The 72,089-nt window shown below is 39.8% G+C and overlaps 1 protein-coding gene across 2 annotated transcripts; it reads right to left on the bottom strand.

Annotated features, from left to right (window-relative positions):
* Positions 1 to 21,126: 21,126 nt before the first annotated feature.
* LOC137009219 (ecto-ADP-ribosyltransferase 5-like) lies at positions 21,127 to 25,356 on the bottom strand. 2 transcript variants are annotated; one of them, XM_067371251.1, is made up of 3 exons: positions 25,213 to 25,356; positions 22,992 to 23,093; positions 21,127 to 22,916 (listed from the first exon to the last, which is right to left on the bottom strand). In XM_067371251.1, the coding sequence occupies exons 2-3, from the start codon at positions 23,037 to 23,039 to the stop codon at positions 22,107 to 22,109; spliced, it is 858 nt and encodes a 285-aa protein (XP_067227352.1). In that variant the 5' UTR covers positions 23,040 to 23,093; positions 25,213 to 25,356; the 3' UTR covers positions 21,127 to 22,106. The 2 variants fall into 2 exon arrangements, with proteins under 2 accessions (XP_067227352.1, XP_067227360.1); XM_067371259.1 differs by having other exon boundaries at positions 22,992 to 23,076.
* Between the last annotated feature and the right edge of the window lie 46,733 nt (positions 25,357 to 72,089).

Below are 72,089 nucleotides of genomic sequence, written 5' to 3'. Positions count from 1 at the left end.
GTAAGTAATTAGCAAGATTTTAAAATCTATACGATGTTTAACAGGAAGCCAATGCAGTGATGACAGAACTGGGCTAATATGGTCATACTTCCTATTTCTAGTAAGGACTCTAGCTGCTGCATTTTGTACGAGCTGTAGTTTATTTATCAAGCGGGCAGAACAACCACCCAGTAGAGCGTTACAATAATCTAGTCTTGAGGTCATGAACGCATGAACTAACTGTTCTGCATTTTTCATTGAGAGCATATGTCGTAGTTTAGATATATTTTTAAGATGGAAGAATGCGGTTTTACAGATGCTAGTAACATGACCTTCAAATGAAAGATTGGTATCAAAGAGCACACCCAGGTTCCTAGCTGACGACGAAGACTTAACAGAGCAGCCATCATGTTTTAATCATGTTATAGGACTGATATCAATTAATTTAATTAGTTGCTAGATGTTCTCCCAGCTAAATCTTTTCAAAATTTCTTGCTTTTTCAGGCATTTGTTGCCCTTGTTCCAACTTTTTTGAGACCTGTAGCAGGCATCAAATTCATTTTGTGCATAAACTTGTAAAATTTCTCAGTTTAAACATTTATGTTATCTATGTTCTATTATAAATAAAATATTGTCTCATGTGATTTGAAAGTCTTTTAGTTTTCATTTTATTCAAATTTAAAAAAACGTCCCATCTTTTCCAGAATTCGGGTTGTATATTATTATTGCATATTTAAAATTATTACAACAAATTTCATTCAAACGTAATTATTTTGTATTTTCTCTCTAGATTCATTTTTCCATCTTCAGATGTTTTTAGTCATCTGTCCAAATATGATCATGTGCTTTGCTTTTGTCTTGTGGTGTATTTCTGAAGGTGAGTGTTTCTATTGGTTAATGTTTTATATTCAATGTCATACTTTTCTGATATTTTCTGATATTTTCTTTCTTTTTCTCTTATTTATCTTTCTTTTCTTTTTTTTCATTTATGCAACTCTTGTACATCTTGTAATTCAGTTCTTTCTATGAAAATATCTTCAGCTGCTGGCATGGCATTAAAATCTGTACTACTACTTCTACTAAATTACTACTAAATTCAATTGCGAGGTTGAATTTCTTTGTTCAAATAATGACAGTCACACTCCTTTAGCCACCTATGAGTTTATAAATACAGTTCCCATTCAGTCGGTCACGTTCGACGTACGTCGGACAGACCGACAAATAGGAATCTCGCCAGAGAAGCCAATCTACTTCGAGTGTAACTAAACGAGCCAATGCACATTGGCATGCAATCATCTGCATCAGCTGCTCACCTCGCAGCGCGGGTATATAATGAGCAGCAGGTGCGTTGCATCTTCAGGTTTTCGCTTCGGAGCCGAACTACTGCAAACACGGTGGTTTCTACGAGCGAGTGTTTGAAGAATGGACTTCAACGAGCCAGCTCTCTCTCTGACTGCTCTTCTCGTCTGGTGCAGGAGGAACAGCACAGCAGCGGGGCCGATTTTTTTCTTCTTTGCTTTGTGTTTTGCCTTTTTTTATTTGAGCAAATTAAGCTGTGTATCAGCGTGAAGGCCGTTTTCACGGCTGGTGACGGTGCGCTTTAAGAGCGCTAAAAAGCTGTTCTCACAGCTGGTAAGAGCAGCGTCTGCAAAGAGAGTGCACACGACAGGCTGCACATTCCCTGTCTGTGCTGCAGCGGCTATTCCCCTGCGTGCTTCAGCACCTAAAAGAGTCAGTCCTTGAAAGAGCTTACACGAGTAGTTCGCGTCTTTTTAAAGATGTCGTTCTACTTGTGTGCTGCTGGATGCGGTCGTTACCTGGCGCCCCGGGATGGTCACCAACGCTGTATCACGTGCTTGGGCTTAAGGCACGCTGAGGCGGCGTTTGTGGACGAGTCATGTACCCATTGTGGGATGATGACCGTCGCGGAGTTGCGGTCTAGACTCCAGTTCCTGCAAAGGGGCGGAGTCCCGGTGCCGTTGCCTCGTTCCAATCCTCCTCAGAGGGTTGCTTCGGGCAGCGGCACTGGTGACCTGAGGATCACGGTGAGCGCGCTTCCTTCGGGGAACCAACCCCCTAGGAACCCTCATCCCTCCTGCACTCCGCAGCCAGTAGAGCTGCCGGGGGAGCGCGGTGGACCACCCCAGAGGTGTGTACCATCCGTATCCTTCGGAGCTCCCCAGGATGACCGGATGTCGATCGCCGCATCGGAGGGTGAGCCTGATACTTCCGCGGATGACGATTCGGCGCAGCTGCCTCCCTCGGGAGTGACAACTGTGCCCGATTCAGACCCGGAAATGATGGCTATGCTTTCCCGGGCCGCCAACAGGGTCGGGCTCGTGTGGAATCCTCCACCGTGTCCCGAACCCTCGAGGTTGGACGATTGGTATCTCGGGGTGGCAAGGGCTGGTTCTCAGCCCCCCACCCCAGTGCCTTTCTTCCCGGAGGTGCATGAAGAGCTCACTGGCACGTGGACGGCACCTTTTACTGCCCGAAACCGTGTCGGTGGGTCCTCCTCCCTCACCACCCTTGACGGCGGGGCAGCGAAGGGTTATACGCGCATACCCCCTGTGGAACGGGCCGTTGCTATGCAACTGTGCCCTAACTCCACCTGGCGGGGGGAGCTGTCTCTCTCTTCCCGGGCCTGTAAGCACTCGTCGGATCTTACCGGCAAGGCTTACCAGGCCTGTGGGGAAGCTGCCTCTGCCCTACACGCTATGGCGTTGTTGCAGGTCCATCAGGCCAAGGCACTGAGGGATCTGCACGAGGGTGGTCATGACCCACAAGTTCTTCAGGAACTTCGTGCCGCGACGGACCTCGCGCTTCGTGCGACGAAGGTTACGGCGCGGTCAGTGGGTCGTGCGATGTCCACACTTGTGGTCCAGGAGCGCCATCTCTGGCTGTGTCTCGCGGACATGAGGGATACCGACAAGGTCAGGTTTCTTAATTCCCCCGTGTCCCAGACCGGCCTCTTCGGCGACGCGGCCGAGAACTTTGCCCAACAGTTCTCGACTGTACAAAAGCAGTCTGAGGCCATCAGTCATATCCTGCCGAGGCGGTCAGCTGCTGCTCCACCACCGCCCGCAGCACCTCAGACTGCTCGTCGCCGAGGGCGCCCCCCTGCGGCCGCCCCCGCTCCCGCGCCCCAGCAGCAGCAGCCTCCGGCTAAGCGGCGCCGTGGAGCCGGTCGCGGTCGGGGCGCCCAGCCCGTCCCGCCACCCCCCAAGAAGAAGGGTGGCAAGGCCAAGTCCAAGCGGCCCTAGGACGGGCGACCCGGAGATGGAGAGGACTGCTCTACAGGAGGTGGTGACCGCACCGCTCCTTCCCCTGGAGGAGGGCCGGGTGGAAAATCTTTTGTTTCCTTCTGTTTTTGTTCCGCCGCTGGCCCAACAGCCAGCGGTACCCAAATTCTCAATAAAAGAGCAGTTTCCTCTATCTCCGGGTCCGAAGAGGGCTCGGAGAGCAGTGGGAGGGCAAGAACCTCACCACTCTCATCCCCCTCTTCTCTCGCCAGCGGACAGCAGCGAGCAGCAGGCAGTCAAAGCCTCGACTGCTCCCTCTGTACACCCGTGGAAGCAGGTAAGTGTTGCACAGCACACTGTGACACCGCGTTGGGCCGCCTCGCAGAGAGAGCCCCCCGGGTCGCGTCCCTGCGTTCCACCCCGAAGGTCGTGGAGGGAGCCCTTGTTCCCATGAGAGAACAGGGTGTTCGCATTCTCAACTATCTCGACGACTGGCTCATTTTAGCACAGTCCCGGGATCAGTTGTGCAAACACAGGGATTTGGTGCTCAGACACCTCAGCCAGTTGGGGCTTCAGGTCAACTGGGGAAAGAGCAAACTCGCCCCGGTGCAGAGGATCTCTTTTCTCGGTATGGAGTTGGATTCGGTCGAGCAGATAGCACGCCTCACAGAGGAACGTGCTCGGTCAGTGTTGAACTGCCTGAATACGTTCAACGGCAGGACAGCGGTCCCACTGAAGTTCTTTCAGAGGCTCCTGGGGCATATGGCGGCTGCTGCGGCTGTAACACCGCTCGGTCTGCTTCATATGAGACCGCTTCAGCACTGGCTTCACGGCCGAGTCCCGAGATGGGCGTGGCAGCGCGGCACGTTCCGGGTGTCAATCACTCAGGAGTGCCGCCGAACCTTCAGTCCGTGGTCGGACCCCTTGTTTCTTCGGGCAGGAGTGCCCTTAGAACAGGTGTCCCGGCATGCTGTGGTGTTCACAGATGCTTCTGCCACCGGCTGGGGTGCCACGTACAACGGGCATGCAGTGTCAGGGGTTTGGACGGGACCCCATCTGCATTGGCACATCAACTGCCTCGAGTTGCTGGCAGTACGCCTTGCTCTGAGCCGCCTCAAAGGCCTGCTACGGGGCAAGCATGTACTGGTCCGTACGGACAACACTGCGACCGTTGCGTACATCAACCATCAAGGTGGTCTGCGCTCCCATCGCATGTCGCAACTCGCCCGCCATCTCCTCCTGTGGAGTCGGAAGTTTCTGAGGTCACTTCGCGCCATTCATGTCCCCGATGTGCTCAACCATGTGGCCGACGAGCTATCACGAGCTGCGCTGCCAGGAGAATGGCGACTCCACCCCCAGGTGGTTCAGCTGATCTGGAGAGAGTTCGGAGAGGCTCAGGTAGACCTGTTTGCCTCACCAGAAACCTCCCACTGCCAGTTGTTTTTCTCTCTGACCGGGGGAACACTCGGGACAGACGCACTGGCACACAGCTGGCCCCGGGGCCTGCGCAAATATGCGTTTCCCCCAGTGAGCCTACTTGCACAGACTCTGTGCAAAGTCAGGGAGGACGAGGAGCAGGTCTTGCTGATTGCGCCTTACTGGCCCAACCGGACCTGGTTCCCAGAACTCTCACTCCTCGCGACAGCCCCTCCCTGGCCCATTCCTCTGAGGAACGACCTTCTTTCTCAGAGACGGGGCACTCTTTGGCACCCGCGTCCAGACCTCTGGAAACTCCATGTCTGGTCCCTGGACGGGACGCGGAGGTTCTAGGTGACTTACCCCCCGAGGTACTTAACACCATCACTTCGGCTCGCGCACTGTCTACGAGACGTGCTTACGCCTCGAAGTGGAACCTGTTCGTCAAGTGGTGCTCTTCACGCCGGGAAGACCCCCGAAGATGCTCGATCGGTGTCGTGCTTTCCTTCTTGCAGCAGGGGTTGGAGCGTAGGCTGTCCCCCTCCACCCTCAAAGTCCATTCTGCTGCTATCTCCGCTTACCACGACCACATAGATGGCAAATCTGTTGGTCAGCACGACCTGGTCGTCAGGTTCCTTAGGGGGGCGAGACGGTTAAATCCTCCTCGTCCCCCCTCCATACCCTCTTGGGACCTTACTCTGGTGCTCAGAGCACTTCAGTTTGCTCCCTTTGAGCCTTTGCTGTCAGCATACTTAAAGATTCTGTCTATGAAGACTTTGCTGCTGGTGGCATTGGCCTCCGTCAAGAGGGTAGGGGACCTGCAGTCATTTTCGGTCGATGAATCGTGCCTAGAGTTTGGGCCGGGTGATAGCCATGTGGTACTAAGACCCCGGCCTGGCTATGTGCCCAAGGTTCCTACCACTCCCTTCAGGGACCAGGTGGTGAGCCTGCAAGCGCTGCCCTCGGAGGAGGCAGACCCAGCCCTGGCTTTGCTCTGTCCAGTTCGCGCCTTGCGACTGTACATAGACAGAACTCGAAGCTTCAGGACCTCAGACCAGCTCTTTGTCTGTTACGGAGGCCAGCAGAAGGGAAAGGCTGTCTCCAAGCAGAGGATGGCCCACTGGATAGTGGATGCCATCGCCCTGGCTTACCAAGCTCAGGGCGTGCCCTGCCCGCTCAGGTTGCATGCCCACTCCACGAGAGGTGTGGCATCCTCCTGGGCGCTGGCTCGTGGCGCCTCGCTAACAGACATTTGTAGAGCTGCGGGCTGGGCGACACCTAACACGTTCGCTAGATACTATAGCTTTCGTGTCGAGCCGGTCTCCTCCCGTGTTCTCGCCTCAGGTCAGAGGCACGGAGAGGCCCCGGCTTAGTGTCGGCTTGCTGCGCTACATGCGCATTCTATTCTCCAGAGAGTCCCTACGGGCAGACCCTGTTGAGTCCTCCGGTTACCCTTCGGCAGCCGACGTGGCGGAGCGTCTGGCGCTAGGCCTATACTCCGTTGCATCCTTGAGAACCGGGTTTAGGCTGGGTTCCATATGTGTGACCCTACGGGGATCCCATATGGTTGGTTCCACGGTTGCTCCTAAACGAAGCCCGTGTCTTTCCCTCTGGGAGAACCCATCTCTCACCGAGTGGAGTCACCCCAGTTCTTCCATATGTTGTACAACCTACAAGGTTAGTCCATATGTACTTATCCATATAACTCCTTCAGGGAAGGATATGGCTTCCGCAGCGTTCCTTATTGCATGTAAGGCTACGCTTTCCCAGCGTTATCCAATAGTCTCACTGAATGGGTTTTGGAACAACAGTGATCGACCCTCTCTGTGTGTTAGCCCTGTCCCACCGTCCGCAGGCAAGGGGGTTCAGGTGGCTTACAACAGAGCGCTGGAGGAGGGCAGCTCCTGTGGCGCTTTGGTAGGGATTCCTATTTGTCGGTCTGTCCGACGTACGTCGAACGTGACCGACTGAATGGGAACGTCTCGGTTACAAAGGTAACCCTCGTTCCCTGAAGGAGGGAACGGAGACGTACGTCCCGTCGCCACAGTTGTTGTCCTGCTGTGCTGCCGCCTGCTTGGTTCGGCTCCTCAGCGAAAACCTGAAGATGCAACGCACCTGCTGCTCATTATATACCCGTGCTGCGAGGTGAGCAGCTGATGCAGATGATTGCATGCCAATGTGCATTGGCTCGTTTAGTTACACTCGAAGTAGATTGGCTTCTCTGGCGAGATTCCTATTTGTCGGTCTGTCCGACGTACGTCTCCGTTCCCTCCTTCAGGGAACGAGGGTTACCTTTGTAACCGAGACGTTATAGCTAAATACAAATATAGTTATCATGATTACTATATTTATGTTATAATTTCTGTTTGTGTTTCAGGATATGTGAATGAGTCTGTCTCATGTTGTGCTCTTTATTTTCTGAGACCACTCTTGTTGCTTTGGGCAGCTCCATATATCACCAACTTTACAGGTAATGATTATTCAGAGGTCAGAGGTCTGAAAATGAATTATAATGCCCAGATCTTAAGACATTATTTAATCTTTGTGTGAGTGATTTAACAAAAGAAATATGTTTTCAGCTTTTTATTTTAAATTGTGTATTAATGTTTCAGTATATTGATGTTGTGTATATTCTGATTGTAATCATTAAATATTTTCTGTTTTACAGGCAACATTAAAACATTGATTCTGAAATACAGTTATGTTGCAGAATATGTTTTTCTCTCAGCTGTTGTTTATTTAGGTAAACATACAAATGCCAAACAACCCTTATTATCACAAATACATTAGAATGTACATTAACAGAAAAAATTGTGCTTTTTAGAATTTTAAACAAGTTTTTTTTAATATTCAGAAGCAAATCTGACATAATAACTTGAAATAAATAATAAAACTTGCTAAAATATTAAGCATTTCTAGATGATAAATAATTTATTAGCATGACTGATGATTCATTTGTTCAGTGCTGAATCTCTGGACGTTTACAGGACTGATTCATTTTATGATCTCAATGAATCATAAAAATTAATCCATGTACGACTGGTTCTAAATCTACACTGCTACTTTAAAATACAATTTTACATAAACTCAACTTGGTTCAAAACTAAAACTAATTATTACTCCTCAGCATGTTTTGTGATCATGACACATATCAGGAACAGACTGAAAATAAAATATTAAACCTCAGATAGAACAGAGTGACTGTCAGTGTAAAATATAGCACTGCAAGAAGATTTACATAAAACCATCAGTTAAATGAAAAGAGTGTTTTGTAATTCTTCTGACCTGTATTCATATTTTATTTGGTGATTTGCCTTATCTTCATTCTTCCAGCTCTTTTTACAAGTGCTTTGGAAGAACTTCTGAATTATGCTGAGTTTGAATGAGACGCAATAATAGTCCTGTTTTCAGTAGTGTTTCCGTGCTGCCTCAGCAAAATCATTTACCATAAGTATTTCTGTGTGATTTATTCCCACAAGTCATGTATTTATTGTCTGATTCTCACTGATATTAACATCTTTCATGACTTTCACGTAATAGTCTAAATGCATTATTGATGTTGAAATACAAACATTGTGTTGTACGAATCATCTCAGGTTATGTATGTAACCTGGTTCCCTGAGTTCCCCTTTTTTTATGTATGTATTTTTTCATTTATTTGGCTGGGCAGTGTATAAGTTTGTATAATAACTCAGTTCATCTGCTTTTTTGTTGACTTTATGGTTTATTGCTGCTTTAAAATGTGTATACTGGAATTATAATGACTCAAAATTAAATCAAATAAGATGTTAATTAATGAAAATTTTATAGTTGTACTTAGACAGATTAGAAAGAAAAGTGGACAAATAATTAACATATTTGATGTTGTGGCTGATATGATCTTTGAAATTCTGCCTACTTTACAATTCATCCTCCTTTTCTTCACATTTGGATCTGTCAAAGGAGGTGAGTTCATACTGAGTTCATTTGTGGTCATTTGATTTGTAGTTCAGATCACCACACTTGAACATGTTATATCTTCAATAAAGCCATTTTAAAGCACTTTTATTCACTAAGACTGATGTACTTTTTTATCTACTACATTCAGCTGTAAATCTGTTCATGTCTTATAATATCCAACATTAATATGATCACTTTTCTGTTTTAGCACTGATCATTGTTGTCATTTTACCAGTGTTACTGATGCTGACAAATGACACATGGTTTTTAAAATGCTATGATAGACTCGACTGTGAGTATTTGATTATGAATTCTGATCTGATCTTTGTTCTAACTTCAAAAATATCTTTGTTGATAATCAGTGAAACACATCACAGTAATCTGATAGCATTTTACTATGATTTTTCTATGTATATAAACACACACCAAGACAAAAGCGTTCAGAGAGGTTTCTTTGGTTTTTTTTTTATCTCTTTGTTTATATGTCTCTCTTTATTCAGTCAGTTTAAGCCCCTGATCAGCTCTTTTTCTGTCAGTATGAGTTATTAATGATTACTCACACATACAATGTTATTAATGAAAACATTCTCACACTCTCATCTTTTCCAGGTTCAGATTCAGTCATAAGAACAGTGATGTTAATCTTCATATTAGTGATTAATGTAGTGATGTTCATTCTTTACATAATGACACTGGAAAATAAGACAGGTACAATAATATTTTTAATATTGTTTGTAGCACATAATTGACCTAACAAATATAAGCTTATCTTACAAACTGATCAGGATCTACAGTATAAAACTCTTGTGTTGTTCAGTTCACTCTCTGCATAGTGGAGGCCAAAAAAAATACAAAAACTGAATAATTAAAAAATAATTGAAAATATGATGGAAGAGTAATGCTTCCTCTCACTCTTTTTAATGTCCAGATGCTATTGGATGGGGCTGTGTGATGGTGTTTTTGCAGATACTCTGGGCCGTTATGAAGTTTACTTTATATTTTTCTATATTATATTATTATATTATATTTGATGATGGTACAGTATCAATCATCTACTTTGATCATTTTTCTACTTCAGTGTGGTTCAGCTGCATCAGAATAAGTGCATGTATGGTGGTTAAAGACATAAAGTGTTTCATGATATTAAATATTGTGGGATTTAAGCAGATTTCATACATCAGTTTCACACTATAACACAATAAAATAGGATAATATCATTGATAAACACTATATTTTAAGATGGTTTGTCTCAGATGAGCTGTAGAAGAAAGATGGTCTAAAATACTAAGTCAATTCACCTTTATTTCTATAGCACTTTATACAAAACAGAATGTGTCAAAGCAGCTTTAAGCCCAAGGTATACTTCCCTTTTTACGTGTACACGGGTCAGTGTGCATGAAGCGAATTTCATCATCAAAAGCAGGCGTGTACTGTACGTGCACCGCCGGATTTTTGTAACCGTCGCACATGTGCATAATTTTGCAGTTATTAGTTTATCCACAATGTGGCGACTGTGCCCTGGGGGCGTCGATTCACAAAGAAAATCTGCATAAACAGAACAGACCAGAACGCATGCAAGCTACAGCAACAGCGGAGGCCTACATAGACGAGAGATTGTGGGAAGAGGTTGGAAAGTACCATCATTTGTACAACACTAGCATGAAAGAATACAAAGATATGTTTGCATGGGTTGTAACTCGTGGCGAGATCCACATGCATTGAACGCCTGTGTAAGCATACGAGTCAAATGAAGTATACTTTGCAAGGCTATGAGTTCGACTGTGCGTGTACACTAGCATATGCGTAAAAAAGGGCTTTACTACGTGCGCACGATTTATAAATCAAGGGAACGACTTGGTGAAGTGTGTGCAGGTAATGTATTAGTAAAACGTGCGCATGAATTAGCCTAGTATTTTTTCCTGCATGTCATATGTGGGACTCTGTACTTTATAGTGATATAGACAGCAAATTAGAAAATATCGGCTATGGAAACTTAACTATATGGAGTCAGTTCAAATTCTGCTCTTAAACGAAATCAAGCAAACACTCATAACACACATTAAGACTGTGTGTTTATGTATATAGTACAATAGTGCTTTTAGTTGTTTCTCTGTGATTATTTTCAATCTCATTTTCTCTGTATGTTGAATAAAATATTAAACTTGCTAATCTGAAAACTTTGTTTTAATGGGTTTTTAACATTTTTGTGTTGCTCAAGGTATACTGATGCAATAATTTTGCATTTTGTTTGAACTCAATATTAAATGTTTAAACTTGCATTACAGTTTTCCCCCGTGTTGTTCCTGTGTATGTGTTTGGATCAGTTGGTGTTGTTTTACTGACCTCTGTTACACTGATGACTGAACTGATACTGAAAACGGGTGAGTCAACACGCTTTAATATGTTATAATTCATTTGAGAGAAATAATCCATAAAGTCCGTAAACATATAATTAAAACACATAAGACATTATTTTAATTTTGATTAAAATAATATTTTGATTGCAGAAAACCTTTGTCTCACAATGTTGTAGAAATTACCTTTTCAAACTTGTTTTAATTATACTATTGTGAGCTGAAGTTATACTGAAATAAAATACTGTGAAGATAGCATTCAATCGATGATAATATTTTAAAAGTAAATGTCCACCTTTTTTTTCTTTTTCTTTTTTTTTTTTTGTCAGTTAATGGTGATCGTACATTTGGAGATCTGAGATTTGTAGTCTTTCCTTCTGAATGTTTCTTTGCTGTTTCTCTGCTGATTTCTGGATTATTTCCATCTGGTGAGTATAAAGTGCAATGGTTTACATCATATGAGCAGCTGATTCTCATGTTCTCTTGTCTCTACATCTCCAGTCTTTTCCCCAATTCAGTAAATAAATTATCCCTTCTTTAATCTCTGCTGTAGCTGCAGTTAAAGTCTAAAGCCTGCGTTATTCAGTCATTTGACACATAGATTGTAGTGTGTGTCTCTGAGTGTTTATTTGCTGTAAAGCTCAGAACACACTCAATATAAGTGTAGCTAGATCCGATTCATCCCAGGCTCCTAAAGTTTTACATTTATTCTTTCACCACCCTTAAAAACCCTCCTGGATGACTTTAATGCGAAATCAGCCGTCTGCTGATCACTCACTGACTGCTGCTCACAGTGTAATTGAATAAAAAATGTATAATTACTGGCTCCCTGGTTTGATCTGTATCAGCAACTGAACGCTGAAATGAGTTGAATGTTTTTACATTGCTTTAAACACTAAGAGCAAGATTTACTAAACAGGGCAAATTAGTGTGAGAGCGCTATAATCCTATAAAAGCACTGATGGGAGTGTAAAGTTCTACAGGCGATTTACTGACAATGCGCACATTAAAGGGGTGGTTGATTATGATTTCACTTTTTTAACTTTAGTTAGTGTGTAATGTTGCTGTTTGAGCATAAACAACATCTGCAAAGTTACGACACTCAAAGTTCAATGCAAAGGGAGTAAAAATTTACATAAACCCTGCCCCCGAGAACACAAAACAAAGGGGGTGAGGCCATGCTTTAAAGAAGAGGAAGAGTTGTTGTAGTAGTGTTGTTGCCATGCCGTCATTTTACTCTGGACTGCAAACGAGGGTCAATTTAATGCTGGATTTGCACAAAAGATTAACATGACGGCACATGCTAGTCGAAGAGTTTGATTAACTCCACAGCAAGTTCATAAATTTATCCACTAACCATTCAGAAACATAGGAAGCCCTGTACATGACATGCAATAAAAAAAAAAAAAAGTAAATTGTGTGCATGATTTACTAACTCATTCACTCGATTTGCTAATTCATGTGCACAATTTACTACTTTGTTAAATTATCTGTGGGCTGAAACTTCAGACACATTATTTCATCTTGTGAAAAGGTGTAATATAAGACCCCTATAAAAAAAAAACAAGGATGCAGCCAGATAATTTCCATAATGACCAACGCAATTTACCAAGAGCAGCACAAATTCAGAAAGGGAAACTCTCAGAAATGCATATGCAGTAATGTCAGCCCTCAAAATAACTATATCCATCACTTTTCAGTGCTAATTATTCAATGTCTGTCTTTAGTAAGTCCTGACAGTAGTTTTTTAACAGCAAACGAGGGTTTGCATTGACAAAACGTCTCAGGTTACAGATGTAACCCTGGTTCCCTGAGTAGGGAACGAGACGCTGCGTGGTAACGCATTGGGAACCTTCTGCGTGATGTCGTCACTGAAGCACTCATGTATCTTGCCAATCGCGAAGCGAGACGTCAGAGACGGGTGACGTCACGGACCAGGAAACTATAAAGCACACTCGGATGCAGAGCACGCCAGCTTCTAAGTAAGTCTGAAGCAAGCACTTGCAAGTGTGCAGGGGTACGGCAAGAGACGCAGCGTCTCGTTCCCTACTCAGGGAACCAGGGTTACATCTGTAACCTGAGACGTTCCCTTTCGTGGGAACTGTCGACGCTGCGTGGTAACGCATTGGGAACGCAATCCCAACTGAGCCGTAGCTCAAGCACTTGCCAAGGTTATCTTGACAGGACAGAGGACCCCGGAGTGGAGCCAACATCAAGGTTATAATATTTAATAAATGTGTGCTGGCATGACCATCCAGCTGCATCACATATGTCACTCATGGAGACTCCTGACATCAGAGCTTTTGATGCCGCCATACCCCTGGTAGAATGGGCGCGAACATTCAAGGGAGAGGGCTGTCCGGCCGCTTCGTATGCAAGTGAGATGGCCTCGACCATCCACTTGCTCATTCTCTGTTTTGATGCTGGGCCCCCTTTTCTAGGGGACCCATAACAGACAAACAACTGATCTGACTTACGCCACAGGGCAGCTCTGTGGACATAAGTATCCAAAGCCCTTACTGGGCATAACAGATTCAATTTTTCCTGATCCGCAGATTCAAATGGAGGAGGATAGAAAGACTGAAGCACAATGGGGCCTGGGACATTGGTAGGGACCTTTGGGACATACCCCGGTTTAGGATACAGGAATGCTTTCACCATTCCTGGAGCAAATTCAAGGAAAGAGGGAGCAACAGAAAGTGCTTGTAAATCTCCTATCCGCTTCAGAGAAGTGATAGCTAATAAAAGAATCGTTTTCAGAGTGAGGAACCTCTCAGGAACCTCCTCTAATGGTTCAAAGGGAGCCTCAGCTAACCCTTGTAAGACCACAGCCAAGTCCCAGGTTGGCACCCTTGTGCGCACTGGAGGCCTCAACCTCAGTGTGCCACGGAGGAAGCGTGTGACGAGGGGGTCTCGACCTACCGAGATATTCCCCTCAAGAGGAGCATGATATGCTGAAATTGCTGCAACATAAACCTTTAAGGTTGAGTGAGATAGGCCCTCCGAGAATTTTTTCTGGAGGAATTTTAGCACAAAGCTAACAGAAGAAAGGACAGGGTCCGTATTATTGTGTCTGCACCAGGTAGAAAACAAATTCCATTTGTAGGCATACAACTTCCTCGTGGCGGGAGCTCTGGAGTTAAGAATGGTCTCCACAACCTCGGTTGGGAGACCAGCATTTATGAGTCTGGCCCCCTCAGAGGCCAGGCCCATAGTTTCAGTCGTTCTGGGTGGGGATGTATAATCATGCCGCCCGCTTGAGACAGGAGGTCCTGTCTGAGAGGAAGCTCCATTGGGGAGCCGTTGAGTAACGACACTAGGTCTGAGAACCATATCCTGGTTGGCCAGAATGGGGCTACCAGTATTAGATTGGCCCCTTCTCGGCGTACTTTTTCCAGAACTCCCGGGAGCAGGGCGATCGGGGGAAATGCATACAGGCGCAGCCTCGGCCACGTCTGTACCATAGCATCCAGACCCAGAGGTGCTGGATGTGTTAGGGAGTACCAGAGCGGACACTGGGTTGACTCTCCCGAGGCGAACAGGTCGACTTCCGCTCGACCGAAATTTTTCCATAGGAGACTCACCACTTCTGGGTGGAGTTTCCACTCCCCGGGCCTTGGCCCCTGCCTCGACAGGGCATCTGCTCCCACATTTTGATGTCCCGGGATGTAAGCTGCCCTCAGCGAGAGCAGCTTCCCTTGGGACCACAGGAGGATCTGACGGGCCAAGTAATATAGTCGGCGAGACCGCAGACCCCCCTGATGATTTATATATGCAACCACTGCAGTGTTGTCCGTACGAACCAACACATGGTAACCTCTCAGGTCTGGGAGAAAGTGTTTCAGAGCTAGGAACACTGCCATCATCTCTAGCCGATTTATGTGCCAAGAGAGCTGATGGTCTTCCCAAAGACCCTGAGCTGAGCGACCACTCATGATCGCTCCCCAGCCCGTGAGGGAGGCGTCCGTCGTAAGCATTACTCGACGAGTAGTGGCCCCCAACACGGGTCCCTGGGACAGGAACCGGGGGTCTTCCCACATGGTCAGAGAACGAAGACATCGTTTTGAGACTTTGATCATGCGAAAGGGATTTCCCCTCGGGGAGAACCCCCTGGTCCTGAGCCACCACTGTAGGGGCCTCATGTGCAGAAGGCCAAAAGGTATCACGTTGGACGCAGCTGCCATCAGACCCAGCAGTTTCTGGAACTGTTTTACAGTGAGTGACTGGCCTAACTTCACCCCTTTCATAGCCATAAGAATGGCACTCACCCGAGCGGGAGACAGATGTGCCCGCATCGTGGTGGAGTCCCACACTACACCCAGATAGTTGGTGGATTGAGCTGGAACTAGCACACTCTTTTTGGCATTGAGCCTCAGCCCAAGCCTCTTCATATGGGACAGAACAGCATCTCGATGCTGAACTGCTAGTTGCTCTGACTGAGCTAGAATCAACCAATCGTCGATATAATTCAGTATTCGAATGCCCTGGATCCTCAGCGGAGCCAGAGCTGCGTCCACGCATTTCGTGAATGTGCGGGGTGATAATGATAGGCCGAACGGAAGAACCCTGTACTGGTAAGCTTCGCCCCCGAAAGCAAACCTGAGGAACTTCCTGTGAGAAGGATGGATGGACACATGAAAGTAAGCATCTTTCAGGTCTATTGCCACAAACCAGTCCTCGGACCTGATCTGTGGTATAATCTGTTTGAGTGTCAGCATCTTGAACTTGAGCTTTTGTATTGGGCGATTTAGCACACGTAAATCTATAATAGGTCGTAGACCTCCATCCTTCTTTGGAACAATGAAGTAACGGCTGTAGAACCCTGACTGATTGCTGGGAGGAGGAACCCTTTCTATAGCTCCTTTTCGCAAAAGTGTCGCAACTTCTTGTTCCATAACCAGAGACTGCTCGGGGGTTACCACTGTGGGAAGAACCCCGTTGAATCTGGGCGGGCGAGACCCGAACTGGATCTTGTAACCCTCTTTTATAGTGAGCAGCACCCATTTTGATATATTCGGAAGAAGTTTCCATTCTACCAGAAAATTTACTAAGGGAACCAGTCTCTCGAGACTGGCCTCTGGTGTTTTTTGAGCACCTGATTCGACGCTCTGAAGCGGCGCACCGGCAGAGAACAATAGAATCAAGTGGCCGGCCCTCCTCGGAGGGTCGGTGGAGACCGCTGCGCCCTGACGCACCCTGGGTGGCAGGGTTGGCATAACGATCCCCTGAGGGCGCCGAAGGGAAGCGGCTTTTAGATGTATTTTTCGCCGGTTCCCTTCGGAGGGGGCCGCCCTCATCGGTTCCTGACCCACAGACATCAGGACCGCTTCGAAGCCTTCCGGGCCAGGATAACGGCGCGCAGGTCCGTTCTGCCCCTAGAAGGCTTCGGCTGAGCGGGCCGACCCGATCCCCAAGCTCTCTGCGGGGGAGCACGGGCGGCCACGCTAATCTTTTGTTGCGCTCTGTGGTGCGCTGAGGAGCTCGTTGACGGCCGAGGCTGATCCCGCTCATCAGCCTCGGGGGGAGGGATTCTTGGTTTGCGGGGGATGAACCTCTGGAACGCCGCAGATTGTTTCTTAGCCTCCTGGAACCTCTCGACGACTGTTGTAACGGCGTCGCCGAAGAGGCCCGCAGGAGACAGCGGCGCGTCCATAAGGGAGGCTTTGTCACGCTCCCTTATGTCCGAGAGGTTCAGCCACAAGTGCCTCTCCGTAGCCACCAATGCTGCCATAGAGCGGCCGATTTCTTTTGCCGTCTCTTTGGTGGCACGGAGAGCCAGGTCAGTTGCCATCCTGATTTCCTGGATGCACTCATACGTGGCCTCCCCGCTATTCTCCACTTCCCCCAGCAGGTCGGCTTGATATGCCTGTAGGAGCGACATGGTATGTAGACATGCCGCTGCCTGACCTGCTGCCGCATAAGCCTTGCCCACCAAGCCTGATGTAGTTTTTAATGGCTTGGTGGGCAACGTCGGGGTTTTCAGCGACGATGCAGACTCGGGGGAGAGATAGCCCGCAAGCGTCTCTTCCACCCGAGGCATCGCCGCATAGCCTTGCTGCTTCAGCCCCACGATGTTACTATACATTGAGGTCTGGGGGCTGAAGACACGATATGATGCCGGCTTCTTCCAAGACCTCGAGACCTCGGTGTGGAGGTCCGGAAAGAAGGGCAAACCCCGACGCTGGGGTAGTGACCAAGCGGGCAGAAAGCGCTCATCCAGCTTACTCTTTGGTCTAGTATCTGCCCGCTCTGCTGGCCAGTCAATTTTTAATTTGGCAACAGCCCTGGTCACTACCTCCAGGAGCTCCTCATGTGCTGGGGAAGAGGATGGCGGTTCCTCTTCCCCCACGCTCATCACATCAACCTCCTCAGAGGAAGAGAGATGAAGCGCGGGTGCCTCTCTCTGGGGGGAAGAAACCGCAGCGCGTGCTTCCGCCGCCTGAGAAGAGGCACTGGGGCTGGCAGGTAAAGGGCGAGATAAGGCTGGGCCCGTCTCAACCCCCTCTGCCAGCTCCATTTGCGAACCCCACGAATGAAGCCGCCGCTGCGCCTCAGCAACAGCGGGACCCGATCCGCGGGGAACGCCGACCGGAGCACTCTCTTTATCGTGAAAGAGTGCCCGGCGTGATCTTAAAACTCTGAGGGTGAGCTTCTCACAATGAACACAGACAGCCCCCTCGAGAGCTGCCTGTGCATGCTCAACCCCCAGGCAGACAACACACATCTCATGAGTGTCCCCATCTGGAATAAACCGTGTGCATGGGTGAACACACTTTTTAAATTGTCTGCCTTCCGCCATTTCACTCGTGTCTTATTCACTATATATATATGTGTGGTGCACAATAACACTCTTGTCCTCAGACGAAGAGATAATGTTTCCCAAAAATAAGCAGGACAAACAACACCAAATAAGACACACAAGATAACATAGAGCGCTTGCTGAAGACACAGAAGCTGGCGTGCTCTGCATCCGAGTGTGCTTTATAGTTTCCTGGTCCGTGACGTCACCCGTCTCTGACGTCTCGCTTCGCGATTGGCTAGATACATGAGTGCTTCAGTGACGACATCACGCAGAAGGTTCCCAATGCGTTACCACGCAGCGTCGACAGTTCCCACGAAAGGGAACTAGCCTTTAGAGGTACTATTCAAATTGTTCAGAGAGATCCAAGTAATAGAAGTTAATGGTATTAAAAGGTATTGGAGGTTTGGATAAATACATAGTTCTGTTGATTTTTTTCTTCTTTTTTCTATTTTCTTCATAGAAAAATAGATTAAACAGATGCACTAATATCTTTTCTCTCTCTGATCTCACAGGCATCGCAAAGTGTCTGAAGTCTCATCAGGTTAGTATCATTTTTAAGGCTGCAATGATTTGAGATCCAGTGACCTGTGAAAACAGGAGACTTTTTACTAATATTGCAAGATTCTCCAAAAGCATGAGGATGTTACATAAACATTGTCTAAATTACATCTCTTGCCATGAAAGCAGAATATAGAGAACACCAAACAAACCCCAGATGACGGATCACAACAAAACCAGAAAACAGCAGACCAACAAGAGATGAGTCTTCTGAAGACTGAAGTTCAGGACTAAACTCAGTCTGATTCAGTGGTATGGTATCACAAACATGATCAACAATGAGAGAAAAGGATTGTTTCAGATTCACCTAACACATTTTAAGATATTATGGCACAGTTTTCAGCAAAACTGCTTTGAAAAAATACAGATTTTCTAGCATTGATCAGTCTGAGATTGGTATAATTTCGTCATTCATTATTAATGTAAATAGTTTTGTACATGGAAAAAAAATGTAAATATATGTGATGTTTTTTTTTTTTTTTTTTTTTTTTTTTTTTAAAGCCAACGGTGTAAATAAATCAGAAAATTAAGACCTAACATAAACACTGTCATTTTTAGGTTTAAATATTCAGACTCATATCAATTACTACAAACATATTTTTATTATTATAGACATGTATTAGCCTACAATTTACATTCAGGCGTTTTCAATATTTGCAATATTTGAATTATTAAATACAGTAGTGGCCAGAAGTGATGCCTGGCCACGATCAAGAAAACTGAAAAAATGTGTGGACATATTTTTGGACAGGCTGTCATGGAGGAGATTTATAATAGTTTGTAGTAGGCCTATAATTATTTATTAAACACTATTTAAACAGAAGTCCATCGACCAAAGTGCTATACTTTTTAAGAACCACATAACAATGACAATTATAACCATAAAAAACATAACAACACCACCACAGATAACATAAAATCAAAAAACACACAGATGGAATAAGCTGTTCAACCAGTTACCAGTTACGCTAGGGGTGCCAATCTAAGTTAAAAATTTCCAAAGTTTAAGAGCTACCATTGCAAATACTCCATCTCCACTCATCTTCTATAAATTCCACTTCACTTCATCTTCTATAAATCCTGCAGCGATTGATAAACAAAATAACAAACAAAACAACAACGGAAGTTTAACATCCATTTATATCGGCAGTCAATGTAAGGAAACGATATGATAACGGTGCATTCACACAGGGCGTTTGCATTAACGCTTCTCATTTACTTTGAATGGGTTTTTGTTTTTGCCCTACCACCTACATCACATGTGACCTTTCAATGTAATGTGTGGCCTATCACAAAGCTAGTGCAAAATGAGCATTTGTGGTTAAAAGTATATATATATATATATATATATTTTTTTTTTTTAGAAAATGACTGATTGTTTTTGCTATATAAGTCTGGTATCATTTAAAGCTCTTTGAAGCTGCACTGAAACTATAATTTTGACCTTCAACCCATTGATCCCCGCTAAAGTCCATTATATGGAGAAAAATCCTGGAATGTTTTCATCAAAAACCTTCATTTCTTTGCGACTAACAAAAGAAAGACAAACATCTTGGATGACATGGGGGTAACTTTCATGTAGGTAACTTTCATGTAAGTAAATTTCTTTTTTTTAATGTCAGCACATTGTTTTAATTTTGCTGCACTGTTGAATGTAATACAAAACTTTATGCCTATCTGAAATAAAGCACTTTTAATAAAGAGAATGTTACAAAACCCATAGAAATGAAACTGAATTGTCAAAAAAGACATAATAATAATAATATTTTATTTAACACTACTTCCTAACCACCGACCCTACAAAAAAATTCGATTCTCTCATGAGTTTCTGACAAAATTGCTATAGTCTATTTAAAAATGTTTATTTTGGGGGGGATGAATTATGTTTGAATGATTTACTGACTCACTCCCCTTGTCTCATTACTGGATGAATCTTTTGAAAGAATCTCTTGAATGAATGATTCAATGATAAATACATTTTATTTAACAGTCACTAAACAATGCGGTACAGTCATTATTTCAAGCATCAACTTTCAAAAGTTTTTATCATAGACATCAGTGTTTATATGCATACTCTAAACTTTAATCCCAGTAATTCTGTGATAATATGAATATTTGCGAAACAGAAAGAAATCTTGATACTTTGTGGTCTAAAAGACTTTTATTGAAGCAGTTTTGTATCTATACTACATAAATGCTCTCTCTGGATCAGTGGCAGCATCGATGCAGATCTGAATGTTCGCTGTGATCCTTGTCAAAGGTTTAAAAGACAGGCGAATCATTATCATTTAGGAAAGAGATCATGTGGGTGTTTGAATCGAGAATGCAATCTTTTTATGATTAATCATGCAGCTCTACACATAACTATTAATTATGCAAGGTAACAAAACAGAAACTATAAAAGTTAGAAGATATTAATTTATTTACCTATTTAACCGTCTTCTTCCATTTTACCATCACCTTATCATCAGTGTTCAAAAAATGCTGGGAAATAGTTGAACTTCACGACACGTGACCCTACAAGAGTGATTATTAATGGGCTCTCTGTCACCTGCAAAAACCATTCATGTTTTAGAGACGAAAAAAGTGTTAGATAAGTGAAACATGACATCTAAAATGTTCAGTGCTGGAGACTCATTTACACGAATGTAATGTACTGAAGTTTTTCCTTTGTGTTTTTGAAAGGTTTCACGTACAGATGACAAAGTTGTCAAAATGATCCCTGCTCAGACGAATTCATGAAAATGTCTAAAACACTGTATTATTCATGCCAGGCCAATAGTTGCTGGTCACTTTGTAAAAAAAGACTACGCTGTAAGCAAGTCCACAAGATGGCAACCCATGTGCAGTTTTATTCCAAATTTACAAAATAAACATGAACTTAACAGAGCATGACTTGGCTTGACTTGACTTGGAACATGAACTTAAACATAAACAGAAAATCATCAAACAGTGGATTACACAGACAAAGGAGCAATGAAACATAAGGGCTCTATATAATTTTTTTTCAAAATATCCAAAAATATGCAGAGTATACTTGGTAGCACATTTTCATTTCTAGCTGTTATTAAATACTGGTTATGTAGAGCATGGAAGTTTATTTTACAACATGCTTCTCACAGGTTGTGCACCTATGGAACATGTTTTAACATCTCACAAAAAATATGCATTATGTTCATGAAACAAGACCTTATATTTGTACCAGACATGCAGGGACATGAAAAGTAAGGGTGCTGCAGTTGCTTTCACAGGATTGTAAATGCATTGCACATTTATAAACACCTTAGGTGGGATATTAAAATAAGTGTTATTTATATGGTGAATAACATTTTTTAAACATATGCACAGAGTTTAACGTCATATTTTGACCTTTGCAGTGTGTGTAGAAAGAACAGAGCAAACTGCTCAATAATGTTTTTATTTAAAAGGCTTCATTTATGTCCCATTGACCAGTCCATTGCATTAAGATTGCAAGCAGTATTGCTGTTTAATTTAGTGTTTGCACCATTACGCTTGCTGTGCTTCGTGGAGTTTTGACATGTTTTATAGACTCGTCAGAAAAAAAATTTATTGACTAGAAAAAATTTAATTAAAAAATACAAAAACACCCAGCACCCCCAAACCAAGACATCTTTCCGGGCCCATGCAGATGCGTAAAATGAATGTGATAAAAGAAGAATACTTTGAACTCCAAGTGCATTAAGAAAAAGAAAACCCAATCATTATAAACTCCCCCCAAAATCTCTGATTCATAAGCATAAGAAGCCATTCAAAGTTGAATAAAAACAAAGTGAAATCGATCGCAGCATCTACAATTTAACTGGTTAGCAGGTAAACATTGAATAATGTTAAAATTAATAAAACATTAGAGTCAGCAACATGGTTTTCACTGCCGAACAATGCACAGTTCATGTGACTTCTTTTTCCAGTGCTGTTCAACACAAACACAGTGTCACACCAGAGATCCGGCTGAACTGCTCTCGTCTTGACAGCAGTGACATTAAACGTCTCATAAGGAGGAATCAGCACCTCTTTCTGGTGGAGAAACCTTGAATATTTTGTCAGATTAGCACCTTCACAGGTTCTGATTTCAAAACAAGATGCGCTTCCAAAATCATTTGCTATTGTACGATTAAGAGTGGAAGATGCAAATGTGCCAAAACGAATCTCTGTGTTCAAAACATTTTTACCAAATGTAAAATTTGTACCACGATATGTAACATTATAGCATGCTTTTTGTGTTTCCTTGAGAATCTGTATCGCTTCTGTTAACAAAAAGTGCAGTGAATACCATTCGAATGTCTTATCTGTGTAGTTTTGCATGCCATCATGAACAGCAAAATTTAAGACACTATATAGTTTAGGAACATGGAGAGTGTACACATACATGGCAATTGAATGATTCTCTTTCAGGTTGTTCTCTGGTTTTGTGGCATTCTTCACACCTTTTTGCCAAGCCTCGTTAAATTCAGGTGAGTTATTGATTTCCTTCATCAGATATTCTTTCTCTACCAGATTCATCATGTCCTTTCTACAGCCAATGTACTGGTCATCAACAGAATTATTTGAGAAATCCAATGTAAACATCTGCTTTGTAACAGCAGGAGCAGCAGCAGCTCTGTGATCCTGCAGCAAAAGAAATAATAATGATCAATCATCAGTATTCATGTCTGAAATATTCATACCAGAACACAAGCTTACCTGTCCAAGAGCAGCTAAAATGAGAAGAGCTACAAAGATCAGCAGCATCTTGATTCAGTCAAATCCCTCAGATGAACTAGTAGATCTAGTGAAGAACAGATGCTGAAAGTCAACCAGAAACACAAGCGTTTCACAAATGCTGAATATGTACATGTTTTTGCAATAACCACAACTTCTAATAAAGTTTTAAATTCATATGGAAAGGCAGAAGCACTGCCATAAGTTAAATGTGATGTTCATTGATATATTGACAATTTACTTTAACCCCAAACTAACCTGATAATGTTTTTTTTGTCTCTTTTCATCAGATTCTTTGTTTTGTTTTTATTTTTAGGAGCCATTCATCTGTCATACATGTCAAGTCAAGTCATCTTCATTTATTTAGCGCTTTTCACAATACATATTGTTTTAAAGGAACTTTACAGTGACAATAGGAAAATTCTTATCGAGCTAAAGTTGGTTTTTGATTGATTCACTTCCATTGTAAAACTGGTTAATTATTACTTTAGGGTCTGCTTAAATGTCACCTTTCCTACTAAAAACTGAATACATTTAATGCATTCTTGCCGTTCATTTATGTGTTTAGTCTATAGGTTTGCATGTTTGAGTGTGTATGGGCGCAGAAGCTTGGTCTTTGTTAAAAAAGTGATATTTTCCAAATTACTTTACTGGTCCACATAATACAGAAAAAATAGTTTTGTCTGCAGATCTATGCGAACTGGAATAATTTTGATAACATTTTATCTATACATAGGGAAAGGAAAGGAAAGGAAAATGGGCCTTCACAGGGGATAGATTAGTTGAAATATCAGGGCTGCGTTATCTAGATGCAGGTCCTTCATCTCAACTGGATACGGCCTGGATCTGGCAGGCTGCGGTAAACCTCAGGATAAACAGAGAGAGGCTAATATTAGCGTAGACACCATTCTTCTTATGATGTAGCGAGTACATCAGGTGTTATGGGAAGTGTTCCCGCTTCCAGCTGACCTAATCTATGCAGCCTAACATCTCTACATCTACAGAAGATCTTATTGAGAATTAAAAGAGGGTGATTAGTGTTTGCATTAGTTGGGCAGTTTGACAATTTTTTTAACATTCGTTTTTAAGATACAAAAAAAAAAAAAAAAAAACCTAAGAAAACACATGATCAGGTGGTTTGCCTAGTTATTAATGGTGACATAATCATCAACATCCAGTCTAAACTTTAATCTTATAGGTGATGTGTTATTAATTTTATACTTTTGATTATTGAAACCTTGAGATTCTACAGCTTGAGATCCAGCAGTTTTAATCAGATAATCTGAAGGATTTTAAAAATATTTTGAACTACGGTATCTATTAGACTCAGTCATTAAGAATCAGCAAATCTCAACAATGGTGACATATGCTGTAATGCATTCTGGGTGCATCATTCAAAACTCATCCATGGCTTCCAGAATGCATTGCAGCATGAAGCATGTCACCATTGTCACCATATGCTGATTTTTGTTTATGAATCTCATTCTGTGGAATCACAGGCTTATTATAATTAATGATGTGAAACAATTGACCTAACTACAAGTGACTCTACATAATCATACAGACTCATACAGACCACTACATAATCAAATTTTCTCTTGCTGTTCATGCCATTACAAACACAGTTACAACAGTCAGAGGAACACTAACATTAAAAAATTGAGAGTCAAAATGCTTAACTAAAGCACACACGGATTACCATAGTGGTGACATCAAGCCAATAAAACATCAACATCTAAACCTCTGTTGATTCTCAATATTAACTTTTGTGCAAGTATAATTTGTAAAGTTGGTAATGCTGTTTGTGGAGTTGTCCATGCCCATTGCCATCTGGGAAACATCTCGCTAAAAACTTTATAAGAATATTAAGGTATAATGTTCTAACAATGTTATCACTAAACATTTTTAGAATGTTTTTAGAGAATGTTATTCTGCCGTTTAGGAAAACGTTCTGGGAACAAGAATAAAACTTACAACTGAAAACGATACTAGAACATAAAAAAATTCTAGCTGGGATGTGACCATTATGTAGAATTAGACATCTCCTCTAGACCACATAAAGTCTTACAGAGCAGCACAACGAAGGCCAGCCATGGGGCCTTGATTTAAATAAATAACTGTCCATGAAAAATAGTTTTGTTGAAGAGAGAGAGAGAGAAAGAAAGAGACAGACGTAAATGGATAAAATAATCATATAACGTACCATCAGTGATCATCAGCAGAACTGACATTAAAAAGAGTTAATTTGGTGAATTTTCAAATATGCAAAATTTAAGCAATAATGTCCTTTAGCTATTATAAATGGCCTCAAATATAGATGTTCCGCATTCAGAAGCTCATGCCACATACGGAAATTCATCAACTACTTTCACTTCTGTTTTTACTTTCACTTTTAAGTGTTGAGTCAGAAGTCAACGATCAGGAAATTAGGAAATGTCTAATTTATCAAAATATAGGCAGTGCAGTAATAATATTCTTAAACATAGACTACTCATATGAGCAGATCAATCCCAGAGAAAGCAATCAAACAACATGTCTTCTAAACATCATGACTGTTCTGTTTGCGTATGAGAGCTGTACTGAAAAGACCTGCCTGTCTGGACACATCACGCATTAACATTAACATTAACAAATAATTAAAAGAAATGTAGCAGGCCCCTCAAGTTGCTAACATAATAAAATTGTATTATGAATGAAGTATAATTTTAAATGGTTTGGGGGTATAACTGGTGTCTAAAACTTGTTAAACAAAAGAACCAATGTAAAGTCTTCTTGTAAAACCCATAGAAATCACTTTCTAATAACTTTGACTAATATTTAAAAAACATCTGTAAATGCATAACAGATCACTAGAAAAACTGCTTGACTGACAAAAACTGGAAAGCACTGGGGCCTGTTTTTTATATGGACTTAGGGTTTTATTCAGTTCAGTTTTATATATGGTTGTGAATAAATCATGTATTTATTTATTTGAATGTTATTTGTTCTGCTGTTTACAGTGACACTGAGCTCTCCTGACACTGACATTCAGGATCCTGTGTCCAATCAGCCAGCTGCACCCGCCATCAGCAACGGCATGTACAATATTCATCATTAACCTCAAAAACCTCATCTTGCATGATATTGATTATAGTGAAAATAAAACTGCACACAAGTGCATCAGGGTTTTCTTGTCAATAAGTAAATACAATTTGTCTGATCATTTCAGTGTCTCAAGTCTCAATTTATTTATAAAGCACAATTAAAAACAACTACTGTTGACCAATGTGCTGTACAATGATATAAAAGACTTATAAAAACATGTATACAAACCAAGCAAACATCAGACAACAAACAACATCACAAATCATAAGCCTTAGTGAAAAAATAAATTTTTAACTTTGATTTGAAGATATGTAATGTTGGTGCAGTTCTAATATGGATCGGTAGCATGTTCCAAAGTTTAGGTGTGGCTACAGCAAAAGCTCGATCACCTCTAGATTTTAATCTAGACTTTGGAACAGTTAACAGACTTTGGTTGGAGGACCTAAGAGTTCTTTCTGGACGGTATTCACACAACAGATCTGAGAGATAAAGGGGAGCGAGGCCATTTAAACATTTAAAAACAAGCAAAAGCACTTTAAAATCAATTCTAAAGCGAACTGGGAGCCAATGTAAAAACATTAAAACAGGAGTAATATGTTTGTATTTACAAACACCGGTTAAAAGACGTGCAGCTGCATTTTGGACCATTTGTAGTCTAGATATTAAAGAACTGTTTATTCCCAAATACAGGGAATTACAATAATCAATCCTAGAAGAAATAAAAGAATGAATTGCAATTTCAAAGTGCTTAAAAGAAAGGAAGGTCTTCACTTTAACCAACATTCTTAATTGATAAAAGCTAGATTTAACTAAATTTATTTGCCTATCAAATTTAAGTGCACTATCAAAAAAGACGCCCACATTTTTTACACCTGATTTAACTGAAGAGGATAAAACACCAGAATTTGCATGAGAAATGTTTGGGTCTTCAGAAGAGCCAAACACAATGATCTCCGTTTTACTCTCATTTAGATTTAAGAAATTCAAAGACATCCAGGCTTTGACATCAGAAAGGCAGGCACTGAGGGAGTCGACACCATTTCTATGCTTCAGAGGCAAATAAAGTTGAGTATCATCTGCATAGCAGTGATAGTACAAGCCATGCTTTTCAAAAATAGAGGCTAAAGGAAGCATATAAAAAGAAAACAATAAAGGGGCCAAAATAGAGCCTTGGGGGACCCCACAGGTCAGGGGGACTGCCCCAGAATAATAACGTCCAATATTGATTGAAAAGCTTCTATTTTTAAGGTATGACTGAAACCAACTTAATGCAGTTCCTCTGATGCCCACTACTTGTTCTAAACAAGTAAGCAAGACCTCATGGTCCACTGTATCAAATGCTGCACTTAAATCTAATAGTACCAGCAGAACAGAGTCACCTGAGTCAGTGGCCATTAAAACATCATTTAAAACTTTTACAAGTGCCGTCTCTGTAGAGTGAAACTTTCTAAAACCTGATTGGAAAACATCAAAAATCTTATTATCATTCAAAAATCTCTGCAGCTGGTGAAAAGCCACTTTCTCCAAAATTTTGGAGAAAAAAGAAATATTAGAGATGGGCCTAAAATTAGATAAAACTGATGGATCTAAATTTGGACTTTTTAAAAGAGGTTTAACAATTGCATGCTTCAAACAGTCAGGTACAATTCCTGATTCTAGGCATTTATTAATAAGAACCAGAAAGACAGGACCAACTACATCAAAAACCTCTTTAAAAAGACGAGGAGACATGATATCACAGGGAGACCCACATGGTTTTAGCTGATTAACAATCTCATGTAAAAACGAAAAAGAAACAGTACTGAACTGGCTAAAAGTAGCACTGGGATTTGAACGAACAGCAGGATCATAAGTAGCAGGCCTGATGTTTTGCCTAATTTTCTTTATCTTCTCTACAAAAAAATTACAAAAACTCTCACACATATCAACTGTTTCAAAAAGGTAGTTAGAAACAGGTGGATTCACAACTGCATTTATAGTATTGAAGCCTGGTACAGGCTTAGGTTTAGATTATTTAAGCTGCAGAGGAGCTACAGAGTCCAAAATATTAGTGCAAACATCATTAAAACAATGTATAAGCTCTTCGGCACTTTGGTCAGATGGAAAAGAGGCCAGAGGTTGAGAGAACTCGTTGAACATTAATGAGAAGGCATCTCTAGTGGTGGAAGATATTATACGAGTCATACAGGCAGGTTTACATGATTTAACAACAGGAGAGGACAAAGGAACAGTAAATAAAATAGGTTTATGATCTGAAAAACTGCAATCTCCAACTTCAGTGTCCAGCACTGAAAAACCATGAGACAGCTTTTCACCAGTTGAACCAGATCAAATGAGTCAACAAATTAACAGGGACAGCACACATGAACATTAAAATCTCCAAGGATTAAAAACCTATCAAAGTTAGTAATAATACCACTTAAAAATGCAGAGAAATCAGCAAGAAGATCTTTATGAGGTTTTGGGGGTCGATAAATCAATGCAATCACCAATGGATTAACAGAACCCAGAACCAGGAGTTGAAGTTCAAAGCTGTTATACGCATCAGTCTTTAGAGAACAACAGGGAAAGTTTTTCTTTAAAAATAGTCGCAAATCCTCCTCCCCTTCTCACAGTTCGCGGGGAATTTAAAAATGGACTCACATCCCCAGCAGTGAACCAGGTTTCCGTAACAAATAGAAAGTCCAGAGAACGTGAACTGAAGAAGTTAAGGATAAAAGTCTTATTTACAGCTGATCTTGCATTGACTAAAGCCATTCTTACCCGCACCGGGCCATACACCGCCGCCTGTGTAGTCCGACACAGCGAGCGGAGATTGTGCACACGCACACTACCACGACGTAGACGAGGCGAACGGGGCTGGGGCAGATGAGCAAAGGCAGCTGGTAGAGCTGGTATAATCCAGGAACAGACAGGATCCGATGGACGCCATACAACAACGCGCCTATAATCCACATCATGATTTGGGATGACCAAACAAGGTCTGAGCTCTCTTTTTGCTACCAGCAAGAGTTTGATCTTGACAGCTATGCCTCCTCGTTTCCCCCGTCTTTTCCGGCATCTTTTCACAGGCAAGGAGCATGGAGTTTGGCGTAAACTTGAAGGTAGAGACGCCAGCCAGGGAGGGGGAGAATGATTTGAATCTCTCTGACTTTGGTTAAATAAGGCAGATTTGCAAATTTAAAGGCGTTTGAAGGTCATATACTATAAGCGGTGAAACGGCTCGAAATAAAAACCATAAACACAATAAAATAGACAAACTAGGAGACACAGAGGGGAGCAGACGGCAGGCCACACACAACGGCACCATCTTGCAAAAGTCCAGTGAGCAAAATGGGGCAAAATGGGGAAAAGAAAGACATCTAGTGATATCTAGTGACTTGGAGATGCTACTTTTAATTCTCCAAATTGTTTAATCCTGCACAGGGAATCTCTCTGCATCTGTACCCCTGTCCTTTTGAATGCTGCTCCTGCAGGGTTCAAGCCATATTCCCAACCCCAGACCCTGCAGCACTGCTGGACAGACGCATGGAGAACTTGGTCGCTTATGCACGTGAAGTGGAAGGAACCTTCTATGAGTCTGCCTGCAGCAGGGTAAAGCACATGAACTTACTACATTTCAACCTTTTTTATTCATTTGTTTTTTTGCCTTTATTTAAATTAGAAAAGCTGTTCTGTGTTTTTGGCCCATGTTTTTATATCCAAACATCTTGTTTAGGCTGAATATTACCAGTTGCTGGCTGAGAAGATCTATAAGATCCAGAAGGAGATGGAGGAGAAGAGAAGGTCCAGACTATCAGAGCCACCCATGAGCACTCAGGATCCTTAACAGCCTGACGCTACAAGTCCTGAACAAGCCATCGACAAACATACATGTGTTCCTCTTGATTTGTTGTTTCCATGCTTATTTAATCATTTTTCTTATGTATATACTGTACATGTATACTCTATTCTTTACATTACTTTTCTGTTTTTTGCTCTTTATACTGAATATTGTTATATTATGCTGAATGTTTGCACGTTAGAGGAATGAGTGAATGTTGTCATTTGAAGGTTTTCAGCATCACAGGATGATGTTGTGAAGCAGTAATTCTCTGTAATCTTTGCTTGATATATTAACACTTCAAGTCAGATGAAGTCAGACTGAGCATTGAGAAAGATGCAACTAACATTAATAAAACAAAAATTATTATCACTTGGTCTTGATTCCTCTGCTTGGGCTGATAAAAGTTTTGACATGACAAACTGTTCCCTATAGCTTTGGATAAACATGTTCTAAACATGTTTTTCCTGCAATCTTTGTATTAAACACTTGTTAGCATTATTGTTGTGAATAGATGTCATTCACATATGTTCATATTTGCAAAGTGTATATTTTTCATAGTTAATTTGAATTATTTATGTCTTCTCCACAGAATGAAGCAAAAGAAAAGAGAAGCCGAGGAATCTAGAAATAAAGACCATCAGGTAAAATGTATTTTAAAAATACAAATTGAAGTTGAACTTCAAATTGAACCATTAAGATCTTTCATCTTAATGGTTTAGTGTAATTGCTGTTTAAAACAATATTGACAAAGTCTTGTTTGGCCTAGACAAACAAACGGCTAATATTTCCTTCGACATATTTTGTGTATTGTGTATTGACAAAGGTGTGTGTATTCTTTCTTGAGCACAATAAACAACAAAGCTGACCTTTATTTGTATATTTTTTTGATTATGAATGATAAAGGTGCTAAAATCCAACAGTGATTCTAACTAACACTTCATAGTTAACTTTATTTAATGTCTTAACTTAATTGTAAAAATCTAGTAATCTGTACTATTCACATACTATGCCTTTTTTACTCAGAAAACACAAGTCAAGATTAATTGATTGGTTTGAGTACCATTTTCAAGCAAAATAAATAAAATGAAATAAAGGGTTTTTGAGGCAGGGCAATTCTGGAGATCACAATGTGTCACACTACACGATCATAATCACATTAAACATTCAGGTCTGGGTCACTTGAAACTGAGACTGAATCTTGTGTATCTGTGACGTATCAGGACACAAATTTGTATAATGACATGGGTATGACATAGGTATTACAAGGAGAGGGTGATTTATGAGGACATTACCCCATGTCCCCATTTTTCAAAAGGCTTATAATTTTTTTTTTTTTTTTTTTTTTTGAGAAAGTAAAAATGTGCACAATTTCCTGTGATGGGTAGGTTTGGTGCATGGAGATAGAAAATACGGTTTGTAGGCTACGGTATAAAAACCATTACTCCGATGGAATGTCCCCACAATTCACAGAAACAAACGTGTGTGTGTGTGCGTGTGTGTGTGTGTGTGTGTGTGTGTGTGTGTGTGTGTGTGTGTGTGTGTGTGTGTGTGTGTGTGTGTGTGTGTGTGTGTGTGTGTGTGTGTGTGTGATTTTCTAAACGTTTGTTGTCGTTTCCAGAAGGCACCAAATACAAGGAATGACCCTGCATCTTCTCCCGGGCTGACGCGCAGGGTTGCCAGGTTTTCACAACAAAACTCGCCCAATTGCTACTCAAAAGTAGCCCAATCGCGTTTCAGGGGAATCCCTCCGTAAAAATCGCGTTCAGAGGGGTTGACGGGGTTCCCGTGGTAAAATTCACATTCCAATGGCTAAATATCATGCTATTTGAGGGTGCTTGAACCTGCGGACATGAAAAACACCCCGCTGCAACAGTGTTAAGTATCCCAGTTCCGCGGGAAAACCGCGGACTTGGCAACACTTCTGATGCGCTTCGTTTTGTTTGATTATTCTCTTGGATTCATCAGCTTCGTGTTGGTCAGCATTATGTTAATGTGTTGAGTATATGTGTTTATTAAACTGCCTATATTTCGATCAAATGACTTGACACTGCCTTACGACCATTTTGAAAGTAAAAATTAGAAATTAAAGTAAAGTTGATCTAAGGACATGTCACGGCTTCTGTCAGCGAAATATCTATATTTGCGGTGATTTTATAGATAGTAGACGTGATCGTTTTGTTTAATTTTGTATACCGGAAGATGCGACCACCGATCTGTGTTTTGATGTCAATACTGCTGATGATCACTGACGGTATGTAACACTATTTTAAAGTAGGGAGAAACTCATTTCAGTTCTCCATTTTCTAAGAATCGTGTGCAGTTTCAGATTATACTGCCTTTAGAGATTTCTTTTTTTCTTTCATGTTTTTCCAACTTAATCAGAAATCTGCAGTTCCATTGAACTTTTTTAATGAAAGAAAGTAAACATTGTATCAGTTTCACTTTGATGACCAGAGATGATCATAACTGAAAATGGACCACCTGCTTAATCATATTTGTTGCTGTCATTCTGATTACATAGATGTTAGATCTAACGTTATGTAGGTGAATTAAGGGTGATTGGGACAGTTTTTTAATTTCCGCCTTGTGCAAGGTTTCTTGTCATAAATGAAAAACATCAGCACAACACATGATACATTTCTGTAATACTGAAGATGTTAGCTATCCATTTGAGGAGAAAACAATGGTGTATTATAATGTAAGGATGTGTGACATACACTTTTCTGTAAACTGAGCAAAAAAAAAAAAAAAAAATTGGGGTAACATTTGGGTGATTGGGATTGAATGGTCCGTGTACTTTTGCGTCCATTTGTTTTTCCTTTTGTAAACCAGAAATGAAATATGGAAAATGCGGTTTCTTTGTTTTTTATTTTAACATTGATGAATATAATTAGCAGATACAAGCCAATTTTCTTTATGCAAGATTAATATTTTATTAAAAATAACATTAATGATATACAAGTTGTTATTTAATATGTAAAAATGCTAAATTTAATTTCCAGTGTTTTGCGTCATGCACACAGACGCTAAAGCGCCCTCTAGTGCTTTTTCCTCTGGCGTCAATAGAATGACTCACTTCAAGAGCCAACCTAAATGACATTGATTAATTTTCATTCATTAAATTACTATTATTATTTGTACATTTATATTTTAACCTAAACATTAAATTTCTAAACCTTATAGCCTCTTGTTTAGCGCTCTAACATGCTCAAGTTCCCGCTTGTGGTCTCAATCCCGTCATTTTGCTTTTTACTCTGTTTTATGTGAATAAAGGCCAAAACGATCTAAATTACTGACTTTTTTGTCTGGCTCTGTTAGGTGTTTTACATAGTTTTATACTGAGAAATTGTTTGGGATTAGGAGTCACTTTATAGCTATGCTATGCTGTTCAAATTGAAAATATACCAACATTTGTTATGATGACAAAATTATACCTGAATATGTGATTTCGTGAAGACAAAATTCTCATGCCTTTTGCCTCAGTGGAGGTCTGACATGAAATATTTCTCATTTCTCATTGAAAGCAATGCGTTACGGTCGTGTCGCTGGACATTGCGCTTTACGTGGCTTAATCCTACTAAAACAACAACCAGGGAGAAACTACATTTTCTCACACATTTTCTTGTCATCACTAGCATCTGCTATAACTGCAACGTAAACAAAATGGAGGGACAATATAAAGTTATGCGTTTAACGGTTTTCTACAAGTGGAAAACGCTGAACATTGAAAGCGCGTTGCCTTCGGCCTGACCTGCTTGTCTGCACATCTTCATTGGTAATTTAATATCAGTGTCTTAATGCATTAGCGTTTTCTTCATAACTGTGTTTTATTTTCTAGGAAAATGCTTAACGTGTTATTAATTGTGTTCATAGTGGGCTGCTTATAAGGTGTAGTGAATTTGCTCCTCCAATATCACCATTAAGCCACAGTAATATTTTTCACGTTAAGCACTTAGAATGTCCCGCGTTTGCTGCCAATATCTCTTGGACATGCGGCAGTATCGGACCCCTCGTGAGTGAGAACGGGGTGGAAATCAAGTCAAGATGACCACCCGTCTCGGATTTTGCGGGACAGTCCCGAAATTGGGAGCTTTGTCCCACTTCCCGCAAGACTTAAGTAGTGCATTTCAATGTCTGTAATTTTTTTTTCATCCCTGAAATTACAATACCACAGTAATAAATATAATAAAAACTAGGAGCATTTAAAAATCTATTTGCGCAGCCGTCATATTCTAGCTGTGAAAATAACTAACCAACGCAATCATAGAGAGAGGTTTTCCCTCTGATGACAACTGAATGGACAGCGCAAAGAGCAGGCCTCATCAAAGTCGGTAAACACAACTACACCAGCAAGGATTTCATCTCACATACTGGATAAGAACCTCAAGAACTGCTCAAAGCTGCCCAAATCGATTAAAGGTCCCCTTGAACATGTTTTTAAAAGATGTAATATAAGTCTAAGGTGTCTCCTGAATGTGTCTGTGAAGTTTCAGCTCAAAATACCCCATAGTTTTTTTTTATTAATTTTTTTAACTGCCTATTTTGGGGCATCATTAACAATGCACTGATTTTCACTGACGCCGCCCCTTTAAGAGCGAGCGTGTTCCCTGCCACATGAGTTGTTGACTATATTACAACGCATTTACAAAGTTCACACAACTTATATAACCCTCAAATGGATCTTTACAAGATGTTCGTCATGCATGCTGCATGCATGCTTAGAATTATGTGAGTAAAGTATATATTTGGATGTCAACGTTTTATTTTGAGTGAGTTTGAGGCTGTGTTCCGTGGCTAACGGCTAATGCTACACTGTTGGAGAGATTTATAAAGAATGAAGCTGTGTTTATGAATTATACAGACTGCAAGTGTTTAAAAATGAAAATAGCGACGCTCTTGTCTCCGTGAATACAGTAATAAACGGTGTAATTTTAACCAACAGTAGCCTACATTAGCAACATGCTAACGAAACATTTAGAAAGTCAATTTACAAATATAACTAAAAATATCATGATATCATGGATCATGTCAGTTATTATTGCTCCATCTGTCATTTTTCGCTGTTGTTCTTGCTTGCTTACCTAGTCTGATGATTCATCTGTGCAGATCCAGACGTTACTGGCTGTCCTTGTGTAATGCATTTGAACACTGGTATTATGCAAATATTGGGGTGGAGCCCCCGACTGTTACGTAACAGTCGGTGTTATGTTGAAATCCGAGTGTTTTCCGGAAGTCTTTTAAACAAATGAGATTTATAAAAGAAGGAGGAAACAATGGAGTTTGAGACTCACTGTATGTCTTTTCCATGTACTGAACTCTTGTTATTTAACTATGCCGAGGTAAATTCAATTTTTGAATCAGGGCACCTTTAAATGTAATCATCCATCCTGATGTTAAATATTTCCAATGCACGGCGGCGATCAAGCGCCACACACGGAAATGGTCGAGCACCTACAGAAAAACGAGATATTCTCTGTTTGTTTTAACCAATACAAAATTGCGAAATTCAGACACGACTTTCTTCACACGTTAATAGTTCATTTAATGTGGGTTTTATGGCGTTATTATAATGAAAAATGTCGAGAGCGCATTATTGTATCACGAGAGCGCAACAAATAGGCGAGCAGGAATCTCTCCGCTCACAGGCGGATTCCCTTGCACAAAACTGGACGCGCGCGCGCTATCGCTCAGATATTACATATATAAGATATAATAGTTGTAAATGTATCTGTCTCATGTGTCTCGCAAAATCACATCTGTCCTGCAACAGATCAATAGCAGGTGGTCACCCTAAGTCATGTATTATCATGTTTCAGGCTCTCGAAAGTGTGGGTCAAACAACAATTTTACAAAAGAAAACTTGTAAATTGACATTTTTTCGACTTTAATCTGTCCTTTAATTTTGGTTTATAAAGATGCAAAACGTAATAAACAAAAATCTGAAAATAAGTCAATATTTATTTTGTGCACATGAAATTTGTGTATTCGGTTTTAATTTAAATTTTGGTATTCACCATAGCATTTAAAAATACAACAACCGTTCGTTTTTTGTTTTTCTTGACGTGGTTAAAAAACGAAAAAGGAATGGACGCAAAAGTACACGGACCTTGAATCTGTGTATCATTCGTTCACTCATTTTTATATATAAAACCAAAAATCAAAAAACAAAAAAAAACAACAATTTTTTTATTTTATTTTCCTTTTTAAATCCAAAATGAAAAAAAAAAAAAAACTGAAAACGACGCGTTTTCCGATTTTCGATTTTGTGCTCAAATTAAAAATGTAAAAAACAGATAACGAGCCCTCAAATTACATTTTGGTTTTCTCATTGGAAAGTGGCTCACCGGAAGTGATCGTTACGCGCGCGGGGAAAGCGTCAAAGCGAGTGACATGGCCGGACTGAAATATTTATACATATACTAAAATACAATAGATACAAAATATGAGACGAAATAATAAATATAAATGTGCATACGCAATAAACAAATGCAATGTAAAAGCTAAGGAAACTGAATCATCATATAGAATATATAAAGTTGCTAAAAATATTGGCCATATACAGTGTTAATGCAAAAGTAACTAGTTATTATTATTATTATTATTATAGCTACATGAATTATTGCACTTATTGAAAAGTCACATTATCTTTATTAATTCATGTAATTAAATAAATATTTAATTTATTTAAATATTAGATATTTCATTAGGGCAATATATTTATATTGTCCCTTAAAACTGTACTAAAATTTCGTATTTCGCAAGACCAAAAGCTATGGAAGCCCGTTTCCACCACTAAATAAAAAATAAAAAGAGTAATTGCGACTTTTTATATCAGAAATCTGACTTGTTTTATCCCAATTGCGAGTTATAAAGTCACAATTCTGACTTGTTTTCTCACAATTGCGAGTTATAATAATAATAATAATAATAATAATAATAATAACTAGTTACTTTTTTTGCATTAACACTGTATATGGCCAATATTTTGAGCAACTTTATATATTCTATATGATGATTCAGTTTCCTTAGCTTTTACATTGCATTTATTTATTATATATGTTTATCACATTTATATTTATTAATTATTTCGTCTCATGTTTTTCTAACTATTGTATTTTAGTATATGTATTGTTAACTACTTCAGTCCGGCCATGTCACTCGCTTTGACGCTTTCCCCACGCGCGTAAGGATCACTTCCGGTAAGCCGCGTGCATCCAATGAGAGAAACAAAATGTAATTTGAGGGCTTGTTATCCGTTTTTTCCATTTTTAATTTGAGCACAAAATCGAAAATCGGAAAACGAGTCGTTTTCCGATTTGGATGAGATGTTGGGTGGGCCCATCACCAATTAACTGTTTGACAAACACATTTAACCTGCACAAACCTTTTATTACTGCAACAGTAAAAAAAATAATAATAATAAAATAAAAAGAGTTTAACTAAAACTGCAACTTATTTAAGGCAGTGATAGTCAGAAATTGAAATGGACTTAATTGATGTGCCCCATGCTCCATCTATTAAACCTTCCGTATGATCAATCCTGAACACAGATTTGCGGTAATACCTTCACTTTAATCTACTAGAAATAATGAATTAAGAATAATACAGTATAAACCAAATATAACATTTTATTTGTCAAGTAAAAATGTATCATGCCAATTACATTACAGTTAGACAATTAGAAGCCAATTCAGAAATAATAAATGCATAACATCAATTACTCAAAGAAATGCATATTCAGACATTCACCCATCTCTGCACGGGGGTCTCTGGCTACAGATGATCCCACATGACTGCTTTGCACTTTACCTTTTATACCAGGACCAGAACAAAAGGGTAATAAATATGTGACCCGATCTGGCGAAATGAGTCGGAAGTCGCAACGTTCTATTTTAAGATATGGGCCAATAATGTGGAAAAACTGAAAAAATCTATTTTTTTTAAGCTAATTTCAAAGAACAGACTTTCAAAAATAATCTCCCAAAGTTTCGTAGTCCAGATAATTGAGTAAAGGTATTTAAATGGCAATTAAATTTGACATGGTTTTACTAAATTCGCTGGAAATGAACTTCTCAACTCCTCTCGTCACTTATGAGCATTTCCCGGTATCCCCTGAAACGTCTATCTCTGCTCTACAAATATGGTGTTACACGTTGTATAGAACCAATCAAAAAGCTTAGAAATGTAAACACACTGACCTAAACGCTGATTTTTAACAATGGGAAGCCCCGTTTCGACTGACAGGCACGCGATCGGTCCAGCCATCCTCCTGTCAGACTAGCGCGCCTTATAAAATAAAACTCCCATTTGCGTGTCTCTCTTTAAAAGCCAATAAAAATTGAATCCATATAGGTAGCACAAAAATTCTTTTTGCATACAAAACCAGAGACTTTAAGCTTTCATATCAAGCCTCCAACATGCTTCTGTTGCGTTGTTTTCACCCTCTAATGAGTCTGAGTAATATGCGTTTACAACAAAAACAGCACAGCCGCTAACTGAATACAAGTATGTATATTTCACGTGCTCATAACTTCATGAAAAATGAATGCAAAATCAATATAATATATTGCGTTGATCACAATATATTACTCACGGAATGATTTAACATACTTGGCTAAAAACATGTCTCTCATCTCTCCGGGATGCAGTGTGTATCCAATGTTCCCGGACCCATCCATGTTCGTTTTCCAAAGTGGAATAACACAAAATAGATATCATTTTAAAGCTTAGAATCTCATCTTTTTAATGCATCTAACCATTTTGAAAAACTCCTAACGAGTGCTGAGAAGCACCTCTAAACCGGAGTTTACCGCCCGTTGGTGCCACCTGGCTGCGGAAAAAATGAACAACAATTTTTCAAACTATTCTTTATGCTATCACCACGAAATTTGAACCAGATGCAGCTCACATATAGGAGAGCATCACCAAAAAAGATTTTTTTAGCGATCTTATTGTGTTCCTGAGTTATTCCATGTCAAATAAAAAAAGAAAAATTATTTTTTTTTAAAAAGTATATATATTTTTGTCTTTTATCAGCTGTTTCTCAGCAAGAAAATGTCCAAATGTAATGTAATTTATATTTTTTTTAAATTTTAAATGCTTTCTATCAAATGATACCTACCTTTTGACTCTCCTTGCTACAGTTTTGGAGTTATGAGTCTTTACTTTTGTGTGTGTCGCTCAGGAAAAAAAAAAAAAAAAAAAAAAAAGCCTTCAGGTCTTAATGTGTTAATTCAAATGAATACTTTCAAATAATTTGTGCTTCAGCCTGGTTTAGCATTTATATGTATAAAAATGTCTTTGGTCAAATTAAACTGTAAAATAAATAGTTTATCCCTTTTAATGCAATGGATTTTGAAAGATATCAACAAAAAAACGGGCAAAAAACTTTAAAAGCGATTTTCTCAGGTTTTCAATTGGAAAAAGAGGGCAGACGACCATAATTCAAATGGGTATATCTTTAAAACCATTCAAGGTATGACTTTGACTAGGATATCATTTTAAAGCTTATTGTCTCATCTTTCCATTGATACCAAAATCTCAATTTTGAAATTTGGGTCACTGTGACTCATTTTGCTGGATCAGGTCACATATGTACTACACCAACACCTGCTTTGGGGGGAGAGGAGAAGAGACACCACCAAAAAAGAGGACAGAATTTTCTTTAGTTTTCAATCTTCTTCATAATACTAGTGACTGCTGTGAAATTGAGACCATTTTACCAATCGCACTGAGACATTTAAAATGATACCAAACATAAAAAGGGAAAAACAATAGATACACAAGTTACATTACATGTCTTGAATTACTTTCAGTGACTTGAGTCAGGGGAAGGGAAGGTGTGTTTGTGTGTGAGTGTGTGTGTGTGTGTGTGTGTGTGTGTGTGTGGTGGGGGAGGCAAACACCTGTGTCCGCCCCAGGTTTAAATGATCCTGTGAGAAGTCTTCGGTTACCTTCAAGTAGAAGGTCTGGTTTGCCGGGCAGGTCAAATTTCCATGGGTGAAGGATTCATTTCACTGATAATGCTCCGTGCAGGACACCTGAACAACTTCTGAGTCACCATTCAATACTTGAACACTGATGAATTTGGTGTTATAGTAAGACGAGAAAAGGGTTGTTGGAAAAACAGAATAATACAAAATAACACATGATGTACATATCAAAAGTGCGAGTGGTAAAGAAGGTCTCCCTTTCAGAGTCCTATCTTTAGTGAGCAGGACTCATTTAATCACCAGATTCTTCACTATCACTGTTATATAATAGGGGAATTTAGACACGGTCTGGATGAGTTAGAGGCAAGTAGCAAAGAGTCTAAATAACTAGTATATTTACCAGTGGTATACATAATTAAATATATCACATACTTAAACATAGAAATACACAATTTCATAATTACAATTATAAAACTGTCTAGCTGTTTTAACTGCAAATCCTTAATGCAAAACTAAGGTTTCAATCAAATCAATTAGAGAATGGAATTTACAGAAACAGATTTAAAATCTTTTGTTTAGCTTTTACAACCATCATCTGTGCATTTGATGTACAGGCTAAGTCATACTCAGGAATACAGATCTGACTGGAAATTATGTAACAGATTGACAGAAATGCCTGCATTTCAGTTCTAATTGTTTAGTTCAATTTGTCATTAGTCATATGTTGGAAACTAGGGGGCCCTCCTAGTTTGCAACAATGCCAAGGACTGGACATAATAAATGTTTTGTCCAAAGAGACCAGTTGTATTCCTAAATAGGTCTCATTTAGATTTTGAATTTGGAATTTGAATGATCAGAAATTCTATGAATTGATGTGTGACTAAAGCCATGCACATGTCCTGCATATTACAGTGTTTTCATAACACCTCAAAATTGACACCATTAAAAAAGAAAAGAAATTATGGCAATAATTTCCCTTGTCCTGTATGTATGAAGGCGAATGATGTATGCTAGATTTGCATTATGTGAATAATTTTAGCCTAGATAGTCTTATGATCTATGCCAGGTAGAGATGTTGTGAGTTTGTAGTGTGTGTGTTCTGTATGTTTGTGGAGAAGATGGGTGGTGTCTATCCTACCATAATTTATGTTGCATAGTTTAGTTCCAGTTCTACACTGGGAGGCCATGTATCTATTAGTGTCATGAGGTGTGGATGGCCTCTTGAAGTTTCTACACCCCCATCTCCTGCATGTGAAGTTGTGTGTCATGGCTCAATACAGGTGGGACCAGACCCTTGTGGAATCTGGCCCTAAAAATGGCAGCTGTCAGTCCTGAAAGGGAAACAGACACACAGAAAAAAACAGTTGATCTTGAACCTTTAAACAAATTGTGTTAAGCTAGATGGTGGCGAAACCCTTGCAGTGAGTTTTCTGAAATCTACATTGATCGGTCATCAGAATGAGAACATTTTTTCACAGTTGATCTTGTGAAAAAGCTGACCTTCTCACCAAGGAATGGGTAAGTCTGTTTTAATTGTTTTAATGGTATGATATTCAGATCTCCTCAGGGATGGAAGGGAAAATTTCTGAAAAGAGTGACAGCGGCAAGGAACCCAAACAGGTGACATCAGGTGGCAAACAGGTGGCAAATAGGTGTTAAAATGGAGAAAAAAAAACCTTGGGAGAAACCAGGCTTAGTCGGGGGGCCAGTTCTCCTCTGGCGAACAGTGCTTTGTTACGATTCAGGTTGCTATCATAAGTCTGATAGGATCGCAACATTCAAAGTATTTATTCCAGTTCCATCCGGTTGAGGATCGTATTCATCATGCCGGTATGGACGGTTTGTTGAGGAACTGTGGCACTGGCTGTCGTGTCAATGAGGCCTTCACAATGGATGATCCAGTTGACTCGATCTCTGCTGATACTTCAGGGCTGCATTGTGGTCCAGTTGAGGATTGTATTCATCACGCCGGTATGGACGGTCTGTTGAGGAACTGTGGCACTGGCTGTCGTGTTGATGATGTCTTCACAGTGGATGATCTAGTTGACTCAATCTCTGCTGATACTTCAGGGCTGCGTTGTGGTCGTGTCAAGGCTCCGGTCCTCGGTCTCATCTGGATACGACCCGGATCCGGTTGACTACAGTTAACCTTCGGGATAAACAGAAAGACTAATATTAGCGTAGATGCCATTCTTCTTCTGATGTAACGAGTACATCTGGTGTTATAGGAAGTGTTCCCGGTTCCGGCTGACCTAATTTATGCAGCCTAATAATCCTTTAATGGATTTGAAAATATAAATTGATAATGTGTTATGTGTATGCCAGGTTAAAGAGATGCGTTTTTAGTCTAGATATAAACTGACAGAGTGTGTCTGCATCCCGAACAATGCTAGGAAGGTTGTTACAGAGTTTAGGTGCCAAATAGGAGAAGGATCTACCACCTGCGGTTGATTTTGATATTCTAGGAATTATCAGCTGGCCTGAATTCTGAGATCGCAATAAACGTGAAGGATTGTAATGCTTTAAGAGCTTGCTTAGGTACTGGGAAGCTAAACCATTTAGTGCTTTGTAAGTAATTAACAAGATTTTAAAATCTATACGATGTTTAACAGGAAGCCAATGCAGTGACGATAGAGCTGGGCTAATATGGTCATACTTCCTAGTTCTAGTAAGGACTCTAGCTGCTGCATTTTGTACGAGCTGTAGTTTATTTATCAAGCGGGAGGAACAACCACCCAGTAGAGTGTTACAGTAATCTAGCCTTGAGGTCATGAACGCATGAACTAACTGTTCTGCATTCTTCATTGAGAGCATATGTCGTAGTTTAGATATATTTTTAAGATGGAAGAATGCGGTTTTACAGATGCTAGAAACATGGCTTTCAAATGAAAGACTGGTATCAAAGAGCACACCCAGGTTCCTAGCTGACGACGAAGACTTAACAGAGCAGCCATCAAGTGTTAGAGAGTATTCTAGGTTATTACATGAAGAAGTTTTCAGTCCAAAAATTAGAATCTCTGTTTTTTCTGAATTTAGTAGTAAGAAATTACTGGTCATCCAGTTTTTTATATCGGTTATACATTGTTAATTTTGCGAATTGATAAGTTTCGTCAGGGCGCGAAGAAATATAGAGCTGAGTATCATCAGCATAACAATGAAAACTAATGCCATGCTTCCTGATGGGTAGCATGTACAGAGTGAAAAGCAACGGTCCTAGTACTGAGCCTTGCGGTACTCCATATTTAACTTGTGATTGATATGACCTCTCTTCGTTTACTACTACAAACTGATAACGGTCAGATAAGTATGATTTGAACCATGGCAATGCAATTCCACTAATGCCAACATAGTTTTCGAGTCTATTTAGAAGAATATTGTGATCAATGGTGTCAAATGCAGCACTAAGATCCAGTAACACTAATAGAGAGTGTAACAGAGTTCAGATATAAGGAGGGAAGAGGACAGTTTCGGCTTTTGACTACTGGCTGTTTATTCACAAAATAATAACAACAGAACGGTGTGCAGACCAGCACAAAACAGTCAAAACAATAATAGTTCACTCCAGCACGAACAGGCAGGCATCCAGGAGTGTTTAACAGCCAGTAGTCCTTCTCTCTCTCACTGGCTCCTGCTTCTCCTGGTGTTAAATACTCTCTCCACGTCAATTACTGAAACAAGAGACAGGTGTTTGTTATTTGCACCTAATCCACTCAGTCACCGCACGTCTCCTCCCTCTCTCTCCTGCTGCAGACTCCGCTGAACCGAGCCCCCCTTGCCACAGAGAGATACAACCACGATCTGATGATAAGAGCAAATCAATAGTAACTCTAATGAGAGCAGTCTCAGTACTATGGTACAGTCTAAATCCTGACTGGAAATCCTCACAGATACTATTTCTTTCTAAAAAGGAACATAGTTGTGATCAGAGATGGGCGTAAATAGTGCTTTCAAATGAAAACACTTTCAAATGAAATCAGAGCAACCTTAGTAGATCATGTCATCAACCATGGGTTGACAATGCGTGAGGCTGGACAGAGAGTGCAGCCAAACTTGAGCCGTTTTACTGTCGCCTCTGTCATCCGGACCTTTAGACTGGAGAACAGGTATGTAACCAAAATTTCATGTAGTACACATGTAGTATACCCCATGTCATAGTGTATCAGTTGGGTGACACCTGTTTACTTAGTGTATGACATCAGCCATTCATGAACTGTACAAGTTTCCTGTACAATGTACTCTACTGTGGGGGAAAATATTTAGGCTGCATTGTCCAAGCCCTATATATATTTTTATTTTATTTTTTCTAAAGGACTGAGAGACGACACCATGGTGGAGGAAGGGGCCAAATGTTCACCGGGGTACAGGAAGCTGCCATTGTAAACTTGGTTTTGGAAAATAATGAAATCAGATTACGAGAAATTCAAAGCCACATCATCCAAGACAACACCTTATTCAACAACATTCAACGAGTTAGTCTGTCCACATTGGCTCGCATTCTCAAGCGAAACCAAATCAGAATGAAACAACTTTATAAGGTGCCGTTTGAGAGAAACTCTCAAAGAAACAAAGAGTTCAGACGAGCATATGTGGATGTAAGTACTATATTGACTGCAGTACACTACACACAACATTGTTTCCCAGTGTACTGGATAACACCATATTGAGTGATTTTTGTTCTTTGTTTTCAGGGAGTACTGGAAATGGATGCTCATGCAATCCCACATGAGTTCATCTTTATAGATGAGGCTGGGTTCAACCTAGCAAAGACCAGAAGAAGAGGGAGAAACCTCATTGGCCACAGAGCCATTATAGATGTTCCTGGCCAACGTGGTGGGAACATCACAATGTGCGCTGCCATCTCCAATATGCATGGTGTCCTCCACCGTCATGCCAAACTTGGACCATACAACACAGCCCATATTCTCACATTTCTGGACAGACTTCACAACATTCTCATACCACCAGAGCGTATGAATGATGCAGACCATCAAAGAAACCGGTACGTTGTAGTATGGGACAACGTGAGCTTTCATCGTGCAGCCCCAGTCCAAAACTGGTTTGCTGACCACCCAACATTTCTCGTGCAATACCTCCCACCATACTCACCATTTCTGAACCCCATAGAAGAATTCTTTTCGGCATGGCGGTGGAAGTTATATGACCGGCAGCCCTTTGTGCGCATGCCTCTTGTGCAGGCCATGGAAGAGGCATGTGATGAGATTGATGTGGGTGCAATTCAGGGATGGATAAGGCACTCAAGGCGCTTCTTCCCTCGATGTCTGGCAAGGGAAGATATTGCCTGTGATGTTGACGAGGCGTTGTGGCCAGACCCGGCTGTGCGGCAAGATGCTGCCTAATTATTTTTCTTGCCTTTTTTTTTGTTTTTTTTTTACTGTAATATTTTTTTTCAGAAATTCTTTTTCAGTTTACTTTTTTTTGTAAGAATATTTTTGTTCAGTCCCATGTAAATATATCTGCTGTGCTTATGTTGTACTGACTTGTTTACTGTAGTGAAGGAAAAAAAATAAAAATGTTGCAACAGCATGTGTGTGTATCTGCAAATATTTCTGTGCATGTGAACAATCTGATACATATTTTAGTATTATGGCAAAGCATACTAAAGATGGGGGTGCTTTTCATTCTGCCCAACAGTGTGTAGGTGGTTAGGCAAAAATCTGGTAATATGAATGAAGTGTGTGCCATTTCATGCAAAAGTTTGATTTTGATAATGCTCTGTGTAGTTTCGGTTGCAGTGCTTCATTTTGCAGGATATATGAGGTATTTTGCAGTTTGGGTGTGTGGTTTTGTGAATTGTGTTAAGTGTTTTGATAAAACCAGACTAGTTTGAAAAATTGTGTGTTAGCAATTGGAAAAAACTGTAATATGTTTTGTTCTAATGTCACAAGTCACAATTTCAAGTTTACTGGTCATGAAACCCCCCTGTTTTACCCTGGTCGTTCACACCTCTGAGTTTCAAAAAGTCTGTGAAAATGGGCATGTTAAGCTCTGGAAAAGTGGGAGTGAAGAGGGGAGAGAACAACCAATGAAACAGAGACATACAACACACTCATTATACAGAATAATGAATATTAATATATGAGCACGGAGAAAATGTCAACAAACTCCCAAGCCCAAGGGAGAAATGCAAAAGAATATTTAAATTTAAATTTTTCAAACTAGTCTGGTTTTATCAAAACACTTAACACAATTCACAAAACCACACACCCAAACTGCAAAATACCTCATATATCCTGCAAAATGAAGCACTGCAACCGAAACTACACAGAGCATTATCAAAATCAAACTTTTGCATGAAATGGCACACACTTCATTCATATTACCAGATTTTTGCCTAACCACCTACACACTGTTGGGCAGAATGAAAAGCACCCCCATCTTTAGTATGCTTTGCCATAATACTAAAATATGTATCAGATTGTTCACATGCACAGAAATATTTGCAGATACACACACATGCTGTTGCAACATTTTTATTTTTTTTCCTTCACTACAGTAAACAAGTCAGTACAACATAAGCACAGCAGATATATTTACATGGGACTGAACAAAAATATTCTTACAAAAAAAAAGTAAACTGAAAAAGAATTTCTGAAAAAAAATATTACAGTAAAAAAAAACAAAAAAAAAGGCAAGAAAAATAATTAGGCAGCATCTTGCCGCACAGCCGGGTCTGGCCACAACGCCTCGTCAACATCACAGGCAATATCTTCCCTTGCCAGACATCGAGGGAAGAAGCGCCTTGAGTGCCTTATCCATCCCTGAATTGCACCCACATCAATCTCATCACATGCCTCTTCCATGGCCTGCACAAGAGGCATGCGCACAAAGGGCTGCCGGTCATATAACTTCCACCGCCATGCCGAAAAGAATTCTTCTATGGGGTTCAGAAATGGTGAGTATGGTGGGAGGTATTGCACGAGAAATGTTGGGTGGTCAGCAAACCAGTTTTGGACTGGGGCTGCACGATGAAAGCTCACGTTGTCCCATACTACAACGTACCGGTTTCTTTGATGGTCTGCATCATTCATACGCTCTGGTGGTATGAGAATGTTGTGAAGTCTGTCCAGAAATGTGAGAATATGGGCTGTGTTGTATGGTCCAAGTTTGGCATGACGGTGGAGGACACCATGCATATTGGAGATGGCAGCGCACATTGTGATGTTCCCACCACGTTGGCCAGGAACATCTATAATGGCTCTGTGGCCAATGAGGTTTCTCCCTCTTCTTCTGGTCTTTGCTAGGTTGAACCCAGCCTCATCTATAAAGATGAACTCATGTGGGATTGCATGAGCATCCATTTCCAGTACTCCCTGAAAACAAAGAACAAAAATCACTCAATATGGTGTTATCCAGTACACTGGGAAACAATGTTGTGTGTAGTGTACTGCAGTCAATATAGTACTTACATCCACATATGCTCGTCTGAACTCTTTGTTTCTTTGAGAGTTTCTCTCAAACGGCACCTTATAAAGTTGTTTCATTCTGATTTGGTTTCGCTTGAGAATGCGAGCCAATGTGGACAGACTAACTCGTTGAATGTTGTTGAATAAGGTGTTGTCTTGGATGATGTGGCTTTGAATTTCTCGTAATCTGATTTCATTATTTTCCAAAACCAAGTTTACAATGGCAGCTTCCTGTACCCCGGTGAACATTTGGCCCCTTCCTCCACCATGGTGTCGTCTCTCAGTCCTTTAGAAAAAATAAAATAAAAATATATATAGGGCTTGGACAATGCAGCCTAAATATTTTCCCCCACAGTAGAGTACATTGTACAGGAAACTTGTACAGTTCATGAATGGCTGATGTCATACACTAAGTAAACAGGTGTCACCCAACTGATACACTATGACATGGGGTATACTACATGTGTACTACATGAAATTTTGGTTACATACCTGTTCTCCAGTCTAAAGGTCCGGATGACAGAGGCGGCAGTAAAACGGCTCAAGTTTGGCTGCACTCTCTGTCCAGCCTCACGCATTGTCAACCCATGGTTGATGACATGATCTACTAGGGTTGCTCTGATTTCATTTGAAAGTGTTTGTCTTCTTTGGCCATGAACTCCTCTACCTGCTCTACCCCTACCTCTCACTCTTCCTCCCCCTCTTATTCTCAACCTCCCTCTTCCTCTTCCTCTTCCTCTCTCTGCAATGTCTTCCATTGTTGTTGTAAAAAAAAAAGGTTCTCACCTGTGGTCTTTTCATAGTGCTTACATCCTGATTGAAGTGCTAACAATTAACCACTGAGGTGTTTGGCCAGGTGGCACATGTAATTGGCCAATTAGCTCATGTAGTGTCATTTTGAATGGCAGTGTTTTGAAATGGCAAACATGTGACTTTATGTCAGATTGTTGTGTCTTATGCAGAGAACTGTATTTAGTGAATTTAAAAAGTGCTATTTTGAAATGCAAAATGTGTGTAAAACAGAAAAGGTGTTTAGACTTTTGGAGACTTGAGAAGAAGTTTTGCTCTCTGTGTGTCAGTTTAAATAATTGTGCTGTGCATGTCATTTTAGTGTGTTAGCAATTGGAAAAAACTGTAAATCCATCTTTATGCATTAATATGAGGAGAGTTCTCCACATGAAGGACTCGCTACTGCAGATCAACGTGCTGCATTTCTCTCCGATACGGAAGGAAATTAGCTAAATGAAATGTGGAGGATGTAAGATGATTGACAGGGAAGTTTGCGGTGACTGGATGCGACAGAGAGCAAAGACGCAACTGTATGACGTGATAGTATGTCCCAAAGCTTGTCTACTCTTTTGCTACACACTCAAAAGTAAGTACTTTTTGTTCACAGAAAGAGTACATATTTTAGGGCGTAGTACTATAAGTAGGCGAATTGGGACGCAGCAAATCACTAAAAGTAATCCACCATTTTGTCCGACAAAGCAGATAGGAGTTAGAAGATTAACCTCAGTGGAGTTAAACTTTTGTATATTATATTTTGTATATTGACATCTTTCCGTGTTTGAAACAACACTGATTCTCATGTTCATTCATGTTTATTTGATGCTATAAATGGACTCGTAGTAAGAGATGATCAGTTTACGAGCCTCTTGAGCTGAGGTGCTACAGCAATCTGTCACGACCATGGTCACGACACATTAAAGAACACGGGATTTATTGTTTGAATTTCTTAAAAAACTAAAATACAAACAACACACGTGCTGCTGTGCTGAGGGAAACAGCCTACGGCTCGCGTGTTTGAGCGCAGCTAGAGCAGGCAGAGGTGAATGAGCCGCACTTTTGTGACATTTGAATTCTCTGCTGTAATGCGATCTCATGCAAACATATTTTCTGTTTGTGCTGGTAGATTACAGCAAAACAATCCACATCCACACAAACCTCTGCTCTGGTCGCGTCTCAGGGAAATACATTGTGTTGTGGCACCGAGGAAACGAACATCAACGATATGGCTCTGAATGATAAGAGACCGAGGCGAGAAAAGTGACACTTCCTCATATCGTATGCATACTACAGCGCAGTGATTGGATTGAATGAGCTTTATGTCATGAATATATGTCGAGAATCGCTCGAAACGGTCTACGTCAGCATGTTCGAAAGTACACGATGACATCAGATTTTGTGACGTTGCTCTGAAAAATCGCTCTGAAAAATGCAAAAATAACTATTTTTCACTTATGAATAACATTAATGAGTACCTTTAGTGTTTTCAATGATGTGCAGCCTATACATATCTGTTTACATATGCAAGACATGGGTTTCAGCTATTGCATTCCTTGTGTCAAGCCACTCTTGAACAACAGACGGCATCAGAAGCGTCTCGCCTGGGCCAAAGGCAAAAAGGACTGGACTGCTGCCGAGTGGTCCAAAGCTATGTTCTCTGATGAAAGTAAATTTTGCATTTCCTTTGGAAATCAGGGTCCCAGAGTCTGGAGGAAGAGAGGAGAGGCACACAATCCACATTGCTTGAGGTCCAGTGTAAAGTTTCCACAGTCAGTGATGGTTTGCGGTGCCATGTCATCTGCTGGTGTTGGTCCACTGTGTTTTCTGAGGTCCAAGGTCAACACAGCCGTATACCAGGAAGTTTTAGAGCACTTCATGCTTCCTGCTGCTGACCAAATTTATGGAGATGCAGATTTCATCTTCCAACAGGACTTGGCACCTGCACACAGTGCCAAAGCTACCAGTACCTAGTTTAAGGACCATGGTATCCCTGTTCTTAATTGGCCAGCAAACTCACCTGACCTTAACCCCATAGAAAATCTATGGGGTATTGTGAAGAGGAAGATGCAATATGCCAGACCCAACAATGCAGAAGAGCTGAAGGCCACTATCAGAGCAACCTGGGCTCTCATAACACCTGAGCAGTGCCACAGACTGATCAACTCCATGCCATGCCACATTGCTGCAGTAATTCAGGCAAAGGGAGCACCAACTAAGTATTGAGTGCTGTACATGCTCATACTTTTCATGTTCATACTTTTCAGTTGGCCAAGATTTCAAAAAATCCTTTCTTTGTATTGGTCTTAAGTAATATTCTAATTTTCTGAGATACTGAATTTGGGATTTTCCTTAGTTGTCAGTTATAATCATCAAAATTAAAAGAAATAAACATTTGAAATATATCAGTCTCTGTATAATGTATGAATATAATATACAAATTTCACTTTTTGAATGGAATTAGTGAAAGAAATCAACTTTCTGATGATATTCTAATTATATGACCAGCACCTTAATTTTTGACAGAAAAGTATGATTTGAGATCGGCCTGTAATTGACTAATTCTCTAGGATCAAGTTGTGTTTTTTTAATAAGAGGTTTAATAATAGCCAGCTTAAAAGTTTTTAGTACATATCCTAGTGATAAAGATGAATTAACAATATTAAGAAGAGGATCTATGACCTCTGGAAGCATCTCTTTCAATAGCTTAGTCGGTATAGGGTCTAACATACATGTGGTTGATTTTGATGATTTAACTAGTTTAGACAATTCTTCTTCTCCTAAAGCAGTAAATGAATTGAATTTTTCCTCAGGGATACTACAATGCACTGTCTGACACGATACTGCAGTAGACAGTTGCATGGTTATAATTTTTTCTCTAATATTATCAATCTTGCAAGTAAAGAAGTTCATAAAGTCATTACTGCTATGCTCTTTGCAAATATCAGAAGTTGAAGCTTTGTTTCTTGTTAATTTAGCCACTGTATCGAATAAATACCTAGGGTTGTGTTTATTTTCTTCTAAAAGTTTTGAAAAATAGGCAGATCTAGCAGTTTTTAAGGCCTTTCTGTACTCAATCATTCTCTCTTTCCACGAAATGCGAAATACTTCTAGTTTTGTTTTCTTCCAGCTGCGCTCCATTTTTCTGGCTGCTGTTTTTAGGGCCCGAATGTGCTCATTGTACCATGGCATTGTATTAATTTCCTTAATCTTTTTTAAACGCAAAGGAGCAACTGAATCTAATGTGCTGGAAAAGACAGAGGCAATAGTTTCTTTTGCAACATCAAGGTCTTCTAAGCTGTCTGGTATGCTAAGGCGATGAAACTGATCAGGAGGATTATTTATAAAGCGATCTTAAGTGGTAGAAGTGATGGTTCTACCATATTTATGGCAGAGAGGCAGTTTAGCCGCTTTGACCAAATGTAGTATACATGAGACTAGATAATGATCTGAGATGTTGTCACTCTGCTGCAGAATTTCAACGACATCAATTTCGATTCCATGTGACAATACTAGATCTAAAGTATGATTACGACAATGAGTGGGTCCTGACACGTGTTGTCTAACACCAATAGAGTTTAGAATGTCTGTAAATACCAATCCCAATGAGTCTTTTTTTATTATCTACATGGATATTAAAATCACCAACAACAAGGACTTTATCTGCAGCTAGTACTAACTCTGATAGAAAATCGGCTGTGTGGTATCCTGGTGGCCAGCACAAATGTCAACTTACATAATGTTACGTAAAGTATCAACACTTCAAAGGAATTATATTTTAAAGACTTTTGACTAATACTGTAAATATTACTATAAATTACAGCAACATTACCTCCCCCTTTGCGTTTCTGTCGAGGATTGTGTCGATAATCATAACCTTGAGGGCTAGACTCATTTAAAGTAATGTAATCATCTGGTTTTCGCCAGGTTTCTGTCAAACACAGCACATCTAGATTATTGTCTGTGATAATATCATTTACAATAAGTGTTTTTGAAGAAAGTGATTTAATATTTAACAACCCAAGCTTTATCATTTGTTTATCAATATTATCTCTATTTTTTATTTGTTGAACATCAATTAAATTTTTACCATTAAATGGGTTTGGACGTTTTTTTGTTTTTACTAATTCGGGGTACAGACACAGTCTCTATGTGACAATATCTAGGTGTGAGAGTTTCTATGTGTTGGAAATTATCTGAATTCTGTAACGTGAGGCAGCTAGCAGACGGTCGGTTTAGCCAGTCTGTCTGCTGCTTTTTCCTGTTCTGGGCCCCAGTTTGTCATGTTTCAGCTCTAAGACTATGTGCCATATTACTAGGGAGAAGAGCAGCACCATCCCGGGACTGATGAATACCATCTCTTTTCAACAGGTCAGGTCTGCCCCAAAAATTTTTCCAATTGTCTATGAAACCTATATTATTCTGCAGACACCACCTAGACAGCCAGCCATTGAGTGATGATAATCTGCTAACTATCTCATCACTCCGATGAACAGGAAGAGGGCCAGAGCAAATTACTTCTCCTGACATTGTACTTGCGAGTTCACACACCTCTTTAATGTTAACTTTAGTGATCTCCGACTGGCGAAGTCGAACATCATTTGTGCCGATGTGAATAATAATTTTAGAGTATTTACGATTAGCATTAGCCAGCACTTTTAAATTTGCTTTGATGTCAGGTGCTCTGGCTCCTGGCAAACATGTGACTATGGTGGCTGGTGTCTCTATTTTCACGTTCCGTGTAATAGATTTGCCAATAACTAGGGCACTTTCAACAGGATTCTCAGTGGGTGCATCACTGAGTGGGGAGAACCTGTTTGATGTTCTTACTGGAATGGAAGAGTGGTGTTTTCTGCGGCTAGGCCGCCTCACCGTTACCCAAGTGCCCTGCTGCGTGGGCTCTACAGCCAGAACCGAACAATGTACAGAGTTCACTAAGCTAGTCGCATCCAAAACAGTATCTGAAGCCCCTGCATTCTTACTATCCTCGATTAAGATGCGTGTCTACATTTATGACATGTAAATCCCTCGTCGCTGACAGAGAGAACTATGCTGAACATGTGACAAATGGAACAGGAAACAATTCTGGGAGAGGATGACATGACTCACCGTGTTTGTAGACTGATCCGAGTTACCACAGCTGTTTGATGAACGCGTTGAAAAAGGAGCGCACGAGAGACTGATGACAAAACAAGCTAGCGAGATGCAAACGCATTGTAACAGCGATTTAAATTCAAAGATTACAAGCTAGCGACATCAGATTAATGTGGTAGGCAATAGTATATATAAAGTAATGATAATATGAGCAACAATGAATAAAAGTACGAGATTCAATAAAAGTAAAAGAAAACAAAGCTATACGGAGACACAAACCAATCTGAGCAGCGAGGCAGAGGCAGCGAGGCAGACAGGAGCAATCTGGATGTAAGTGTTGTATGAAACACTTAGGTTAAAGGTTGTAGATGTTATCCATTCTAGACCATGTATCTTGTGTTAATTGGAATAATAAGTGTAGTACTTTTTTTTTCTAATTGCATGTGTGACTATGTTGAATTTGTTTGCCTCCTTAATGGAAAACTCTGCTATTTTCCATGTAGCTGGAGTAAAACCATGTACAGGAGCACAGAATTGCCATGTGGCTACAATGTGATTCACAATTGTATTAAGCATGAAAATGCTTTCCTCACAACAGGATTCAGAAACTCTGAACTTTGCACTTTGTCATGCTCCTTAACAAAAACATTGGTGTTGAAAGATTTTGAGCCAGATCACGCCTCATACAAACATTTTCAAGCTGGCTCACTGTTACAACAGGACCAAATTTGCATCACAATTGTAAAACCTTTGTTTGGAGCATGATTGAATTTACACATAGCCACAGCTAAATGCAGCCACATAGATTTGATCTTCACACACAAAGTTAAATCTTTATCCACATATGCCTCACAAAATGTATGCATATAATGTTTTTTAAGTCTTTAAGTCTAGACTGCACTATAACTGTGAATTTCAGTAAGTTGCTGTTGTTGTTTTTTCCTTTGGATTTACTAAATCACTTGTCTCACAAAATGAAATATCAAAATGTATGTTAGTATTTCTCATTCTTACTTAAGCACAACATTTGTATTATCATTAATGCATTTGAACCAATTCTGAAGCTTATTTGATTTGTTTCTTTGTATTTTGTCCATTTGACTTGTAACAATGTTTTTGGACATTTATTCAGTTGAATCTTTGCATTTGGTTACAGTGAATATTTTGTTAATACTCTTCATGAATTGGGGTGTTTTAAACCAACAAATGTTTTGTTATTATGCAATTTATTTCAATGTTTCCAGAAACAATGTAAGAGCTTGTAAGATCTTCTTTTATTCTCATCTTGAACACTTTATCAAGTACATCGATTTGAGGGCTTATTGCCAGAGACAAATTTAATCTGACCACATCAAACCAATGACAAATGCCATATGTATGCTTTTGCTGTTTGTTGTGCTATATGTTAAATCACAGGATCCCTGCTGCCAAAGATAAAATCCTGTGTCTTGTCTCAAAGGAGGGACAACTGAGTTCTACCATTATCAGTGCCTGATTCTTGTGGAGGTGTGAAGTGTTCAATGGATGATTTGCATATCTATTAACGGTGCAACACCATTTGATGGACCTTCTCATGCAGGACTGAAAGGAGAACAAAGACTGAAGACTGACCAACTGCTATTGCAAGTCTGGACGAGAAGTCTGAAGATGACATCTGCACACAACAGAAAGCATGTCTTCATGGACTGTGCCACCTTTGGACTCCATGAGTGTGGCCAACGGTGCCAAGGAGGGATTGTAAGAATTGAAAATATCTTAAGATTTAGAAGTTTTAAAATGAACAAAGACATTTGCTTTACTGTTTCAAGCCCCTCTCTCTTGCTACAAGGGCCATTTGGAAGGCTCAAAGGTGTTGATGGTGATCAAGCCCTGTAGGCCAAGATGTATGTACATTGGGGGTCTACAAATGGTCACACCTTTAGTACAGTGGGGGAAGTTTTAATCTTCTGATTTAATCTTCCCCCTCTCATTTTTACATTCATGCTGGGTACGATTAATTGTATATGATTTTATCACCTCATACATCTATTTTGTAATTATTTTAAGTGTAGCCATAATAAGATATTGACATTAAACCCTTTCCATTACAAATTATGTGATAACTAGTTTTGATTTAGTATTAACATTAATGTGCTCCCTTTTGCAATATGATATTGTCACACTATAGCAATGCTTTCCCACATATTTTGCTATTATAACTGCGCTTATTTCCGTCGTTGGTATAAGTTGCTGTGGGTGGTAATAGACAAGAAATGCACAGTTTTCTACCTTTCTTTAGTCGCTCAGCAAACCTTACAGTCTGAACCCCTGTAGGAGTTCCACCCTTACATAGCTATGACTAATAATAATTTTAGGACCTTATTATTAAAACTACCAAAAGCTTATGTCATTTTCCTCAGTTCATGCATTTCATGGTCAACTTCCTGTTTGATGCATGCCCCGCCCACCTACATAATGTTAGACCAATGAGGGCATCCCATTTTAATTATGTGGTCTCACAGCTTGGGCTCAGCAAAAAAAGTTTTTATTTTCACTCATCAGGTGAGAAAATAATTTCTATAGAGTTAAACTGTCCCATTTGACCTTATGTCCCAATCACCCTTAATTCACCCTAGGTGATTTTCTTGCTTTAGTTTAATGCTGGTGGAAAAGGACAAAATTAACTATCAATTTTGTATCTATGTAAACTAACAGACAAAGTTTGGACACACTTGACTGAATTTGTTTTTTTATGATCTTGTAAATCTTTTGGTAATGGCTTCTGCTTTAAATGCTTGGAATTATTTTTGTAGACTTTTGCTACTAAAATTTGGATTAAAAATATTTCTGATGAGCTGGAGCAGATAGTAAAGGAAAATCTGTGTTTAAAAAGCATCGCAAGATGCATCACATTAAGTTAAAGGTCATGAGCAGAGATGGAATCTAAAATACAAACTCAAATATAATGTTTATGTTTGACTAACATTTGTTTGTTATTTGACCATTCATGGCAGCTACTGCCATATTGAAGTGTGTCAGTCAGTCGTTCTTTGGTATTTATTTTCTGGCTATATTTACCTGGTTTGAACCAGCGTTTACAACATTAAAAGAATTTATGCCACTGATTAATGATCACAGTTTGCTTGTGAAGTGCAAAAGCAAAAATTTACCGATGAGGCATAACATTATGACCACTGACAGGTGAAGTGAATAACACTGATTATCTCTTCATCACGGCACATGTTAGTGGGTGGGATATATTTGGCAGAAAGTGAACATTTTGTCCTCAAAGAAGCAGGGAAAAAGGGCAAGCGTAAGGATTTGAGCGAGTTTGACAAGGGCCAAATTGTGATGGCTAGACGACTGGGTCAGAGTATCTCCAAAACTGCAGCTCTTGTGGGGTGTCCCCGGTATGCAGTAGACATGCAGCATCTATCAAAAGTGGTCCAAGGCTGGCCTGTGTGATCTGATCCAACAGACAAGCTACTGTAGTTCAAACTGCTCAAGAAGTTAATGATGGTTCTGATAGAAAGGTGTCAGAATACACAGTGCATCAAAGTTTGTTGCGTATTGGGCTGCATAGCTGCAGACCAGTCAGGGTGCCCATGCTGACCCCTGTCCACCGCTGAAAGAGCCAACAGTGGGCATCAGAACTGGACCAAAGAGCAATGAATGAAGAAGGTGGCCTGATCCGATGAATCATGTTTTCTTTTACATCACATGGATGGCCGAGTGCGTGTGCGTCGCTTACCTGGGGAACACATGGCACCAGGGTGCACTATGGGAAGAAGGCAAGCCGGTGGAGGCAGTGTGACGTTTTTGGGCAACATTCTGCTGGGAAACCTTGGGTCGTGCCATCGATGTGGATGTTACTTTGACACGTACCACCTACCTAAGCATTGTTGCAGAACATGTACACCCTTTCATGGAAATGGTATTTCCTGGTGGCTGTGGCCTCTTTCAGCAGTATAATGCACCCTGCCACAAACCAAAAATGGTTCAGGAATGGTTTGAGGTTTCGATTTGAGATTTTTGGTTTCCAAAGGTGGAGCATAAATTAAATATAGTTAATGTGTTTAGTTAGTGTTGTGCTGACTATGCAACCATGTTTGTTTACCTTTTCAAAGCAGTTTATAGTGTTTTTATTAGTATGTAAGTTTTGTGCAGTCAACCATGATTGAACGACAAGCATTCAACTTCATGTAACATTACACAGCAGAGCATGCAACGTTCAACTATTGTCTACATTAATTTCAGTTTGTTGTGCTCTTCCTTTGTGGCTTGGGATGCTTTTAAACTGTCATCATTTATTGAATACATCACTGCCTGTAACAACTGAAATAAACTTGTCACATCATGTTCTGTTTGTTTTGGTTTTCATTCTGTCACATGTGCTCTTTTGTTCTGTTTTCCCGCCACAATCAGTCACCATGGACCCCACTGCAAAAAATGCTATTCTTACTTAGAGTTTTTGTCTTGTTTCCAGTCCAAATATCAAAAAATTCTTATATCTTCTATAAAATTCTATATTTTTAGAAAAAATAAGTCAAAATTAAGTAAATGTTTCCTAAAAACAAGCAAAATAATCTTAATCCAAACTGAAAACAAGATTATATATCTTATTTTGGATTTGATATAAAATTTCTTTGCTTGCATCACTGGCAGATTATTTTGCTTGTTTTAAGGAAAAAATCACTTAATTTTGACTTGAATTCTTTTCTGAAAACAAGAAACTATTTTTTACTTGTCAAGAAAATGCTTCTTGATTTAAGAACTTTAAGATATTTTGACTAGAAACAAGACAAAAAAATCTAAGAACAGCATTTTTTGCAGTGCACAGCTATTTGTCATTTTAGTTAATTCGTCAGTGTATATTAGTTCAGTTCTGTTGATGTGTCTTTGTCGGGTCTTTGTGGTGTATGCTCCTGCCTGGATTCTGTATTCTCCCATTGGATTATCAAGTAAAGACTTATTTAACTATTATCTTCCTCATTGTATGTTTGATACACTATCAGACTGTAACAGAAGACTGACCAAAAAGTAAAGCAACGTGTTTGTAAGATTTTCTTTTTGTTTTCGTGTTTAGTGTTTTTTTTTTTCTTTCTGTTTTTGTCACCCCTGCTTGCACTATGGATCAACCTGTCAGACTCATGTGCCTTGAGCAGGGAGAAAGCTCCCTCGAGAAACATTTACAGCTGTTTTTGGATCTCGCCCATCAGACCACCTTCCCGGACTACTGCCTGTAGGAGCAGTTGTGGACCTGTGGACCCGGGGAGGGTCATCGTGGGAGCTTCACGTCCTATGTGGAGTGGGTACTGGCACCCTGTGGATCTGCATTCACCATTGAGGTTGCCGCCAGCCCCACTCCCCATCCAGTGCCCAGCCAGAACCACCCAGACGGCAAGGATAAATGACCTGAGCCCACTGCAGGTAGTATGACGGAGACTGCCACCCATGCACACAAGAGCGATCGGGGGTCACATCGCCACGGGTTCCTCCACTTCTGTGGACTGGAGAAAACCAGGGGGTTTGGTGTTGCTGGGCTTGTTCTGGCAGACTGTGCATTCTTTCACATACTTCCATACATCTTTGCACACTTCAGGCCACCAGGCGACTTCTAGTATTCTCAGAAGTGTCTTCATTCTCCCTAGATGTGCTCCTAGTGGATTGTTATGGAAGTAATTGATGAAAGTAGTGGTTAGAGTCTTGGGCACTATTAGCTGGTACTTTGTACCTGCAGCAAAGGGGGACACTCTGTACAAAAACCCTTGCTGGACTTCCCATCGAATGTGGTTGATGTCATCAGTGATTCCGAGCCTCCCCTTTAACTCACTCACCTCAACATCCTCACTCTGGGCTTTTAATACTGCTGCCATGGTTGATGGATATCCAAATTCCAATGGGAGGATTTCTCGTCAACATACACTGTTAAGTGGATGTTGCAGCTCTGAGCTCTGGACAAGGCATCGGCAACTACATTCACACGTCCCTTCCGGTATTGTACCTGTAAGTGAAACCGTTGGAGCCTGAAGGTCCATCTGGTCAACCGAGAGGTAGTTTTGGGTGAGTTAAAGGCCCAGGTCAAGGCAGCATGGTCCGTATACACCACGAATGGTACTCCCTTCAGGTAGTAGTGTCACTTTTCGATGGCCCACACCACTGCAAGGCACTCTTTTTCTGAGGTTGAATAATTCACCTCTGCTCCCCTCAAACCTCTTGAGGCATATGCAATCACCTTCTCTTCTCCACCAATGTACTGGGTTAGGACTGCTACCCAACAGGGCTAGCATCCGTCTGGACCTGGAAGGTTTGTGTCAGGTCAGGCTGAATTAGTACAGGGGCATTTTGCAGAGCATGTTTGAGACTCTCAAAGCTCAATTGGGTTTCTTTGGTCCATGTCAATTTCACCCCTTTCCTTTTAAGGTGGTTCAAAGCAGCAGCCAGTTCAGCAAAGCGTGGTACCAGCCAACCAACCCCAAGAATCTCTGAAGTTCCAACAAGTTTGGATAAGTCATTTCACTCTGCGGCCATCTTTGAAAAGCCTCTCGGACATCCAAGTGCAGCTCCTATCTCTTTGAATGGGGAAACCTCAAATTCTCCAAAGCTGTTTGTCCAGCTTTTGATTAAATTTAATATTTGAAATCGAAACCGGTGCTTCTAACGGCCGCTGCAGTGACGCGATGACTTTACCAGTCAGCGATTGGCTCTTATTTAGAAGGCCATATTGCGCGTTTAACTTTCTCCCATTCAAAACAATACCAGTGACACATCTTGTGTTATTCTATGGTCTTTGAATGTATTCTTTTCAGCAGATTAATCATTTTCTTGATACTACAAAAGGACTTCATATGGATTCATAGAATACAGTGGTTGACTGAATGGAAGGGTCTGGCAATAATGAGTCATGGCTCTAATGTTTTGCAGGGGTGGCTATTCTGCTTACACCTGAATATAGAGAGCAACCAGTCAGTTTTTTTAATTGATTTCCGGTCGATTGCTGAGAGTTGATATAACTGTTCTGGGTATTAAGTTCTCTTTTGTCAATGTGTATGCACCTGTTACGATCACTGTCTGTTCCTGGACTCTATTTCCCATAATCCTCCCTGCCAGTCACATGCACTCACTCCACCAATCATCTATTGACACATACTGCTTAGCCTACTACCTGGACTATATAAGACTCACACACACATTACGTCCCCCTTTTGTCTAGGGGCGGCGGGAGAGTAACATAAAAAAAGTAATAAAGATGTGTCCCTTCAAAAACACAGGGCAAAATGAGAGAGAGTTGGTTCAGTCTGCACTCCCAGAACTCACACGAACACAAAATAACTCTTCAAAAGGTTTATTTAACATAAAGTCTCTTATAACAATCAAGGATAAGGCAAAATAATAAGGATAACAAGACGCTTCTAGCTTCGGGAGGGGGTTAAAGCCAAAGTAACAAACAAAAGGAGTAAGCTAACTGGAGTAAGGGAGTCTAAATAACCTATCGAAAACAAAACATCAAATAAACAACAAATCTCTTACCTGACTACCTCACTAACCAAAAACAGGGGAAAACAGGGGTTAGTAAAAATAAAAAAGGCACCCACCTCCCTACTGCGTCTGCAACATTAATAATGGGGCAATTACACACTGCCACAACAGCACATACAACAGGTTTCTCTTACAGAAGCTTTCACACCAGCAAATACAACAGGTTTCTCTTAAAGAGGCTTTCACAACAGCCAATACAACAAAAGTTCTGGTAGGGAAGACAGGCCACACTCTCTCTGGGAAACAGCCAGCTCCTGCGGTGTAAATGCAAGCTCCTTTCCATACTCTAACGAGGAACAGGTGGCATCAATTGGGCTCCTGCAAGAGGACAGGGAGGAACAGAGGAAATAGGGAAAAAAACTACACTTCCCAGCAGGCTGTTGGACATCAGAGAGCCAGTGTCACATACACAGTCACAGAACAACAAAACAATAAACAATATACGTCCTGGGACGTAACACCCCCACCCATAAATTACAGATTACCACAGTAATTTGTTATAATTCAACAAAAACGTACTCACGTACAAAGGCATTAAGTATTCACAGATCAACTGTCTGTATTGTTGGTTCTGGATAACGCATCAGCTATGATATTTTCTAAACCCTTCTTATGATGGATGTCCAAGTTGTACTCTTGCACAATGAGGGACCAACGCATTAGGATTAGAGTTAGAGTTGATTAGAGTTACACATTCGCGATAAGAAGGTTAGGGGATTGTGGTCGGTATAAACTAACACCGGGGTATAGCTACCTCCAACATAAACTTCAAAATGCTGTAGCGCCAAGAGAAGGGCTAAGGTCTCTTTCTCTATGTTGCTATAATTCTGTTGGCACTTGGACAGTTTCCTGGAGAAATAACATACCGGATGGTCTACCCCAGAGGCATCTTCCTGCAGTAGCAGCTCAGGGCCAGGTCTTGTTTACCCAGTGTGGCATTTCCTAGCGTTTTCCCTGTGTATATTGTCCTGCCTATTTGTTCCGGTTCCTGTTCCTGTCTGGATTTCCTGTTTATGATTCTTCGCTGCCTGCCCTCTGGATTGTTTATTGATTCCTGGTTTTGTGAACGTTTTCTGCCTGCCCTGATCTACTGCCTGTATCCTGACCACGATTCTGCCTAGCCCTTGCTGTTCCTGTTTTTGCCTGTTTGACCCTGCCTGTACGACCACGATTCTGCCTAGCCCTTGCTGTTCCTGTTTGTGCCTGTTTGACCCTGCCTGTACGACCACACTCACCTTTTAATAAAAGCTTGCATTTGGATCCCTATCTGAGTCCTGCCTCCGTTACAGCACCCAATATTGGGTCAGAACGTGTTATTTAAAAAAAAAAAAAAACTTAAAGCTGCTTTAGGTGATGTTTCCCAAGATAGGATTATTGTTTTGGCTGGAGATTTTAAGTCATACTTTGGACAGAAATCATGAAAAGCCCCACAGTCAATCCACAGATTTGCTTCGGTCCTTAATTGTTTATCACAATCTTGTAGATGTTTGGAGAGAATTTTTTTTCTCAGGTCAGACAATATACCTGGGTGAAATTAAACTCCAAGATGGTGTCTTGGGCTAGGTTAGACAGAATGTATGTACAAAAAAAGTAAAAGAAATCTTTTCTATAATAGCTGCATATTTCCTACCGCTTTGTCTGATCACCATATTCTATCTATTGATGTCACTACTGCAGAGAGCAAGAATGTTTTTTTTTTTTTTTTGGAAATTATTATTATTTGATTATTATTTGATAAAAAATTTGTGCAGTCTTTCACTCATTTCTGGGAGATCTGGAGAGATAAAGAACACAGTATAAGTCCTTGAGCCAGTGGTGGGACATAGGCAAATGTCAAATTATTATTATTATTATTTTTTTTTTTTTTGCCAGAGTTATTCTGCTTACAATAAAAGTTTTTTTTTTTTTTGGAAAAGAAGATGGCACAGCTTGAACAGGAAATACTTCTACTTGATATTGAAGGGGAAGTCCTTGAAATGCAATAACTTTCTTTTGCAGAATCTACTGGAGGAAAGAGCCCAGGAGACACTGATTTGTGCAAGATTCTCATCCTTCAATAACATGGATGCTCTTACTTCTTTCTTTTTTAACCTGGAGAAGAAGACTGTGGATAAAAAGGTTTTAAGCTGTTTGAGACTTCCAGAGGGGAGGAAAGTTACTGACTGTCATGGGATTATTTCTTACCCACTATCTTTTTATGAGGATCCTTACAGAGCTGAACCTTGTGATGAAGAAATGGCTGAGCTTCTCTTTCAGGATTTACCTTAGCTTTCAGAAGGGGAGAAATCTAATCTTGATAAACTATTGACTTTTGATGAACTATCTGTTGCTGTTAAAGAACTGTCTTCTGGCAAAGCTCCAGGATTGGATGGACTTAATGCAGAATTTTATAAACAATTTTGGTCAGTTATTGGAAGGGATTTGTTTTCTGTTTTCATGGAGATTTTTAAAAGAGGTATACTTCCACTGAGTAAAAAGGGCGATCTTGAAGACATCAGATTTTGGCGTCCAGTCTCTTTACTCAGAGTGGATTACAAGATACTTTCGAAGTCCTTAACTAATAGAGTTAAACTCTATATTTCCTCAGTGATTCATTCAGATCAGTCATACTGCATTCCAGGATGGACGATTTTTCATCATCTTTTTTTGATCCGAGACTTGATTTCTTTTTCTAGAGTATAAACTGTTGTATACTGATATATGCAGCATGTTGAAAATGAATGGTACTCTTACAAGACCTTTCAGAGTAAGCAGAGGCATAAGGCAGGGTTTTGGTCTATCAGGAATCCTGTATACTATTGCAATTGAGCCATTTTAGAGAAACAAGCTGGGTGGCATTTCAACAGTAGTGTGTCCGTCCACCTCAGACCTGAAAACTGTTAGGCTTAGTGCCTATGCTGATGATGTCACTGTTCTTATCAGTTGCTCAGAACTTTTGATGGGTTAGGTGTTGATAGGCAAATGTTTTTAATGTCTTCTTATGATGGAAAGTTTTCAGCTGATGTAAAATTTTATACTTCTGTGTTAAACTCCCGGACAGATTTTGGTCTTGAAGAACCATTGTTTTATAACTCCCTTTTAGGTGAGAATTTCTGTACATCTAATAAAACTGTAAAACAATTTTTGAAAAAAGGACTGACAAAAGTTTCAGATTTGATTGATATCTCATCTAAAGATCATTGAGAGATATTGGTAATCGGGCTGGTATTAGATCAGTCAGGACGATAGAGAGGCCCATTGGTGGGTTGAAAGTATTTTTTCCTTCCACACTCGTCGTGTTTGTTAACAGTTTTCTGTCTGGAGGTCCTTCTGGAGTTTTGTTTCCTAAGTTATTTGTGTCTCCCAAGGTTGGTTTAGAAGATGATCATGAAGGAAAGCTGCTGACATTTAATAGATTACAAGAGCTTGGTTTTCAGGTGGTCGGAAAAAAAGATTTATATTAGTTATGTGTTAAAGGGATAGTTCACCCAAAAATGAAAATTTGATGTTTATCTGCTTACCCCCAGTGCATCCAAGATGTAGGTGACTTTGTTTCTTCAGTAGAACACAAATGATGATTTTTAACTCCAACCGTCGCCGTCTGTCAGTCTTATAATGCGTGTTGATGGTAACACAATTTATAAGAGTCAAAAAACATGCATAGACAAATCCAAATCAAACCCTGTGGCTCGTGACGATACATTGATGTCCTAAGACATAAAAACGATCAGTTTGTGTGAGAAACCGAACGGTATTTATATCATTTTTTACCTCTAATACACCACTATGTCCAACTGCGTTCAGCACTTGGTTAGTGAGGTCTGATCGCGCTCTTTCAGCGGCAGTGATGTCTCGCACTCATTGAAGTATATGTCATATATATATATATATATATATATATATATATATATATATATATATATATATATAAATATATATATATATAAGTCATTTGTGTTCTACTGAAGAAACAAAGTCACCTACATCTTGGATGCCCTGGGGGTAAGCAGATAAACATCAAATTTTCATTTTTGGGTGAACTATCCCTTTAAAGTGGATAATTTTGAGTATATTAAGGGCAGAGAGGATACAAAGTGGAGGGAATTCCTACTGCCTTTTCACTTTCTTGGAGGCTTTTTTTACAAGGGTCCTCTACCCAAATGATCTGGAGACTTACAGTGGAGGTTACTACATTGTGCACTGCCAATTCTCATGTTGCTAAATTTAACTTGAATGTTTTACCCATCTTGCATTTTCTGCACTTCACCAGAATCTGTATTTCATGTTTTTGCTGAGTGTTCTAGATTGGTTCCATTATTATGGTGGAATCTAGAATAAGAGTGGCGCGTATGTTTTTTCAAATGACTTAATTGAGTTTAAATGGTGTACAGTGGTGCTTTACTGTCGCTTTGTGAGGATGGAGAAATAATATTTAATTGGTGATGTATTTTATCTTGTTGTTTATTTATTAAATTATTTATTTTTCCTTGAACGTTTTGCAATGTGATGTGTGAGGTAGAATGACATGTTTGTTTTTAGAACTTTTTAATAAAGTGTGTTAAAAGTCAAAGTTTCTCTCTCTCTCTCTCTCTCTCTCTCTCTCAAATTCAAATTCAAATTGCTTTATTGGCATGACATATTTAGGTACATATTGCCAAAGGATTGCATAAAGCAAAACAAAATCAAACAAACATACAAACAAGAACATATATAAAATGCATTCATATATATATATATATATATATATATATATATATATATATATATATATATATATATATATAATATATATATATATATATATATATATACATATATATCTATACACATATTGATAGTAGTATAATATGGATGTGTTCACTCAGTACCTCTTAGTTTGTGCCAATTATAAATATATTGTGCTACTAAAGAGGAAGAAGGTCCTTCACCAAGTAATATTTTCAGTTTGTCAGTTTCATGGAGTGACTGGAACTCCGGGATGATATGCTGTATTTGACAGTACAGTGACTCTCTTAAGGTTGTGTATTTATCACAGTGGAGGAGGAAGTGTGCCTCCGTCTCAACTGCCCCTGATCTGCATTCATTACAGACTCGATCTTCTTTGGGTAACCATGTCTTCTTGTGTCGCCCTCTTTCTATGGCCAGCTGGTGGTCACTAAGTTTGTACTTGGTTAATAAATTCCTGTGTGTTGTATTTCTGACAGAGGTGAGATATTCAGCCAAACTGTATTCTCTGTTTAAACTGAGATAACACTGGAGACGACTTTGTTCTTTCGTTTGCTCTTTCCAGTGTTGCATGTATGCTTTTTTCTCTTTACTCATAATTTCTTTAATTCTTGCATGATTTTCAGGGACAGTGATATTGAACGCTTTGTTTGTCATTTCTGACACCATTGCACAAAGATGACTTTTCTTGTTCTTGTGTTTTTAGTGCTTTAAAATGAAATGTGTCTTCAGGACTAGATTTTAAGTGTATCCAGAACTTTAAAGCTCTTTTTTTAATCATTAAATTGAGGGGAAGACGGCCTAGTTCTGCCCTACAGGCGTTATTAGGTGTGTTTCTGTGGACATGAAGGATGCTTCTACAGAACTCTACATGTAGACCTTCTAAAGGATGTTTGTCCCAAACCTTATGGCTGTAGTTATTCGCTGGACCCCACACCTCACTTCCATATGAGGCAATGGGCAGTATCACACTATCAAAGATCTTTGTCCAAATTCTGATTGGAATGTTTATTTTGAATAATTTAGTTTGTATGGCATGCATTGCTCTGCGGGCTTTTATAAGTAATGTTTTAATAGCCAAATTGAAATTTCCAGTGGGTGTTAAAACCAAACCAAGATAATTATATTGTAAAGAGTGCTGAAGAGTGGTGTTGTTTACAGTAAATGCATGTTTATGTTCCAGATTTCTGGGTTTTTTTCTGAAATATCATAATCTTAGTTTTCTGGATGTTGACTTCTAAGGCCCAGTCATGGCAGTATTTAGTTAAAATGTCTAGGTGGTTCTGGAGACCTTCCGCCGTTTTAGATAGAATTAGTAAGTCGTCTGCATACAGTAAATATTTGACTTCTGTGTCAAATAGTTGTAGTCCTGGACTCTCTGATTGGTCCAGTAGATCTGCCAATTCATTAATATAAATGTTAAATAAAGTTGGGCTGAGGCAGCAGCTTTGTCTGACCCCTCGCTCTTGGGAAAAATTTTCATTTCTCTGATGACCTATTTTTACTGCACATTTATTTTGGTTATACATGTTTTTAATTAAGTCGTATATTTTGCCTCCAATACCACTTTGAATGATTTTATAAAACAATCCTTTATGCCAAATGGAGTCAAAAGCTTTCTTGAAATCTACAAAGCATGCAAATATTTTTCCTTCTTTCTTTTGGTGTACATGTTTGTTTATTAATGTGTGTAGTGTGTGAATATGATCAGTGGTTCGATGTTTAGGGAGGAAGCCACTTTGAGATTTGCTGATGACATTGTGCTGCTTTAAGAAAAATGAAATCCGAGAGTTAATTATAGAACAAAATACTTTTCCCAAATTACTGGTTACACAGATTCCTCTGTAGTTATTAGGGTCTGTTTTGTCTCCACTTTTAAAGATGGGAGAAATGAGCCCTGTATTCCAGACCTCTGGAAAAACACCTGAACTTAGAATCAAGTTAAAGAGTTTGAGCAATGCATTCTGAAGTTCAGGAGAGCTGTTTTTTAGCATCTCATTTTTTATTTTGTCAGGGCCACAGGATTTATTAGATTTGAGAGATTTCAGTTTTCCACTAAGTTCTTGTTGGGTTTTTGGATAATCTAGTGGATTTTGGTTGTTTTTGATGCATGACTCAAGAGCGTTCAATTTTTCAAGGACTTTTAATTGGGATTACTTAAAGGGGCAGTTTGATGGCTATAGAGGTTCTCGAAATAATCTTTCCAAATTTGACCATCTTGTATGGCTGGTTCTTGTGGCTTTGTGGTGTTCAAACTGTTCCACATGCTCCAGAACTGGCCCTGATCAATTGTGTTTTCAGTCTTTTGAAGCGTGTTGTTATAATAATCCAGTTTCTTCTGTCTCAGTGTGTTTTTGTATTGTTTCAGAAGTTCTAAGTGTTTTAAGCGCAACTCGGTGTTAATTGGATCTTTGTGTTTTTTATTTGAAATGAATCGTAGCTCTTGTCTAATTGTTTTACAGTCATGGTCAAACCATTTTTCAGAAGGATTTTGTTTAGTGCTTTTTTTGTGTTTACATGGTGTCATTTTATTTAAATGAGCTTTTTTTGCTATATTTTCAAAAATGTCATTAATATGTTTAATTGCTAAGTCAATTCCCTTCCGATTAATATCAAATGTTGAATTGCTAAACAATGTTATGGAATTGACTATTTCATCTGAGTTTAACACTCTGATATATGTTTCAGCAGTGCTATGAGTCCATGTATATGATGTGTTAAGTTTATATAGATGAATTGGCTTTTTATGTATTTCTCTTGGTTTGATGTTTTCACCCTTAATGGAAACAATGATCTGGCTGTGATCAGACAAGGGTGACTGAGCTCTGATGGTAAATGTACGGAAATAAGAGGGGATTATATTTGATATGGCATAATCTACAACACTGTTCCCAAGATTTGAGCCATAGGTAAAGTGTCCACAGGAATCTTCTTTGATTCTACCATTTAGGATATAAAGACCTAAAGTTTGACAAAGGTGAGCTATCTCCTTCCCATGTCTATTAACTCCAGTATCCTGGTTATTTCTTCTAGGAAGATTTTTAAAGAGGTCTTGGGGTATTTGTGTGAACAGATGTTTATCTCCTGAATTCTCAATGTAATCTGGTTCTAAACCAGTTTGAGCATTTAAATCTCCACATAGTAACATTTTCCCCTGATTTTAATATTGACAAATTTCTCCCTGTAAAGTGTGAAGAGTCTCTCTCTCTCTCTCACTCACACACACACACACACACACACACACACACACACACACACACACACACACACACACACACACACACACACACACACTAACAGCAGGCCCAGACAGAGTGAAGGTATTTGTTTCGTGATGGCATGAATGAAGAACTAGAACTATTTTTGTAAAAAAAATGTTTTACTATATTTGTTGTGATTGTATATTATATATAGTTTGTGCCTTGTTTGTTAACTTTTAGACTCTCTTGCACTGACACTTGTGATTATTGATTGATATTTGTGACAGATGGATTCAGCTGATTGCTTTGAATTGCTTGTCTTTCTATAAAGAGCATGATTGTTTTTTGCATATACTGAGCACTGAGGATAGCAACTTGCTGAAACATCTGCTCATGCTCTTTTGTTTTTAATTCACATGCACTTTGCACTTTTTTTGTACCATGCAATTTATAAAATAAATTATGCATTTCTAGACCTCTTCAGTCTTTATTGGACTCAGTGTGCGGTCAGTTACTTTTTCTGTTTTTGCTCAAGTATTTTCTTGGCTCTACGCACCTTAAGGAAAAGGAATTTTTTGTCAAATTAGAGCGCAGTAATTTCCTCTAAAAGACAGGCTTTTTTCCATAATTTTCTGTGAATTTGTCAGTTCAAGCACAAGAAGACATTAAAAAAAGAGAATGCAGTATTCAAGTGCAATGCAGCTTTGGATGTTTGCGCACTGTAAACTTCTTGTCCCGTAAACGTTCTGTAATAATGTTGGGAACCACTCATTATACATAAATCACGTAATAGTGTAAGTTTTTATGTATGTCGATATGTATCCATGTATGTTTTTATTTTATGTATGTTAGTATGTATCCATTTGTGCTTCAAGAAATGACAAAAATGAGCTTTATTTAATTTGACTCTGTCCCTTTCTATGAAAAAAAAAAAAAATTGTTTTAGGCTTCACTGTGCATGGTCCTTCTGGTCCTCTGGTTGTTCCTCTGGGATCTTCAGTGGTTTTGCCCTGTTATGTTGATGAACTTTTACTAACAAAAGGTCTGAAGGTGGAATGGAGAAGAAAAGACTCAGAGACACTGGTTCATCTGTATCAAGATGGAGAGAGTCGACCAGATGCCCAGCAGCAGGAGTATCATGGTAGAGCTCATTTCTTTACTGATCAGATTCAACATGGAAACTTCTCCCTCCGTCTGGACAAATTGACAGCTGAAGATGAGGGAAAATACACATGTAAAGTTCATAGTCAGCAGGATTTTGGAGAGACTGTGGTTCAAATAAAAGATGTTGGTAGGTCTGAACTAAAATTGATCTATAGAAATTTTACATCTGAACAGAACTAAACATTTCTTGCTGTGATACACTATTCTTTCAGAGCGTTTGCTAGTATCAGGCTCAGATGAGTCCATATCTGCATCTGTGGGTGAGGACGTCACTCTGAACTGCTCTGTAGACTCTCACATCACACCTGAACACATTGAAGAGGTTTCATGGAAGAAAACAGATGAAGATGAAGATATTCTGGTTCTGCTCTCTCAAAACAATGAGGTTTTATCAGATTCATCAAATGAACAATACAGAGACAGAGTTGAGTTCTTCACTGATGAAATCCCCAAAGGAAACTTCTCTCTCAGACTGAAGAGTGTCAGAACTGAGGATAAAGGAGTTTACATGTGTCAAGTGTTTGCTGGAGGACTTTCAGCCAATGCAACTGTAGAGCTGGAGAGACTGGGTGAGTGAAAGAAATACAATTAAGTCTGACATATTTGAACATGCTGTAAACACACTGACAAGGAAGGGACCAGTCCTAAACATCACCATTCATTTAAATGAGAAAATGAAGAGTGCTTTCTGTTTTTTCACAGGTTTTTCTGTTTCACACATAATGGTGTTGATTCTTTGTATTTTTGCATCTGGATCTGCACTTCTTCTCTGCTTCATAATCTACTGCAGGCAATATAACGAAGGTCTTTCATGCCTATAGATGTCTAAAACATTTTTTATTTATCCAATTTGGTTTGTTTCATTCCTCACTGATGGTGTCTTTTGCTCTAGTTTTGCGTCTTCAGGTTTTGCTGGTGTTTTGTCCAAATATGATTTTGTTTTTTGCTTTCATCCTCTGGGGTTTTGCTGAAGGTGAGTATTCCAGTACAGCAGATGACACCAATATGAAATAAGCACAATGTTAGATTTTAGCTTTATTGCTAAGATAACTCAAAATGTATTTCAGTGTTAAATGTTTTAATAATGTAACAGTGGACTGAATATTAGAACTTAAAATTAGTTTTTCTTTCCTCCAGATATTTGTAAATTACATCAGCTGTTTTTCATTAACTCTGATTGTGTTTCAGCATCTCTGCATGAGACGGTCTCCTGTTGTACTATTTATTTTATGAGGCCTCTGATGCTGTTTTGGGCTGCACCCTATTTAAAGGACTTTCCAGGTTTATTCTGCTTTTGTGGATTTTTTTGTTGTATAATTTAATATTAAAAACTGAATTAAAACATACCTTTGTTTAAATGAATTAGTGATTATTCAAATGTAATGCACATAAATTGGTTTATAATATGAATTTGAAATAGTTTTAGTATGCGATTACAACTTTAGAGTCATATATGTGGTATTTTTAATTAAATTATTATTATTATTATTATTTTTATGTTCACAGACATGATTAGAAGATGGATTGACTCTTCAAGTATTGATATACAAATTTGTGTTTCTAACATATTGTTATTTTCAGGTCAGTAATTTAAAATAGTCCACCACAATAATTTATTTTTATGATCATTAATGCTCAAAATATTTACTGTTATTGGTCTATAAACAATATATTGTTCTGTGTTATTTTAATGTACATATGAAACATTTTCTCTAATGGTCCTGTTTTTGAGCATTAGGTAAATGCAGATAAAAAGATTAAATTGGTTTATATGTGTGTTTGCTTTAGTTCTTCTCAGACGCAGCTGGAAAACAATTGTACAATATTCAGAAGCTGATAAAGCAATGATAACAGTCCTCTTTGTGTTAATGCTTCTGCTGTGTCTCATTAAAGTCATTAAAGGTAGGAAAATTTGATATATGAAGAGACACTTTTGTACAGAACATCAATCACTATTTTTAAACTGAACTGATGAATAATCTTCAAGTGGTAACAAAAGAAGTCAATGCACATTGGCAAGTGAGATTTGCATTGCAAGCCACTCCCCGTCTGCCGGGTATTTCAGACAGCATGCATACTCAGACATTAAGTTTTCCACTGAGGAGCCGAGACGGGGTCCCGGACGTTCCAGCGGAGGTACAGGGGTTGTGGCGACGAGACATAATGTGTCCATTTCCTCCTTCAGGGAACGGAAGGTTACATTAGCAACTAAGATGTTCTCTTTCAATCAGTTACGTTCAATGTTACATCAGACCTGAACTGGCGAATTGGGATCCCTATGGAAAGTGCCACAACTGCTGCCCGTTCCCAGCACCCTGTGTAAGTCACTTAGTCTTCCTGGTGGGGTGGAA

Source organism: Chanodichthys erythropterus, chromosome 3, assembly GCF_024489055.1.
Source record: "Chanodichthys erythropterus isolate Z2021 chromosome 3, ASM2448905v1, whole genome shotgun sequence".
In the NCBI taxonomy this organism is placed as follows: Eukaryota; Metazoa; Chordata; class Actinopteri; order Cypriniformes; family Xenocyprididae; genus Chanodichthys; species Chanodichthys erythropterus.
Note: the sequence above shows the minus strand (reverse complement) of the source record. Positions and strands in the feature narration are given on the sequence as shown.

Coding starts and splice junctions, on each gene's coding strand:
- LOC137009219 (XM_067371251.1), bottom strand. CDS start 23,039: ATGCTGCTGATCTTTGTAGCTCTTCTCATTTTAGCTGCTCTTGGACAG. Junction 22,917..22,991: donor TTTTAGCTGCTCTTGGACAG/GTAAGCTTGTGT, acceptor CTTTTGCTGCAG/GATCACAGAGCTGCTGCTGC.